Below are 72,089 nucleotides of genomic sequence, written 5' to 3'. Positions count from 1 at the left end.
CCCTGAGCGACACACCTCCCCCCAAAAAAGCCACACCTCTTAATCCTTCTCAAATAACACTGCTCCATGATGACAGAGGATTCAAACATATGAGCCTGTGGGGGCTAGTCTTATTCAAACCACCACAGGAAGGAAAGTCCTGACAGGATGTCAGGACAGGAGCTAAAGGCAGGAACCTGACAGCAAGAACTGAGGCAAAGGCTCTGAAAAAATACTGTCCTTTACCTTTCTTACATAACCCAGGGCCACTTTCCCAGGGGAGGCATGGCCCGCAGTGTGCTGGGCCCTCCTACAGCAATCATTAATCAAGCAAGCGTTCCACTGTGTTCCCCAGGCCAGGCTTGGCTTACAAACCTCTTGAGTATGTCACAGGCCAATCCCATTGAGACAGTTCCTCAGTTAGCACTCCCTCTTCCCAGATGACTCAATCTTCTGTCAAGCTGACAAAAACAAAAAACAACATCAACAACAACTGATGCACTCCTTTTAAGAGTGTTCCTTTTGCTCCACCTCCTCAACAATACTATTTCCAAAACTTTGAATTTAGACTTCCCAGTGGCCACAGTGGAATCTATTTTGGTTTTAATATGCATTTCTGTAACAAGAAATCCCACTGAGCACCTTTTCTAGCCTCTTTGTGAAGTACCTATTCACGACCTTTACTTACTTTTAAACTTTTTACTTCTCTCTGTATATGTGTCAAGGGTGTGTGTGCATGTGTGTACATTTATGAATGTATATGCATGAGTTTACCATGTGCATAGAGACTACAGGTTGACTCTAAGTGTCTTCTTCGGTCTCTCTCCACCTTATTTTTTTGTGCCAGAATCTCTCACTGATCCTGGAGCTCATTGACTTAGCTAAATTGGCTGGCCAGCAGAGCCCAGAGTGCTAAAATCACAAGCATGCAACCCCAGGCCTAGCTTCCTATATGAGTGCTCAGAATTAAACTCAAGTCATCAGGCTTGGCCACAAGAGCATTTACTGAGCCCCATCACGCCATCCTGTACCTTATTTACTTCTTTAAAGAGGTAAACTGGGTTATCTAGTTTTTATTTTGATTTGTAGATAGGCATTCTTTAAATATTCTCTGGAAGAGTTCTTAGACACTTTCTTCACAAATTCTACCTGCCGTGCTGGAGAGATGGCCCAGTGAGTAATGGTTCTTGCCATCAAACATGATGACTTGAGTTTGATCCCAAGATCTCACATGTAGGAAGGAGATAATTTGCTCTCACAAGCAAGTTGTCCTCTGATCTCCACATGTGTGTCATCTCTCTCTCTCTCTCTCTCTCCCCCCCCTCACACACATCAACACATACAATAAATAAAGATAAATAGTACCATCAGCCAATCTCTGTGCCATAAAGTTTTTCTAGAAGTTTATTAAGGGTTTAATGGCTTATGTTGAAGAATTTAGGTTCTTAATATAATAATATTATTATGACTAATTCATTTTTTTAAATTTCGTTTGCTTATTCCAAGATTATGAAAATATCCTATTGCCTTTCTCAAGAAGACTGTATTGATCTTTATGTCTCATTTATATTTATGCATCTGACCCTTCTCAAATTACTTTTGTATATTTTGTGAGGTGGAGGATCAAGTTATTTATTTGTAAGTGTTTATTACATGTGACCATCCCCTTGACGTAGTATCATTTATTGCAAAGCTCATCACTTCTCCCCACAGAATCTCCGTGGTATTTTGACTTCCATCAGGCAATATATAGATATAGTTATTGATAGATATAGATATATGTCTTCCTTCTAATTCTCAGTTCTCTCCCATTGGTCTATTTTTTTTTTCTGCTCTCATAAACACCATGGAACAAATCTCGTGCGTAGTACAGTAAATCCTCTGGGTTTTTTCTTTTTCCTCTAAGTGGTAGTTAAGCTGGTTTAGATTTTCTTTAATTTCCATGTGACTTATAGAATGCTTGTCCAGTCCCCATAATCAGCTTCCTACAATTCTTTCCCTTATTCTTCGTGCATAATCCGTCCTTCCAAAGGGCTCTTCCCGGGCACTGGCTGGACGCTTGCTGTGTGTACCAAGGTCTCACAGCTCTGAAATCCAGCCTTTGTTGTCCCAGCACCTACAAGAGCTGAAATCTCCGCATAGCTCTTGATCCTCCCAGTTATTATTTCCGCTTGTGTTCCACACTGTGTAGAAGTCTCCAGTGACTTGAGAAGAATTAGTCTGCAGGCCCTGGGAGCTCCCTCTTTGTAGTTTTCTTTTCACTGATGTTTTACTCTTAAACCTCCAGCGCTTTGGGCTGCCTAACCTCTTCCCCTTGCCTTAGTCAGGCAATGGGCTCTGTGCAGGCTCTATTCTTTAGAAAGGTGTGGAATGGCTGGATTTTCAGCCATAGAGGTTGAAGCAGAGATTGAGAGTTCAAAACCAGCTTAGGGGACACAGTGGGATCTGACTCATGAAGAAACAGAAAACAAAACAGAAGCACAAAACTAAAGCATGATAAACAAAGAAAATTGCTGAATTGTGGAGCTAAGCTGACCTCAAGGATCATGGTAACTCAGATCTCCGATTCCTATCCTGCCCAGGATCATCAATCAGTTATATTCTGTCCAGCATTTCTAGTTGTGTGGATCAATAGACATTAGTCTGATATAAACATCATACTGCGTTATGATGAGAAGCAAGAATCACGCTATTTTTATTCATACAATGGCTTTTGTAAGATATGGCACCATGCCCTCATCGGCTCAGCGATGACTCTCTCTCTCAGCAAGCGACCATTCATCTGCCAGCCTTCCCTCCAGCTCTGGCTCCAGCACACAGATTCTGGATGCTCGGTGGAAAAGTGAGAAGAAGGTCCTATTTTGGCTGACTCACCCGTGGCCAAATGACCAAGATGTGGGAGGCATAGTCAGAGCATGAGTTGGAAGAGGCCATAACGCTGGACAGGGAGCCACCTCCAACACGCACATCACCCCCTGCCTGGCCCCCACTGTGGTCTCTCAGTGACTCCGCCTGTCCCACACCCCTTCTGTCTCACTGGCTGTCTGGGGCTAGAGTGTCTTTGCTTCTTCGTTGCATTTTTCCATATAATTGTCGTGGCAAAGACCTGGAAGTCCCCGCTTTTCACCTTTGCTGAGTGCCCAGCCCGAAATCTCAGTGAAGAAATCCAATGCCCTGCCACATGGCAAGTGCTGGTTCTTCAGAAAGCAGTCAAGCTCTAGGGGTGCCTGGCTGCACTGCTCCCTGTCCACCACATCCCCCAAATGGACCACCATGGCCTGCTCCCTTAGCACGCCCTTGCCGTTCATCTTCAATGTACCCTCCTCGATCCCCAACTCCCACATCTCCTAGTCTCCCCCCTTGGCCTCTTATTTTCAGAGACCCTTCCCTCAGCTCATTTAAATGTGTAGAGAACTGTAATGCTGTTCTTAGAGGAACACCAGATTCTACCCTACGTTGTGTGGGGCAGGCCAGGTGGCTCCGCTGGTGAAAGCAACCGCCTCAAAACCCGATGACCTGAGTCTGAGCCTCAGAGCCCACGGAAGTGTGGAAGAGGACCCTTCTCAAGGTTGTCATCTGACTCTCATCATTTACTGTGGAGTGTGTACCTGCTCTTCCTTACATGGTAATAAAGTAACACATTTTAAAAATGAGTGTTGTATTATGGGCTGGGGACACCTCACCCTGAGACACATTATGCATACAGTCCCATACACGGTGTGTTTTCAGGGATCAGTTGATTGAAGTAGTGGAGAAGCACAGGTGTGTGTGTGTGTGTGTGTGTTTGTGTGTGTGTGTGTGCGAGAGCCTCCCACATCACTGCATCATTAGAGTTCATAAAGTTGGGACATCTTACTAGACGTGTAATAGCTTCAGAATTTTGCTTGGGAAAGAATTTATTCCTCAGAGTTAGTATAAATGGGAATAGACTAAAACTGCCCAACCCACTGCCCACCAGCTCGACACCTCATTCTCGGCCGTTCCTTAGTGGCTCCTCAGCAGCCTTGGTTGATACTCTCTGCAGGTCACTGGCCCCTTGTTTTACAGGCAGGGCCTCCATGGGAGGCTGTGAATACTGCACCTGCCTCTACTCAGGAGCTGCGCCAACCGCCAGCCCAGCCCTCTCCTGCGAACAGTTGCTCGTGCCTCCTGTTGTCCCGCCGCATGTGAATACATCTGTCTCGCTGTCACCCCCGGGCTCTCATTTCCAGACTCTGCTCTAATTATTTTAAGCACCACAAAGTCCTCTTCAACAAAACAGCACAGCAATTAATTTTCCCTTATCTGAGAGGAGGTCGTGATGGATCCCCGAGCAAAAAGAAGCTCTGGGTTAGGGGAAAGAAAAGGGATTTTAGGGCTCTGTTGTCATGGCTAATCCTTCTCAAGGGAAACTGGTTTTCTTGTCCACAAACAGGTATTTTCCTTGGAATCTAAAGACATTTGATTCCGGCATCCTTGGGCAGAGTTACAATGGTAGTAATTATTCGGCCACACTTTTCAGTGTAATTTTCTTCTTCTCACAGCATCTGTATGCAGGCAGGCCCAGAATGCAAATGATATGATTACTTTCATTAAATCATCCTTTTATGACTGTATAATTTCCGTAATTAAAACCTTTACTAATACATTCTACCAAGCACACAGAATGTTACACTAATGTATGGCCCTTATTAATTTTTGAAAAACAGGGGTGAAGTTTGAATAACCTGACTCTGTACATTTAAGAGCTCTGAAAAGAAATGCAGAAAGAAAAAAAAAGCAAAAGATGGCTAATACAATTCTGATTGATTCAAGCTAATTAGCATTCATTGTTTCTTATTCCCTCTTTCCCACCTGAAAAGTCACAGAAGAGCATTAGCGTTGCCTAGTACATTAGTATTAGTGCTAACATTCCTGGCACATATTTCAAGTCCTATCATTTGCTGGATTCATATCAGGTTTGTTACACACACACACACACACACACACACAGAGAGAGAGAGAGAGAGAGAGAGAGAGAGAGAGAGAGAGAGAGGGAGAGAGAGTCTGTAGCTCTTTAATCATTATAATTGCAGTGATGTCTAAGCATTAGCTGGCCTTTCCATAGGTCAAAGGGATAGCCTGTTCAGGGTCTAGGTCATCTCCCCTACTCAATTTAGCAGTTGTGTCTCTCTGCCCCAGGGAGTTCTAGAACTCTTGTTTCTCACTCCCCAGCAAAACCTAGCAAGTGCTTATGATTCTTTAACCTGGTTGTTGAGCACAGGTGTACCCACCCAAAGGCTCCTTCAGGCTGAAGCACTGGGAACTCAGATTTAGAATACAAATGGTTTCGATTAGATCTGAAAGTGATCCCGGTGCACCGCGCTCATCTTCCACACAGCCAGCAGGGTCAGAGGTTCCCACTTTATAGTGACAGCTTCAAGCAGCACGCTGGGATATACAGTGACTGAACGCCATTTAAGTCTTAGCTGAAAAAAATAGTTCCTGTATGTGCAATGCAAGCACCAGCACTACATTTGGAAGGGGAAACCTCCCAGTGTGGAACTAAAAACCCATCTGAAGACCTCCGAATGGGGGCAGTCCTGTGCTTCCACCGAACTAGTAATTAGTGACAACTTGTTTATGTAATTTTGACCTGTAGATTTTCTTTTACTGATGTGTGCTGGAACTCAATACCCTTCAAATTTAATATCAGCTTTAATTAAATACAAATTCATTATTATTAAATACAAATTTCATATCAGCTTTCTCTAACAACTATTTCTGAACTTCTATGCTCCTTGTTGGACAAAAGAATGTCTGTCCATTCATTTACATTCTGTGAGACCTGGCTCCAAAATTCTGTCCCAATACCACTTTTCTGTTCAATTTATTTTTATGAAACTGTGTTTGTTTTTCAGTTTCTCTCTTAACCTGGCTGATACATAGATAATTGAGACTCTATTATACTGTTATAACAAGCTTCACAGCACAAGAACTGAACAGTTATTAAACTATTCTTAACCCTCTAAGATAATTTGGCTTCCTCCCAGTGTACATCTCAGAGATACTTGCACTTTGTAGCTTTCTTGCTCTAGCTCCTCTCCTGATTTTTCCTGGACCTCTCCAGTGGCTGAATCCCCTATTTCTTCCTGTAACTCCTACTCCACCGGCTGGCAGGAAGTCCAGCCCTATTCTCTTCCCTGCTTAGAGACTGTCTGTAAGCTGCCTTATTGGCATATCAAGGGACAGCTAGGGATAACTGTTTAGAGAAAAGTTTTAATATAGTTTAAACTGTGTCAAGTCAAAGTTAAGTTAATCAGATTCATTTTTTACTATGATTATAAAGACCAATTCCAAAACTGCCCCCCCCCCTTGACTAGTAAATGTTCTCTTTTCAATTGGGGTTTTCTTAGACCCAATTATCCTGGTGTAAAAAGGACCTTATGGGTCACTAGTCTGGGGATTCTTTTTTTCCTCCTTAAATGAATGTAGCTTTTTATCTGAACACTTTACCTTCCAAATTATGGCCTGGCTATTTATTAACTAGGACTGTCTCCTCACTATACTGAGAAAAACCTATGTTTCAGTTATTGGAGGTTGAAGGGGCCTTGGGATCAGTCTGCCGACAAAAAGGACAATCAGATCCTTTAAGTCCTGTGGCCTTGGATGACTTTGTTAACTTGGTCCAAGAATCACCGGTAAAGAGAGTCTCAAGGAAGGATTTTCTGTACTGGGTTGGCCTATGGGCATGTCTGTGGAGGACTGTTAATAAAGTTCATTCAAGCTGGGAGACTCAGTCTACTATGGGAGGCGTCATCCCCTAGCAGAGAGTTCTGAACCCTGGGAAGTCAAGCTGAGCACATGTGAGCATGTATGCATTCATTTCTCTCTACTTTTGACTGTGGATTTGATATAATTATTTGGTGTGCTTGTCTGTGACTTCCCCATGATGGCTTCTGGAATTGTAAAATGAAGCAAACCCTTTTCTCCCCTAGGTCGAGTCTTTCTTAGGGTGGTTTATAATAGCAACAGAAACGAAATTAGGATGGCTCCTTACCCTTTCTGTGCACATCAGTGAAATGCAAAAAATAAAAGTGGAACCAAGAAAAATTCTGCCATCTGAAGTACTTAAGAGGAAGCATATTTTATCCATTCCTGAAGGTCTCTGTCATATAGAGATATAAGATTCCTGTACCTGACCCCTCTCCCCTCGGCTTGTTTAATCCTGTGCAGGAAATGTGACTCCTGATAATGAGTTGGATAAATGGGCATGCTTCCTTTTCCCTCTTGACAGCCAGGATGTTTTGTTTGTTTGTTAGTTTGTTTGTTTTAGGTACCAGCTCTTCTTTTGTCAGGAGTAGGCCTGGGCAGCCAGCACTTTCTCTGTATGGGTGCTTAATAAGCCCACTTGCTATTACTCCAAGCCTCTAAGCTGTGCTTTTGACCAATCCTGGGATAGTATATCAGTTGACTTGTCTTAATTTTCAGTTAGTTCAGAACTTGAATTCAATTTTATTTTCCTTATTTTGGTTTTTTTGAAGTTTGCTCAAGACATGAATACACAGGTGTGACTTCTAGACCTCACTCCCCTTTACTTCTTAAAACACCATGTTTCTTCTAAGAAAGACTGATGCATAGTCAGTCAGGCTGTCTTTATTTCAGTTCAGATGAGTCTACTAAAGGGTTAACAGAGTATCTGTCAAATGCATTCCTGTGTTCAGCACAGGGTATCCCAAAGGAAAGAATATCAACATTGGAAATACTGTAACTGGTCCCTAATTGCCATTTTAGCTCAGAGACCTAAAAATTAGAATCCTCATCAGCTGTCCCAAGGATTTCGGCTTGGAGCACACACAGGCTTCATTTCTGACCTTTCTTGACTGGAAGCTTGTAATGTGAAAAGAGACCAGCAGAACAGCCAGCGCCACTCCTGCTTTGAAAGCTACTGGCATTTGTGTCTCAGAAGCTTTCTTCTCATTGCTCGGTCTTTCTTTTCCTCTAAATTTTAACTCTGCTGTTCTCAGACTTTGGGCAGTTCCTCACACACAAGAAGCCCTACCCAGCTTGATGATCCTCATTACACACTTTCCTTGCGCCAGGTTCCTGATGTGCCAGAGCCAAGGCTGGACAGAGCCCAAAACCTCTACTGGGGCTGTGGTATCTTTCTGGGCACAGACTGCAGTTCTCGTGTTTGCCTTGCTCTGACTCCTGGACAACTGACTCTCGCTACACTGACGCTACACTGACTTCTAACATTGCCTTAACAAGTGGCTCAGCTGGCATCTGAGCACCACGCCTGCTCTTGTGACCCACCGCTGGCATTTGTCATTCAACCCCCAACTTGCTGATGTCTCTTCTTGCTCTACTCTGGCTTTTTTTCTGGCTGAGGTTTAATGCACTCTTGTTTTGACTAGTGGTCCTTATTACCCAGGAACCCATACCCACCAGGAGCATCCCTATCCAGTGAGCTTTCTCTTTAGGTCAGATGGTCCCATGCCCAGAGGGTGTGGTCCTCCCTTTCCCCATGGGTCATTGGTCACTGGCCCATGAGGACAATGGGAGCAGAAGTGACAAATAGGGTTTAGATGGCTGTGAATATGATGGACAAGACTTCCAGGATCAGCTTCAGAGAGGCAGTTCATTTTATTGCTTTAGGGGTGAGGTACATAAAAGTTCTTAGGATTACGGGTGGAAAGTACTGATTGGTCATAACACAGGACCTAATTATCATATGGGCAGACAAAGGAGTGGGACTCATGTGTTGAGTCTATTCAGTTCTGTTCAGGGTCATCCTCCAAGTAAGGCCAGGCATCTATGCTCTTTAGGTAAGGTAAGGCAGAGAAGAGGAAGCCTTGCTTTGAAGGGGAGTGCCTAGCTCGGAGAGCTATCTAGATATGGTGGACTGCGACATTAATAGCATGGGCTTCCAACAGTGTAGACTTTCAGTAGGACTCTTGTGTCTTGTTCATCACTCCCAGCCTACTCCCACCTTTGTCTTTAGGCATCCATTTTAACAATCCATTTTAGCATCTCTCCTCCCTACACTAACTCAGTTCTCCAGATTACCCATGTCTGGTACAGATGGTGAGCAGGATAAGGGCTCCCTTAGCAACATTGTTCTTGTCTGCAGTGGAATCCAGCATTAAATCTACTTCCTCAGATTCCAGAGTCCTGGCCTCTCCCTCTCTACTTTTAGTCTAAGAATGAGATGTAGTCATCTCTTGTCGCCCTTTTTCATTCAAGCTCTTAGCCACTGAAAGTATCTAAATTGCAGTGCTGTGTGGTGATTGATATGGAGCCACCATGTATTCAGATGTAAATTGCTTGCCCCCCCCCAAATTCTACAAACAAATCCTCATGTAACCAAAATGATGTTTGTGAATTTTGCCAAAATTATCCCTGATTGGCTAAATAAAGTTGCTTACATACCTGGGTTGGGCAAAAGTGAGTTCACTGGCTGGGAGGACAGAAAGATCACGGGAAGGGAGAAACACAGGAGAGGAAGAAGAGGAAAGCAGAGTCACAATGGGTTAGCATAAAGAAGAACCACGTGGCCAGAAGGAGCTTGCTCTGAGGATCAGGAGATGGAGAGAAGCAGCCCAGATGGAAAACATGTGCAGTACTTATGGGATTTTAGATGGGAAGTAGCACAGATAGCAATAATTAAAGCAAGTGGCATAGGATGTAGAGCTGGGAGATAACAAGGTTGCTTAAGAGGTTTATTCCTACCCATTTCCAAAGTTCAAGCATATTAAAAATCTAACAGGTATCTGTGTCATTTATTGATATAGTACCAGTTTAAATAATAACTGCTGTAATAGTTATATATAATTAATAGTAAATATTAATAGCCATTTTCTCCAACAGTGTTGGGGCTGCTTCTGGGATAAGCAGGGAAAACAAGATCACTTAGTGATCTCTGCTGTGACAGTAGCAGTGGGAAGCAGCATCTGTATCCTAATGGCTGTCCATTTCACAGAGCTACTTCACTGTGGTGATTTGAATGAGAATGGCCTCCATATGCTCATATATTTGAATATTTGGTCCTAGTTGGTGGAACTGTTTGGGAAGGATAAGGAGGTGTGGCCTTGTTGGAGGAGGTGTGTCCCTGCGGTGGACTTGAGGTTTCAAAGGACTCAGGCTATTGTGCTCTCTGTCTCTTACTTGCAGTTAGAACTGTGAGCTCTCAGCCGTTCCTGCCGCCATGTCTTTGCTCTGTCGTCATGGACTCTTACCCTCTGAAACTGTAAGCCCAATTAAACACTTTCTTTTATACATTGCCTTGCTCATGGTATTTTATCACAGCAATAGAAAAATAACTAGATAGCAGTTGGTACCAGGGAATGAGCTGTGATCGTGACAGACCTGACCATGCGGTATTTTGGAGGAATGTGGAAGACTTTGGGACTTCGGAGTGGAAACACAGTTGAATGCTGTATGCAGGGCTTAATGGGCCATCTTAGGACCTTGGATGAAGTACTGCTAAGAACTGTTCAACTGTGGACGCCCAGCTCAAGGACTTCAGAGGTGAACAATATTAGCAACTAAGCTGGAGACCATTTCTGTGATATTTTGGAAAACAGTGTGGCTGCCCTCTGCCCTTATTTTAAGAATTCACCTGAGGCTAAATTGAAAAGTAATAAGATAATTTCTTTGGCTGAGCAGATTTCAAGAGAGCCTAGTATTGTTTCTGTGGTATTAGTAATCACTATTATGCAAGTCTACAATGAAAAAGAGCAAGTGGGACAAAAAAAAATCCATCTGAAGGTCAAAAAGCTATGGTAATTTCAAACCCTTTTTATTTTGTGTCCAAGCAAGAAATTTTGTCTCCAAGGGCTATTAGGAATACAAAATGGGACAAAGGGAAAACTTTCAGAGGGAGCTTTGAACACAAGTTTCTCAGGCCTTTATTATTATTTTTTTTATTTACCATGAGGCCATCTGTAGGAAGCATGGGTACTGACTCTCTGGTATTTAATTTATAAAAGGTACTGACCCAGATATAAGTGGGAATCTTCAGACTTTAAAATCTCAACAAAGGATTCATCTAGACCAGGCTGGATGTGGCATCTGCTTTGAGGCAACCGGTAGGCCAGTGGGTCATCCTGTACAAACATTACTGTTGGGAATCCATCACTGCTGCCAGCTGGATAGGAAACTATCCTGAAGGAGGAATACGATGGTGACTTGGAACCTGGTTTCTTGCTAGTGGTCACCTTACTGTGTGTAGATTCCTCTCAGACATTGCTCAGCCTCTGGCATCCTTTCCTCCTTCCTCTCGCGTCTGGGACTCTCATGACATCTGTATTCGATTCACACTCCAGGTCCTGGAGAGCATCTGGCCCTGACACAGCAGGGCCCTGCCTTCTGGCTGAGCTGGGCTAGCTCTCTAGCCCTACTTCTAATAATTAGTGCATGTAAAATATACACACTGTCTCCATATCCAGCTCCAGCTCCAGTGTCTTCTTCCAAGCCTTCTAGGAGACTGTCCCTCCCCTTCTAACAGTTTCCCTGGACTCACCAGCTCCACCCTCAAGTCATGCACAGCCTCTTTGACATGGAAATGACCCTCGGGGGCTCTGAAGTTTAGGACACTCCTTCCTTCATGTGACTGTCCCCATGTGACAGTGCCTAATCCTTGTTACATGTCTCCATATGTATGGTATCCTGTAGTGTTTCCCATTTGCTCTGATTCCTCCTAGGAACCATTTTTTTAAAGAGGCCATATTCGTTGCTGGTTTGCAAATTTGAGAAAATTGTCCTCTAAACCCAAATTCAACAGTATCGTGGGAGATACCTGGAAGGACATGGTCAGCATGATTCTTCAACCAGATGTCAAGATGGTATTTTGAGCATTGGGGACACTGATGCTCTGGCAAATGTTCCCATTGTCTCTTAGGACAGCTATGAATGTGGCCCAACACATTTGCAGATGACAGCATCATGTCACTCTGTCAAAAGGTGGAATACACCCCCCCCCCAGCAGCCAGAAAGTCTTAAGGTGGAAAGACTGGACATCTTGCAGCTGGGGTTTTGCGCCTCTTTGTCTTGGGGGAGGGATCAGCTACTTTACATTCTGTGTCAAGGAGCTAGCAAGGTTGAGGGGAAGAGCCTAGTGGAGGCACAAAGGCAATCACTTTAGAATGAAGTCATGGTGATAGATAGCCCTGGGCTGCTCAGCCCACCAATGGCATGACTAGATAACAGCGCAGCTGTCACCAGTGGTCCGTGGGTGGACCACATTCACAAATGACCTGACTGCCCAGGGGAGGAATGATAAGTATATATGATGTTATCTCATCAAGCAGAGCATCCCTGAAACTGGGGCTCAAAGTCCTGGCTGGGAATCCACTCATGAACTTCACACTTGACAATGTCTTTTTATTAGCCACCCCATGCTGCCCCCACCTCTTCTTTTCTCCCGCATCTCTTTTTCCCTGTGTATTGGCATCTCCCCTACCCCTGCCTGGGTACACACTTTTCCTCTGTCAGTCTCCATCATGACTGTCCCCACAGGTACCTCACAAGGGTCTATCTGGCCAACAGAATTTTCCCTTCTCAGGAATGATCACCCAGGCTTCCCATATTGCAGGGACAACACTGACCAGCACTTCCTATATGGTACATTCACATAAGGGCAGGATAAACAAACTCTGTTTTTTTTTGTGAGGGGCCCTAAAATGTCAGGTGTGCTCATGGTTGTGGCACCTGTGCTTAGGAAGCGATTGCTAAAATAAGAAGGGAGGGGTGAAGAAATAAAGAAGGCAGAAAGTGAGAGAAGGAGAACAGAGATATGGAAAGCTGGCATCTTCCATAGCTCCCTAGTCTTGTCTGGCCTCCTCTGGTTCATCCTACCCTTCCCCAGGTTTGGGTAAACTGACCTTCCCCCCAGCCAGGCTAAAGGAGCTAGGAAATGAGCTCCCCTGCTCCCCAAGCTCCATCTTCATCAGGCCATGGATGAGTGCTGGGAGATTTATGGGGCTCCTGCCTCTGTCATTTAGACCATTGTGATGAATTAGGGTGCTAATGTACTGAAGGTGATGTCCTAATGCAGCGCAATGTTCCGGCCTGGAGATATTATGGAGGTAAAATTGAGACTGCTGGAGGAAAGAAAGTGGTAAAAATTAGTCTGAACATAAGCATCCCTGGGAAAGGAGACTGGTGCTAAGGAGAGGCCTGCTGCTCGTGTAGACAGAGTTACACCACCCAGATTCCAAACAACCGCTGTCCCAGCAGACTAGGGTCAGCTCTCCTATACAGCACACGGAGGATGCAACCTGCCATTGCCCTGGAGAGGATCCCAGTCACCGACTCGATGGACCCTCTAGTAAACCATAAATTTCTTGGAGGTAAAGACCAGTTCCTCCCAGCTTTGTGTCCTTGTGCTCATTGGCACCATGATGAGGCACAATTTATGCTTCCTTAGTACTTGCTAAATAAGCTAATTAAATTCATTAAGCAACAAAATAATACATTCAAGTCAATTGCATAATGCCTTGAACCCAAAACAGAATGAGACTTACCCATAGAAAGGTAAAGAAAGAGGCTTTCTTTAGCCAGCCTGATGATGGCAAACATGGCTTTGGCAGGTCTTGCCCTTCTGCCCATCCCCTTTGCCTTACTAAAATAACCCATTAGATTATACTCCTAAAGCTAACCACCAAGGTCTATTTCTTTATTTGGCCACTTCCTCTTCCTGAGGCTGACTGACAAGGTCTAGCTATCAAAGTATTAAAGTCCAGAAATCAAAAGCCCTCTTTGGCTCACCTAATTAATATGCCCAATAAAATTAAACACCTCATCCTAATTCGGAGTTTCCCCTACTAGCTTTATAAATCACCATTTGCCTATGGCCCTTTCTATCCAGAGGCAATCCTTTGTCTCTGTGGGGCAAATACCCCTTCCCTTTCTCCCTGTTCACTTCCCCTTCTACCTTGTCCTCTATCTCCTGTCTTTGTTGCTTTTTCCCTGCCCTTTGTCCCTCTGTGACAAATAAGTCTCCTTTGTGCTGAGAACTTGGTTCTGGGGTGTCTTATACCAGTACTGGTTCTTTCAGGTACATCGAGTTGCACACATTCAGAAGAGGAGGAAGGGATTAGATCACACAAGAGGTTTATGGGTCCTTCATGAAGGGAGTATCATCTAAGCAGGATCCTTGAATATGGATGGGATACCATTTGGTGATTGTGTGGCCGTGAAACATTCTAATAAGAATTGGTATAGAGACAGAAGACAGGTAGCCTGGGGCCAGAGAATGTGTTATGTCCAGTTCGTGAGATCCCCAAAGACCACCAGGAACTGACTCCACTGTAAACACATGAGGGTTTATTTGATACGAGTTTGGGCCATAAGTTCCCTGTGAAAACAGAGAGGTATGCAGCCCTGAGGTCTGGGGGAACATGATTTTTAACAGGCAAAACCACAAGTGGGGAATTTCTAAGCCTTCTCCAAGCCTTGGTCTATTTTAGATACCAAGGCCTTAATGATCCTGGCCCATCCATCTGGAGGGTATCTGCTTCTGTTAGGAAGGGTGAAGGATTAGCACATCTTGTGTTTTTTCTTAGTAGCAGGGCTATGTGACCTTGGTCATCAGCTAGGGGCTATCTGGGTGGGTTGCCAGGCAACAGCATCTCTCAAGAGCAAACCTGGTTACTTTTCTGCAGTAGGGCAGGTCTGTCTCAACTTGCCTGTTTCTTTGTCTAAATGTGTCCCCAGGACCTCAGTCATGTTGCCCAGGAATTAAATTTTAAATTTTGGACCTCTCAAATACACTGGGACACCTATACATGAAAACAATGGGGCAGAAAGTTGGCAGTTGACAGCCAGTCATTGCCTTCAGTCGTATGCCACACGGTGAGCCTGCCAGGCTCCAGTGCTTGGTTCTGAACCCGCGGTCACATAGATGACTCCGGTTAAAAAAGCAGTGGGCCACAACGCAAAGCAAAATGGTATGACTATGAGAAAAGCACTCATGAAGAGAATAAGAGGGAAGTAAGAGGCAGATGAAGAAGGGTGGTGGTAAGAGTAAACAGAATGTACTACACACACATGCACAGACATACATAAACACACTCATGCATGCACACACACCCATGTGAAATCATTACACACACACACACACACACACACACACACACACACACACGAACAAAGAACACCAAAACAATTGAGAGCAGGAACAAAGTGGAAGGTGAGCTTCATCACCCACATATAAGGCAGCCCTACCACACTCCTTGGCCCAACAGGGCTTTCCTCTTCACTTCCTTCAGGCCCCTAACGCTTAAAAAAACTGGCAATCAAAGTCTTATTCTTATCAGAGCACATGAGGCTGGCCCCCTACTGTGGGAACCACTTAAGCTTAACCTGAGATTTCTGGGCACAGGCAATGTATGTTACAAATAGGTGTTTGTACACCACACTACCATTCCAAATTAAGAGTGTTTTTGAAGTTTGCTGTTACCTGGGATACAGTTTCCCATAAGGGCAAAGCTATAATTACTAGCCAGGCTTTCAGGGACCCATTTAATCCATAATACTGAAATATAGTTTAATATTGACTTAGTATTATTAGTATTGACTCCTGGGATGAATGAGATAACAAAAGAGAAGAAAAACGAAGGCAAAAGGGGGCAGGGTAGGGAGGCCATTCCTAGAACTGTACCCCTAACACTGTGCCTCTCGTCTCGCAGGCTCTCACAGTGAACTTCAGCCTGGTTTGTGCTCACTGTCTGTGCTTTCTCAATTCCCACCTCTATTCAACCTAGTTCAGTGAATCTCCACTCCTGGGGCTCTGGACCTCACTGCTGCTGTATCATGTAACAGTTTTCTAGAGATTAAAACCTTCCATCCTACAGGAAGCTCCTTAATCAATCAGGAAGGAAAAAAAAACTACAAATAGCTTCAGGAAGTCCCTGAAATTGACTAGATTCAATAGGCCCCTCCCTGCCAGAGGGGCCTATTAATTGTTAATTAAACAATTAAGACTGAGAGTTCCCGTTAGATGGAAGTAAACTGGGCTGGGAAGAAAGAGAGAGCCAAGCGTCCAAGAAGACTTGAGACCAGACTAACTGCCAGGAAGAATCAGAAACCAGCTGAGCTGCGTGGAAGAGGTTTAGGCCAACTGAGGCACTTAGAAAGGACACTCTCCAACCTGTTGAGCTTCCTGCAGACTGTGCAGTGTGCTCCAGGTTCCCAGCTTTGTGGCCGTCACCCATGCTGCAGTGGGCTTTGCTGATGTTTCTTTGGGTTGTTTCTGTTCCTGTAAATAACCCCAGTGAAACTCATTGGTTCACCAAGTTGGACTTGGGTGCACTCCATACATTTTTTCTGTGGTGGGCTTCCTATCTGGGGTGATGGTGTTACATTATCACCCAACGTGCTATTAATGTCTCTAGTGGCCACCAGCCCAGTCCAACAGTCAAGTTCCTGTATTCTTCTTCTCTGACCTCTGAGAACTTCTCATGGTCGGCTACTCCTTCCTTTCTGGAAGCAGTGTCTACTTTGGCCTTTGTGGTAGGCTTTGCTAGCAGCTGTGAATTGCTGTGCCTTTTGTATGTTCCCCCTTTGCCACGTGACTTTACAGTGCCAATCACCAAAAAGATGAGTCTGATTTGGGGCCCTTGATTTTAGTTTCCGCATTGTGACTTACTTTGGTCTACTTTGGTTACTGCCTACCATGACCAAAAGCCTGAGACATGCCATGCGATTGTGCCTTGTATCTTGTGTACCTACCAGCACCGAGAGAAGATCCAGCTGGTTCGATAGATGTGCCAGTGGGCCAGGACTGCACTAGTTGAGTCAACCAGTACAGACGTGCAGCTCTCTAGATGACCTACAATGCTGAGCAAATAAATGCTTATTGTTATGTGTTTCTGAGGTTTGTGGACTGTTTCTTAGAAACCTATAGCTGACAATTATATCTTCCAGGAGCCATGACACCCTAGTTTGGTTTCTGTTGCTATAATAGACATTACCAAATGCAGCTTGGTGAGGAAAGGGTTATTTGACTGAAGAAGCAGCCCTGAAGCAGTTCTGCTTACTTGCTCACTCTTTCAGGGCTTGTTCAGCCAGCTACCTTTCTTAGGCAGCCTACTCCCACCTGCCTAGAGATGAAACCGCCCACAGTGGGCAGGGCCCTCCCAAATCAACCATAAGTCAAGAAAATGCCCCACAGACACGCCCACAGGTCAATCTGTTGCAGACAATTCCTCAGTTATGATCCCATTTTCTGAGATCTGTTTAGGTTTGTGTCATGTTGACAGAGACTAGCCAGCACTTGTGTTTAGATCCTCTTTCACTCATTGCCTCTCTAAGCATCCTTTCTTATCATCCCTGTCATGTCCCACCAGGCCCCCACATCTTAAGCAATCTCAGGGCCCTAGGCTTTTGGTCTTACTTCCAGTGACTTCATTCAAAGGCATGACTTTAAACTCTCTGCCAGTGACTCCCAAATTGCACCCCAATGTCACACCTGGACCCCATATCAGCATAACCAAGTATCTTCCCGGTGTCTGTCTGCCCCTGTTAGTGCTAAGAGGGCACAGGCAAAGAGGCACGGCTGTGTCCCAGAGAGAAATATGGGTCAGCAGCCACATTCTACATGTTTCCCCAGTACCTCTGGAGTGTTGGCCCAGAAGAAATCAAGGCAAGCAGGCCAGCCCTTCCGCTGGGAGGTGGTGAGTCCCAGGTCTGCTTGGCTCTAGCAAAGAGAGCTCCAGTCCCAGGAGGCAGCTATTTGGGGATTGCCCTGCTGCTGACTGATCCTCAGCTGGCCCGTTGTCCTCAGCTCCCCGCCTCCTCTACTTCTGACATTACATGGCGGCGGCTCTTTGTTTTCCTAGCAACTCGCTGGACAGGAGCAGCCATCCCGGGCATCTTGCAGAATGTATGTTGTGTGCCGTGATGTCTGTGGATGTGTAGCCTGCTTGCCACATGCATGAAACATTGTGCAGTTGTGATCCGGGTGTCTGCTTCTGAAACAGTGCGCTGTCGTGATAGATGTCAGTAAGTGTTCAGATGCAGGACGTGACTGGGAACTGATGTGTGTGTCTGTGTATACAGGTCTGTGTCAGGGAAGAGGGGAGGTGTGAGGTGGCTTCACGGGGGCTCACACCAGCTCTGTGACATTTTGTATGGATGAGTTATTCGTAACCAGTTGGGTCTTTTGAGTAGGCAATTGTTAGGAGAGAAAGGAGGGGAAACAAAAGAAAATTAATGATACAAATAAGTTGCCTTATGTGGTCATTTGTTTTGCTCACTTGTACATTGCTTGGTTCTGAAGAGTGCTGAGAAATACAACTGAAGGGCAGAACCAGGCTCAGAAAGTGTTTTGATGATGACAAATGGCAGTGACTCTTGAGAGGGCCCCATGCAGCTCCCCAGAGCACCCTTGACTCCCTTGGCAGCAAGCCCTGTCCTCCACACAAGACACAACCCTGCAGACAAGGCCCCTGGGTCTTTTCTTCTTTGGACACTGCCCTCCACACCTATTGAGGTGCTGGCTCAGGTACTCTCTGAGTATTTGTTTTGGCTTGAAGGGGGCAGGATACTCCACGAGGACACAGGCATAGTCAAGTTCACCCTTACACTTGTGCTACCACGCTCACCTCCACCAGGCTTCCAGAAGACCTCCTTCTCCTCAGTGGACCCGAGACTTACTCAGCACCTAAGACCTGACAGGGCCGTGTGGTGGTGCATACCTGTGGTCCCAGGACTTGGGACAAAGGCAGGAGCTTTGCCACAGGTTAGAGGCCAACTTGCTCTATGTAGTGAGTTCCGGGCTAGCGAAACTACATAATGGGACCCTGTCTCAAACAAACTAACAAACGGACAAACAAAACTCTCTTTTTTAAGGAGAATGCAGGGAGGGCTTGGAACACTCTGCCCCCATGCCCAGGAGCACCTGACATACCTTGAGTAGAATGCTGTCCCCAGCTGACTGTCTCTAGACCCCTGTATATCTTCACCCCCCAGCAGGTGCATCTTGAGGCTCAGTACCACAGGGTTAGGCTCCTGGTGACAGGTGCTTTCATTCTCACTTGCCTTTAAATGGGCTCAAATAGCCCTCCGCACGCTGTGAAGGTTCAAAAGCAACATGCTGTGAACAAATGGAAGAGTACATACATCTTCACCAACACGTAAAGTCTCTCTCCTGGGTGCAGGACTCTGCTTTTCTGAGAGGTCCTGTTGGAGCTGAAGGGTGGAGGTGCACCTCAGGAGCCTGGGAGCCCCTCCCCCTACCAGGTGCTGATCAATCCCAACAGCCAATTTGCCTGAGAGAACTGGGACTTTTCCGTTTGCATTTCAAATACTGTGAGGATTATTAATTACACGGCTGCTGTTCTCCATCACTGTCTTTGGGAGAGGGTTTCGGCCTCCCTCCCTCCCTCCTCCCCCAGGATGCTAGATGCTCAAGGAAAGTGTAGTTATTCATTATGACCCATGGCCCTAACCCCTCTCCTTGTCACACCTGTCTTGATTCTTTGTTCTGCTTGTGCAGGCAGCTGCACAGCAGGGCCTCCCACCCTGCCAGGTGTCCCCCTGGTGCGACCCACATCAAAGGCAAATCCCCAAAGCTTCTCAGGGGAGGGTCTTGCCAGATCAGCATGAGGCCAAGCCCACAGCTGCCTGGGTGGGGGCTTGGAAGTCTCAGTCTCACCAACCCTCCCACAGATCTGTGTGGCTGCCAGGCCCAGCCTCTCTCCACCATCCTCCCATCCCCACCCATCTCCACACCTGTCAGCAGCACCTCTGCTGCCTCTGGCTTCTCTCTGCCCCTCCAGCTCTTCCCGTTATCACCTGGCTGTGGGTGCCTGCTTCTCTTCTCCTACCCTACACGTCCCTCTAACCCAAGTTGCAAGGTGACATTTGGCAGTGTGCTGTGATGCCCACAACAGGCCAGGAGCCTGTGTTAGCTACTTCTCTTGTTGCTGTGACACAAGATTTGTTCTGACTTTGAATCCGTCGTGGTGGGTACAGCAGCTGTCATGGTAAGAGGTAGCTATCAACATTGCATCTACAGTTGGGACTCAGAGAGAAACTAATGATGATACTCAGCTCTCCCTCCCTTTATTCAGCCCACGACCCGGCCCACGGAATGGCACCGCTCATGTTTAGGGAGGGTCTTCCCATCTCAGTTAACCCAGTCTAGATACTTCTTCACAGACATGCCCAGAGTTTTGTCTCCTAGGCAGTTCTTCCTGTCAGGTTGCCAGGAGAAACCATCATGGGGCCTGAGCTGCAGGCATTCACTGTCGCTGTTCTGGAGGCCGAAGTCTTCCCCTGTGTGAAGGTCTGCCTCCAGATTTCTTCTGCATAGTCACCAGCAGTGTTAGACTTTTCCCACGGTTACAAAACTGTCTGGGACAAACTATTTTAAGGGAGGGAAGATTAACTTTGGCTTATAGCTTCTGTGGTTTTAGTCCATGGCCAGATGGCTTCATCACACTGGACCTCTGAGATGAGGCAGAACATTGTGGTAACAGGAGTACATGAAGGAGGAGGCTTCTCATCTCATAGAGGATGTAAGACAGAAAGAGGGGGAATGACCCAGGCAGAGTACTCCTGAAAGACACACTCCTGGGGACCTCCTTCCACCAGCTACGCTACCTTCCCTTGATCCTCCACTTCCTGATAGTTTCTTCAGATTATGAAATTATCAATCAGTTTATGGAGGCAGAATCCTCATAGTCCAATCTCTTCCCCAAAGACCCACCTCTGAACATTTCCTGCATCAGAGACCAAGGTTTTGATGCGTGAATGTTTGGAGGGCACTTCATATACAGACCATAATACCAGCCATATTGGATTAGGCCCACCCTATCCATACCTAACAGCATCTACAACCACCTAGTCCAAATATAGTCACATCCAGAAACTTTGGATAACAGCCCAAACTCCAAATTCCTTATGTGACATGCAAGGCTCTCTCTAATTTGGCCCAGATTCATGCTTCCAGAGTGTTCCTTTCCTGTCAGGAGGTAGAGGGACATTTGCTGAGTGTTCACCAAATGCCACACCCATGGCAGATCTTCTGTGCATTGCTTCTTGTCATCCTCATAGTAACCTCCTCAGGTAAGCATCACATCCATTTCCAGATGGAAAAACTGAGCCCTGAGACTCACTCACCCATTATCACCCCCGTGGCCAAGGGGAAGCCCAAAGCTACAGGGAAGACTCTATGACTCTGGAGTCATGGCTCAGGTAGCCTGTGGGGAAGGGATCCTTTCTGGGATAGTTTGGGTCAGAAAGGGTACTTGGGAAAGTACCCTTCTAGAAACTAGAAACCAGAATGAGCACAAAGAACAGAGGTCCCTGTTAGGCATATTTGTTAGGGATTGCTCACCTGGAAAGGACATTTTGCTGGAAGGGTGTGGGGATTGTGAGTGTAGAGGCTTTCAAAGGGCTAGGCACGGAGAGGGTCCTGGGCAGGTAGCAGAGGCTGGGAGTACAATCAATGGTGGGGGAAACCCTCCTGGACCTATGTAGTCTCCTGGGAGCTGGGGGTACCCAAAGCAACTGCCTGGTGGGGAGGACTGGGGGTGACTTTCTGGAGACTCATCTTGACTGACTCCTCAGTGCAGACGGAAATGTTGTAGAGCATAGGACTGACACTATCAGCAGAGCATACGCTTCCCAGAGAGCAAACCCAGTGTAGAGGGACAGCAGACTCACAGAGGCAGGTGTGATGGGGTCAGAACTGGGATGGCTCAAGTGCTAAAAGTCTGTTTACCTTTGGCCTGTGGGCCACATGTGTCCCAAGAGAGCTGTGGATAAATTCTACCTGTGATGGTGAGGGTTGTCTGTCATCAGAATCTAGAATCACCTGGAAGATGAGCTTTTAGGCATGTTCATGGGGAATTACCTTGATTATGGTCATTGAGGTAAGGAGACCTCATGGTGCCCGGGGTGGGATCTTGGACTGTATAGATGAAGAAAAGCATCAGAGACAAAATGATCCCTGGAGCTCACAGACCAGCCACTCTAGCTGAACTGGTGACCTCCAGGTTCAGTGAGAGTCCCTGTCTCAAAATTTTAAGGCAGAGGGCCACTGAGGCAGATACCCCAAATCAGTCTCTGGCCTCTCCATGCTGACATATACATACACATGAAAATAGGTGCACAGTGTTTCCAGGCAACCCCAAGGTCAGCCAAGATGCAGAAGACTGTCTTTATCTTCCTTGGGAAGAACCTTGTTCTCCTGTGAGCCATGATGACAGACACACTGTCCATGGTTGTGAGCCAGCTGGCTGACAGCATGGAGCTGGAGAGCTTGGCCTGGGGCCAGCCTGTCTGTATGTCCTGCCTGCACCTCTGGCTTGTGTACCTTCAGGCACATTACTTCACTTCTTTGAGCTGTCACAGGGCAACCAGGGTACCTGTCCCATGAGGTGGCGTGGTGAGAATGACTCAGGAAAAGCCTGTGCAAAAGGCCTTTCATGAGGAAAAACCCTCACTAAATATTAGTTAATGTTCCAGGCTTTCAAATCAACCAGGGGTGAATAATCCCCTGCTCTACTCCCTCAGCTGTGGCAAGGGAAACAAAGATGTGTCAGCCGGCTCCTGCCTTCAGCACTTCACAGATGTATGATTTTACAACCGTGAGTGGCACGAGAGAAATAAGAACCAAGCGGTGTGGAACTGAGACAGAGATCAAATCCCCACGGGGCTGAGAATTAGAAAAAGCCTCAAGGTTGAAGGTGTTCAAGTTGGCTCCAGGGAATATGAAACCTACAGCTGACCTCAGAAGATTCTGGTGATGTCCTTGAGATGCCCCAGAGGGGTTAGACCCGCCACCAGGGTCATGCATAAAGCTTTGAAAACGTCAGTTCTCTTCATATTCATAATGAAAAGCAAGGTGGCTCTTAGGTTCCCGGCTGGGCAGTCCGCAAACTTTATCACAACCATATAGTGCAGGTTATTTGTTATTAGCCTGGGGTTTTGCTGATCTGACAAATGAAAAAGTAAACTCGATGAATACATGAATAAAGGACAATGCCACTTTTCTCTTCCTTTCCGTCATGCAAAAATGGCTTCCTTACCGGAATCATCAAACCTCTTTCAGAAAGTCACGGGGCAATATATAGCTATAGTAAAAGCATATTAAAGCAGTATGATTCCTGAACTATTCAGTAAGAGACGGAAATAGCTTTGTTATCTAGAGCTTGTCTCGATAGTCATTGTTAACGTGAGTTAGAACCCATATTTACTCAGAAATTAAAATAGTGCCCCGTGCACAGCAATTGCTAGAGACACAGTCAATGATTTTCATAGTGCCTGTTACTCTCTCCTGAACCTCAGTTGGCTCTGAGTGATTTACAGTGAGAAGATCTGGACTAAATGTCCTACCTCACAGAGGAAAAAGTCATAAAGTGGAATGATGGAGAAACTTCTTTTAAAGTGGCTTCGCACTGTTAGCATTTGTAGGCACATCTACCACTCTCCCTTGAAGGATTTGTAGTTACCAGTTTGAGACCCCTGAGCAGACAGTCTCTATGAGACAGAGCTGGTCATGGACTTCTTTTCAGTTCATTTAGGCAGCAGCATCTGGGCCAACAACAAAATCAAATCTAAAAGCAACGATAAAGTCACGCAAATAAAACAACCATTACAATATTGTGAAAGACTGGAAATTGGTCCAAAGTTACTCAGGTGTTGAATGAACTTTTCTGGGGAGACATAAACAAAGTGTTCTCTCCCAGATAGGGCATCAGTGACAGGCCAAAGTAATGATTTCACCAAGAGCCTAGCTTAGTGAGCCAATGAGTTCGTGGGGCTTATATGGGTGACGTGTGACTTCCGGGAGCATGAATAACCCCAAAGCAGCGGCATCACCAAAAAGCTTCACTCCAGCATGGACAAGTTCCCATAGTTACAGAGACCAAGTAGCCCCTTCAGTTATACTCTCTATAGACGCCACCAGGTCCCAAGGTCATGAGGCTGTGTGCAGCTTGTGCAGAATTATGTAGATCCAGGAGAGGGACAGCAGAGGAGTAGCTAGAGTCTCAAGTGAGGATCTAATGATGCTCTCCACTTCTTCTGAGGGAATAGCCACAGGATTGATCTTGAAGGTCTTCTGCAAGTGGTTGCAGCTGCTCTGGTGACAATGGTAATGTCTGCTAGCTCAGAGGACTGTCGGTGGCACCACCAGAGGACTCGATACTGTGTTCCCAAGCAAGGAGGATTCCTAATTCTGCCCTGTACACTACACCATGCTTGGGGCTTGGGCTTTTCACCTTCTGTCCCAGGGCATCTGTCTGTGGTAAGTAGGTCATCCCAGGAATGAACTGTGTTGTGCTCAGCTTTGTGCTTAATGCAAAGATGCTGAGATAGCTGAGCCCCCGATTAACTTCTCTGAGTGGTTAATACTACAGAAACAATAGTTCCAGTAAGTGAGAGAAGACAGTGAACAAACAAGATCCATCTATGTGGCTGAAGATCCCAGATCTGGTATCGTAACCTTCAGAGCATCAGGCATAGCAGGTGCCCTGGTAGCTGAGAGCAGCAGGCAAGGAGCAGGGCGACAGCAGGGAGAGCAGGAGAGCGGGCAAAGGAAAGAAATCCCAAGAATAAAGAGTCTAAGTTGTGAGAATTCTTTTCCTCCCTTTCTCCCTTCCATCTTCCTTCCTTCCTTCTTTCTTCTTTTCTTTCTTTCTTTCTTGATGCATGTGGGTCTGTCTGTGTCTGTCTAAATGCCAAGGCACACATTCCAAGTCCTGTCTGTGGCAGTGAAGTGAGAGAACCACTTTCAGGAGTTGGTTTTCTCCCCTTGTGGATTCTGAGAGCAGAACTGAGGTGGCCAGGCTTGCACGGCAACTCAGCTACTTCCACTTATCACTCCAGACTCAAGGGAGGAAAAAAAAAAAAAGAGACTCAAGGGAGAAGGGAACCCACTCGAGCTAAAATATCACACACCCACCAAGAGATCAGGTTTTGGGTCTTCACCTAACAGTCATGTGTTTCAGTTGACTCACAGGGATTTCAGACACGTCACCTCCCAACCCGCTTTCTCCAAATGCACACCAAACAGAGGAGTTTAGTCACTTCGTGACCCTTAGCAGGGGGGGCAGTGCTCTCTGGCTGGGTGTGTGTCCACTGGGTCTGCAGTTGCCCCAACCACAGGTCTCCCCTCCTCCTTGCCGAACCCCAAACTAACTCAGAAACACTTCTGAGTGTCTCTCTCTGCTGAAATTCTGAGCAGGAGACAGAATCAGAGGTGGTGATGATGGGCCACCAGCAGGCAGAGGTCTGGTGGGCAGCCATGTTCTGACAGTGTCTGTCTTCACCCTGGGCCTTGTGCCATAAAGCTTTCACCCTGGAGACACTTGACTTGGAGCATGCAATTTGCTTCCTAAAAGCAAGCTTCTGGAACATCTTTGGGGCGACTGGGTGATTAAAGCATGAGGGAAACAGGTCCTTCTCTTCCTGTTGACCACACTTCCTGTTGACTTCTCTTCCTGTTGGCATCCCTGTTATTTAGGTTTCTGTTGCATAACTGGGCCTCAGAGGCGATTGGAGGAGGACCGCTCTGACAGATTTGTTGGAGCTCTGGAATGTCAAGCAGCCAGGTGTGCCTGCAAGATCAGCTGAAACGAGCAGTTGGCAAACTACAGCCTGCAGGCCAGTCCAGCCTCCACCTGTCTCTCTGTGAGCAGCAAACTGCCAGTAGCTTTTGGACTTTTAAGAGATTGTGAGACGAACAAAGACTGTGCTAGGGAGACATCCACGAATGCACAGCCTAAAATATTTAGTCTCCAGCCCTTTCCACAGTACGTCTTCCGGTCTCAGGTAGGTAGTCTGTGTGGATCAGAGCTCATATCAAGATCGGATACAAGAAAAGACTAAAATCCAGAGTTTCACAGGGCCACGGTCTGACCCTGTTGAGGGTGAAGCCAGCATATGGGCTCAGGGCTTGGCCCCCAGCCCAAAGCTGACGGCCTACCACATAGGGTATGTGAAGGTCTTGAGGTATGTGAGTTCATCCCTGACGGAGGTGAACTGTAGGTTATGGAGTGAAGGTGTGACAGTCACGTCATGTCAGTTGGGCTGGATCTTTTGCCCAGGTCCTCAGTCAAATACACTTGGATGTTGTCACATTATCCTCCTGCGATGGTCTAAGTATCCCCCAAAGCCACTGTATAGTTATTAAGAGGATGGGACATTACTCTGGGTACAGTCAGTGTTCAGACAGACGTAAGGCCTAGGCAAGGAAGTGGGGTTACAGGAGGTTCTGGTGGTACAGTTTGAATTGGATCACGGTGGGAGAACAATGGGCAGGCAGGATGAGGGAGACAGATACACACACACACACACACACACACACGACAGATACACACATACACACACACACACACACACACACACACACACACACACCTGTGCTGTTTACCAGATGGAGCCCCTTAACTTTGTACCTTTAGAACTGTGAATTGGATATTTTTTATAAGGTTAGTCTCCCTTGGGTATTTTATTTTTTAGAGTCATGTAAGATGGGTTAATGCGCTATTGTAAGATGGGTTAATGCGCTACCTTAACTTGAGTGGGTGAAAGACCTTACTAGAGTAAAGCCTTACCCGCTGGTAGCCTTCAGACTCTACACTCTGAAGTCCCAGTTTCTTTCTGGGGCCTATTCTGTCAGCCTGCTCTACAGATTTTAGACTTATAGCAGCTCCTATGATCACACAAACCAATTCCTTAGTATAGATTCCCTGTCTTCCCAATATCCCATTGACTGTTTTTCTGGAGAGATTTGACTGTTCCCAAAGGGTGGGACTGCATGCAGATCTTTTGTTTTGTTTTGTATAGTCTTTTGCATATCAGTTATGCCTCTCTGTGGGACTTTCAGAGTTCAGCCACCATTCTGTGAGAAGCCAGTGTCACAGGAGAGATATGATGGTTGATGGTGCCTGACTTCCAGATACCAAGAAGCCATGTGGGTAAACCCTTGGGAATCCCATCTAGGAAAACCTGTAGATGTTAAACATGCAGGTTGTGTATGAGGTCTTCTCAGAGAACGGCTGAGTCAGTCAGCGTCAGAGCCAGGAGAACTAAGCAGACACTGTTGGGAGCTGGTGATGCTGCAGGCAGAACTTAGCATGGAACAAGTGCTTCCCAGGGGGGGTGACATCACTGCTCGGCCAGTTGTTACCACCAATAGATAACCAGAACTGTGACTGAGTTACACAGGACACATCTATGCATTTCATTATGCACGCATTTCTCCTTAATAAAATCAAGGTTCTAAGGCAATATTTTGTATTGGGTTTAAAGACATATAACAGAAACTAAAATGGCACAAACTAATGGAGAGAGCCCTTTTATAAAGCCAAGGGACTGGCTGAATGGCCTACCAGACAGATTGCTGGAACAGGCCTTTCTTTGAGTCTTGGCACTTGCTGGGTCAGTGACGTCATGGATTCAAACACAGGAGAAGAGGCATGTCTTTCCAGCAGGCAACTCTTGACATCAGACAAGACTTTCATTGAGTGGTAAATTCTCAGGAGGCTACCCGGGACGGTCCAGTCTCCTCCTCTTTGGTGTCTCATGCCCACCTCACCTTTTTCCTGAAGGGATCAGCCTGGGCCACCATTTCAGACAACATAGCTATCTGTCTGTCCTGCCTTGCTGAGAATCCAGAACTTGGATGTTTTCACATGAGCAGAAAGCAGCCTGGACATCAGGGCTCTTCAGGAGTCTTCTGCGGGCCTGCTCTGGGAGCTGTGGCCTGCTGTGGAATGCTGTGAGGACAGCCAACCCTGCCATTGCTTCCCCTACTGCTTGGGATAAACAGTTTTCCAAACTAGTTATGCTTCAGAATGGCTGGCATTCCTGAGTGTTTTCTCTTGTTGTTTTAAGACCTTTATTCCTTAAATATTTGCTTACTTTTTTTTTAAGCTCAGAAGAGGAAGCTCCATAGCTCTATGCAAATAGATACCTCCCAAAACAAGGGAAGGATGCAACATAAAAGAATGTAAAGACAGAGGGTCTGTATCCCCACGGCCCTGGATGAGCCCAGGCCTTTTCTCCACACAGCCAGAAACCACTAACGCATGAATTGACAAGACACACTGGCCCAAAAAAACCTGTGGAACATTAGAGGGAAGACGGTGCCCCCTCCGCTCTGTACTGACCCAGTGAGATGGCCCTGAAGCACACATCAACCCGTGCATGGCTCAGTGGAGAGCATGGAGGACAGATCTGGTGGCTTAGCAGTCGCTCTGGTGGCTGGTTAGCTGGGTGGCCCTACACGTGCCCCTTCTCCTTGAATCGCTTCCCTCTGTGCTTTTCAAAAACACTCACCCGGGTTTCCTTTGCTCTCCGCATTGCTCTGGCAGAGGCAGATGGCATCTCTCGGGTGAGCAAATGGAAGGGCCGAAAACTTGGTGGCTCACCTAAGAACAGTTACTTGACTAAAGGGAGCGCCTCAAAGTGGAAGCCAAACCTGTCAGTGCACACAGGTAGTGTCCCAAAGCACTGCACACACCCAGGATCTAGGACCACACTTCTCTCTATGAAAGGCTCCATTCTCCGCTTCCAACATCCCAGAGCCCCGTAGGACACCGACATCCCTAGTTATCCTGTCACTGATACCACTAATCAAATCTCACATAAGCAAAGGGGAGGTACCTATTGTGTCGATTCTTGTAGATTTGGAGATTTAAATACACAATGGAGAGAGCTGGAGCCAGGCAAACAGAAGGCTCACACATGGTCACGAGGAAGAACTGGCCTTCAGCTATCTCAGCCAGAGCTTTGTGGAGGGGAGCACTCCTTGACAAGAGGTGAACGGAGCAAAAAGTCTCACCTCTAAGCCAGACAGCTCTGATGTCAGTCACTTGCTTCCAGGGTGGGAACGGTTAAAGTGAAGCTCCATCTACCACATCTTAACTCTGCCTCTTCCCTGCCATCTCCCACTTCTCTCTGCGATGCCACGGCATCTGTGGTGAGTTCCCTCAGAGAGCCCTGTGCAAAAGAATCACAGGCTCAGGTCTGCTTCCGGCAAACTCGAGACACTGCTGAGACAGTGGCTGTCGTATGTCAGGAGTGCAGATTGAGCGAGCCAGTGTGATCACCACTCCTTGGTGATCAGGGCCAGTACTTCGCTGGGCCTGCTGCAGGTATGCTGAATGTTTATGGGTTCGCTCACCTCGCCCGGCTCTGAGTGGTTCATACAAGCAGGGAAGTCCATTGGTAAAAGAGGTTCTTGAGACCTCATCGCTGTGGAAACACTGCTCTCGTGGTTCTAAGGAGCGGGGCACCCATGTTTGTGGTAAATGCTCAGCAAGAAGAAAAATAAAGGCCTGAAACCATGAGCCTGCGAGCAACACTGATCGCAGGAGTAAACAATCAAATATGACTGGAGGGACCCGGAAACTGTCCACTCTCCCAAGCCCAGTCCCTGTCTCTTCCCTCTCAAAGCTCTAGAGACGGCCCTACTCGAGTTTAATTCCTCAGCTTTTAGAACACAGGGCGAATCCAGAACCTTGCAGTCGGCTTTGGTTCTGCCTGCCAGAGCAGGAGAAGCATCCACAACATGTCTGTCGCACCTGAGCAGATAAGGTCTGTCGTGGGAGCCTGGGGTTGTCCTCCTCTGCTTTCTGTTGCTGTGATAAAACACTAGAGCAACTTGGAGAGGAAATGGTTTTTGTTTACTGGTTACTGTCCATTATCAAGGGAAGCCGGGACAGGAAGCTAGAGGCAGGACCTGAAGCGGAGGCTGCACAGGCTTACTGGGTTACTCACCGTGGCTCATTCAGCATGGTCCTTATCAAGCCCAGCATCCCCTGCTCACAGTTGGCACCGCCCACAGTGGGCTAGACCCTCTCACATCCTTCGTTAATCAAGAAAATATCTCCACAGACTTACCCACAGGCCAATCTGATGAAGGCATTTTCTCAAGCCAGGTTCTATTTTTTTTTTTCCAACTGACCCCAGTTTCTGTTAGGTTGACAAGAAAATTGCCAGCAAGGGGGTTGTACGGGGGATCTATGTGTATCCTGAGCTTGGCTCACACTGTGCCTAAGGACTTTGGGGCTATTTTGAAATAATTGCTGTGCACTTATAAAGACAGAAAGCAGGATGGTCGTGGTTGGGGAGGTCTGGGGAAAGGTGACAGTGTTTCTGACAGGTGTAGTGATCATGGTTTGAGCAGTGATGAGAGCATATTGCTGTCACTGAACTGTAAACTTTCAAATGGTTACTAGCCAATAAGAAGAGAGAAAAAAGGCAGGGTTGCTTTGATGTCATAGCCTGGTCACTGGGCCAGGCCTCTTCTCCATGTTCCATCCCAGTGCCTTAATGGCAGCTTCAGACTCAGGCACCAGTATAGGCTGCAATCCTCTTCCACAGCAGGGAAGGGAGGAGTGGTGAGTGAGAAGGACCAGCCTTGGGCATCTGGGGATTCTGCCACCCGCTTCCCTCACCCCACAATCCAGGGGAAACAAAATGCCCCAGAGGAAGCTGTGTGGGGGATGAACAGGAAAAGATATAGGGCTCAATTTCCTGCTTTTCTCCTGTGGGTTTGGCCTGGATCTGCCTGGGTTCTGCAGGCAGAGAGCAAGCGGGTGTTCATACATCCCCAGCAGGTTTTGATAGGACAAAGAGCAGTGAATTCTCACCCTGTTCTGAATCCTGGCGGGGAGGATGCTGGGAGCGAGGAGAGATGTAGGAACGGGGTGAGGACTGCTGGAGGAACATAGTAGGGAGGTATTACAGGCAGGGTGGCAGAATTTCCAGGGAAAGCTGCTTGGAAGAGGCAGCTCCCACCGAGTGTGCATGCGGGAGTCTCATATTCTGTTGATAACTTTCCTTTCTCTTGATTTTCGGGAGTCCTCCTGACAGCTGGACAAATTACAAGACCTCTTCCCCAAGACCTACCCACTTAAGAATTTAACCAACCCTGAGGCTATGAAACCAACCGACTGAGAGAAAATGAACTGTCTCCCCCGAGGGAAAGCCAAGCCACTTGTGCAGTGAAAACTGTGTTCCTGGTTTCCTCTGTTAGCAGAGCTGCTGGAGCAGGAACACACAGCGGCCACGAACAGTGGTGGGCACCTTTGTTCCTCAGACAAGTAGTTTCCGGAGAGACCAGAGCATGCTGCCTTCAGTAAACATGCCGCCCACAAGCTCAAAGCAGCGTCCTGCCACACACACCTCAGCTCCATGCAGTCACCACTGTCGCTCCCCCAAGGGACACAGGTAACGCTGTTGCCAAGGCATGCAGGGTGTGGCCACAGGGAGCTGCCTTCTCAGTGGATGAGCTTAGGCAAGGAGGCCCATGCTGTCCAGTCCCATTCATTGGTTTTGGTTTGGTTTCTCCAGGAGCAGGCTTTAGAGCCAGAAACTCAGCACCTCAAAAGCAACCTCAGAGGACACAGCCCAAAAAGTCAAACAAGAGAGGCCAGAAGCAGATCAAGGAATGCAGGAAGGACAGACAGACATTCAAGAGCAGGGAGTGGGGAATTGAGCAAAAGACAGGTAGTACCAGACAGACCTCTCCTCAGCAGCAATAAACAGGGAAATTCATAGGTTTCCTCTCTTACAAAGAAAGTCTACTATGGTTTCTTTTTTTTTTTTTTTTTTTCTTAAGCAAGTTCCCCTTCTCTTAGGGACCTCAGAGCTCTTGCAAGATATCAAACCTGACAAGTAGCTGCTGGGTAAATAAGTGAGCAAGACTTAGACTCCTCTCCTCTCCCTTTCTCAGAAGAGGTAACCATCATGTCTGGCCTCACAGGATCAAGGGCTGGGAAAGGCAGGTGCCTGATGTTTTTACAGTGAGCCAAATGATAAATGGTCATAGTTACCCTTGACTCAGGACTAAATCAGGTGGCTCTGCCCCAGGGCTGTGGCTTCCTTGTTGACAGTGTGACCATCCTGATGCTTTCTGGTAAAAGTCAGATTGACAAGGGATAAGGAAATGATCTGTAAGTTGAAGGGCACACCCCACACTGGAAGGATTTTCGTCTTGGTCTTGCCTGGCACAGGGCCCTGATCGTGTGTAGAATTGAAGAGAATTTTCCAGATGCAACATCATCTGTCGTTTGCTTGGCAGGTAGACACGGTCAGTGCTGGGTATCCCCACCTCCAGTCTGCCCAACCAAGCAGTGCAAAGGCCTTGTCTTACTTACATTTGTGTCCCTAGGATTCTACACACAGCATTTAATCAACCATTCTCACTGCTAGACAAACGTGTCACCTTAAGTGCCACGTTTAGGTTGTCCTAGAGCACCTGTGTACTTCTCCACGGCTGACAGCCGAGGAAGAGCAGGTTCGATATTAATGGCACTGACATTAGCTGGGCCTAGTCTCACACAGATTTGGGGCCAGGCACTAGCTGAATGGTATAAACACATCTTCCCACTCGACCAGGATAACCCTCATTTTAAGCTCCCATTTTAAAGATGAGCAGACTGAGAAAGAGTTAAGTCATGCACCAAGTCCTCCCGGTAAGTAAATGAGTGGAGAAGAAAAGGAGTGGGCACAAAGAAAGCTCATGGGAGTCACTGGACATGGAGAGTGGCAGGAGAGCCAGCTGCCTGGGCAGATGCCTACAGCAGAAGACAATGGACAGGATGGGCTCCGTCCCCTTCTCCTGATTCCTCCAGGAGGAATCTTGATTGTGTCCTGTGCCATGTCCCCTGCTGTGGGCACAGCCACCCTCCCACAGAGAACTTCAACTCTCTAGATGATGAAGGGCTCCGGGAAGGGGAGGAGAATTAATTAGTTCCCAGCAAATAGAGCAGGGGCCTGATTACTCCCACGGCAGGGAGCTGGTGGCTTGGGGTAGAGACTAAGCTGGCCCAGGGAACTTCTACCCTCCACAGATACAGGGATCGCGGGGGTGGGGGGGGTCCCTTAAAGGTGCTCCTGCCCAAGCCTGTTCTCCTGCTCACTGGATTAGAAGGTGACCCACACCCATTCATGAACGTCCTGGCCTCATTGACACTAGAGTGTAGAGGGCAGAGGCACTGAGCTGCTCAGACCTGGTCTACCGACTCCACACCCAGAAAGGTTCATCTGGCACTTCTTAGGTCTCAGAGCCTGCCAACCTTAGAGGTCCCGGAACATGCATGTCTAGAGGACCTCGGTTCAAGTTTAAACCTCCCTCTTTTCATTGGCCAGCCGTGTGTGACCTTGGGTGCACTCTGCAACCTCTCCAAGCACCTGTTTTCTTTTTCCTTTAAATTATGCTGTATTTATTTTCATACGTGTGTATATGTACACATGTGTGAAAAGGCGCATGTGTGCCATGGCACGTGTGTGGAGGTCATAGGACACTTGTGGGAGTTGGTCCTCTTTCTGTCATGTGGGTTCAGAATTGAACCTAAGGCAGGCTCCAGATACAGTCATGGCAGCATGATTTGGGATCACATATTCCTTTGACAGACCTCTGGCTATGAAGACAGAGCTGCACTTGGGGCTAGTGACAAAATAGGGGCCGGGAAGAAAGGCAGGCTCCACGCGCAAAGGGGAACTCGGGCAGAGAGCTGCCAATGCAGCTCGCACAGTCTCTCTCTCACACAGCCTGCACTTTGACCTTGGGCAAAGGCATCCATCCATCCATCCATCCATCCATCCATCCATCCATCCATCCTTGTGTTGTCTCCTCATTAGAAAGCCTGAGAAAAATAGTAATTATCTGCTTCAGTCTCAGAAAATCTTTAAATAATTAACATTTATAGGACAGCCTTGAATTCTTCAGATAGGAGCTGCGGTGAAAATATTATTATTGTTTTAAAAAATAATATGTCTCCGATCCCAGGCTAATGTGGAAGGGTCTGTTATCTTCTCCCTAGGGGTAGCTGTTTGCAAGTTGATTAATTAAGACTCCGTTTTTCTGACTTTTTAATTTAGATGTTAATAAATTCAATAATTTGATCCATTTGTTGTTCTAGATAAGGTTCTTTGGGAATAACTTCTCATTTGTGATAGTGACCCGGTGAGGAATCTCTTAAACTGTATTATAAATGCTTTGGATACAAAATAGCAAAAATGGCAGTATGACTATGGCAGTCTCACAGGTCCCCAAGGATCCAGACCCTCCCAGCCCAAACGTCACCGGCAAGACAAAGTGAGACTCCCGTAAGGAATGTGATACGTGTTTCGTCTGAATTTTCTGTTTAATTTCTCAACCCAACCATTCACATTACATTTAATTGGCTTTGCCTCAATCTTTATTCAAAGATGCAGAAGGAAGCAGCTTCAATTCTGTCCCTTCCCCTTTTCTCTGGTCTAACTCTTCTTTCAGGAGCAAAAGGCAGGCCATGTGAAAAAGAGAGCCACCCCTGAACCAGTAAAAGCCTGGGTACCAACGCAGACTGCAGGAAGGAACTGTTGGGTGGAGAATGATGTCTGGGTGCCAGGACTGGATAGAGCTTTGTGAAAGGATGGGCTTCTGCCATGTGCAGAATACCAAACTGTACCCTCCAGTCCAGCATCCAACTGAGGACTGGCGTAGTCTTGGGACCCCCCCACTGGACATCTTATTATAGGACATAAGGTTTTTTCAAAGACCTCAGTTTTTAAGACCTTCAGATAAGACTCCATCCCTCCTCTATATGTGCCTTGCTATTTATCTTTTATCTTAAATTTCTCACAAAGCCCATGTGTTAAAGCTTGGTGACCCCAGTTGGTGTTGATGGAAGGCTGTTGAACCTTTAAGAGAGCCCAGTGGTCGTTCAGTCACTGGGGATGCACTTGAATAGGGGGTGCAGGAGTCTGGTCTCAGCAGGGATGTGACTAACCGACTTGGTTCTCATCAGAGCATATCATGTTGCTACTCTATGGGTCCAAAGTGTTGATGCTCCACCAATACCCCCAAAACTGAGGGCCCAAGCCCCCACTCTCTCCCCAAAGCTGCTTATCTAAGGTATGGGTCAGAGCAGAGAAGGCCAGTCTACACAACCGTTCTGCCTCAGAACCTGTCAGAAGTTAGTAGCTCTAACTTCTCCCTCAGAGGACCCGTGTCAGAGCCCCCAGCATCCAAACGCTGCCCACGGCCATCTGTAACTCCAGTTTCCAGGGATCCAATGACCTCTTTTAGCCTCCGAGAGCACCAGGCATGAATGTGGTGCATAGACAAGCAAGCAGGAAGAACACCCGTCCACATAAAAATTAATAATAATAATAATAAATAAACTTCTGAATGGAGCCTCAGTCTAGACCTTCATTCCTGTGCCTCCCTTCCTCCACACCAGCCTGCTCCTTCCATCTTGTTGCCTGGACTTAGGTTCCTCCCCCCGCCCCCCTTAGCCCTCACTAACCTGCAGGCTCTCCTCAGAATTTCTAGGAAACCAGGATTGCCTAACCAGTTGTATGGATTTGGCTGTAGCTCTCTGCCACCTGCACAGAGATGACAATGACTCAGGTGCTAGCATTGGAGTGTACTGGGCGGCTTTATAGTCTTCACCTGTTAAAGGATGCTTCTGCGGGCACACGCCCCAAGTGGATGTCATTCTGTGACCACAGGCCGCTGGCATGAGGGGTTTAAGGACACCCCACCCCAGGCCCTCTGTTACACGGTCCAGCGTGAGTGGTCCTAGACTCTGCTCTCTCCAGCTGGACTTTTCCTCAGCCCTGCGTTTACTGGGCAGATACAAACGGCCTACCAAGAGAATCAGAATCTGGGTGATTGGAGAGATTTGCCTTTGAAAGTGAGCAGTATTACCAGATCAGCCCCTGAGAACAGAGGGGAGGAAAGTCCTTATGGACTTGGGCTCAGAAAGGGCAGAATTAAGTTTTGCACAGCTGCTCCCCTCTGGCTGTATGTGCAGATCTGCCTGCTGATGTCATGGAATAACCCTGACCTCTGCATCCCTGGGTCACCTTGACCTCAGGCCCCTCATGGCATATTCAGGGCCCCTACTGCCACACGCTCACCTGCCTCCTGGCTCTGCGGCCCCAGCTGTATATGGGTAAGGTTTGAGTTTCACTGGATACGATGTAAACTCTGTAAGCAGGCCGGTATGAAAATAGCTTCCCTGCTCCCCTCTTATCTCTTGTCAGGGACCCCCAGGAACTGACTTGAGATCAGCCAAACACTTTGTAGGCCCTCCTTCCCTGCTTGCTCTCCCTGGCTAATTCTCATGGGTCTTTCTGGCCTTTCCCTTCCCCTGCCATGGCCTCTTCAGAACTCCCCAAAGCCCTGCACAGGCCACTCTGTAGCTCTAAGGCTCTTCTCTTCCTCCTTGGCAATTCAGATGAAAGGTCGAAAGAGTATGTTTGACATGTAGGCTCTAGAAACAGATTGCCTGGGCTCGTGGGGGCACTGTCACCTTACAGCCACACGACTGTGGGCCAGTTACCCACTGTAACCCTCAGTGCTCCCCTCTCTTAAATGGGGCTAGTAACAGTTCCCACTACATGAACTAAAGGAACACACACACACACACACACACACACACACACACACACACATATATCTTAGGACAGCATCTGGCACACTGCAGGTGTCATGCATGTATTTCCCTTCAGGGAATTCCCAAATCGCCACATCAGTTCCTAGAACATCACAGCAAAACCATCTCCTAGAAAGATTTAGGATTCAAATCCTGTCTGTGTTCGTGGATGAGTTAATAAGTTAACCTGTTATCTGAAACTCTGATGTGAAATTTGGAATATCTTATTATATAAGGATAAGGATTTGCTTATAAAGTCCTCATCTGTGTAGTGCCCAGCCTCTGATAGACACTGGATAAATGATGGCTGTAATCTTCATTATTATTGCTGAACGAACGAAGGTGCTGTGAGCAATGGACCCTCTGGAGCTGGAATGACATTGGTTAATGTTTAGGAACTCCGCCAGCCACATAAACTGCAGGGCCCAGGGCAAGATGAAAGCGTGAATCCACTGTCCAGAAATCATTTTCAGTTTCAGGGCAACGGCAGCAGAACCTTCATGCAAGCATGGACCTTTGAGTTACACAGGTTCTGCCTGTGCTAAGTGGCCAGAGCTGCTTTCATCCTGGATGTTCTGGTGCTTCATGTCACTTTTCTTCTGGATTATTCTGAAGACCAAGAGCAAGAGCTCAGAACTCCTGCTTCCAAGTCCCTGGTGGCAGCCCCATGCTCTCTCATTCCCTCTGCTGAGAACCCATGCAATGTGGAACAAGTTGAGCCATATGTATTTTCGAGTTTTGACAAAAGAATATTTTGTGGTAGCTGTGGTTGACTGAACTCTTGCTCTTAGTTCTTCATTCTCACTTACGCTGTTTGATTCCCACCTCTGGACTTTGGAGGTGTTCATGCCACTTGCCTTGGCAGAAGGGAATGGTCAGGCTTGCCCTCCTGAGTTGGCTGCCCCTTGACATAAGAAGAGTGTATCTTTGGTGTACAGCGTCCAAAGGAAGATGAGAGATGCATGGGGCAGAGACCCAGAAATCTGCAACCCACAGGCTGCGGTTACAAATAGCCTAAGTCAGCCAAGTTCTGCAGAACTCGGACTCCAGAGCAGGATGGAAATGCCACTACTTTTCAAGTAATTTGTCAAGCAGAATACCATGACAGAAGCTGACTAGTGAGATATCTTGAAACACTGCCTTCACCAAATCCATTACTTACTGAATGGCTACCATAAGCCAGACACAGCTTCTGGGTGCTTGAAATTCAGATGTGCGTGCACACACAGTGGGTTAAACATCTAGAAGAAAACATAGATCTGTGTATCTGTTACACTGAACGAACATCTTTGTCTTTGTCTCCAGCTTTATTTATATAATTTTTATTCTTTAAGTTTATTTACTTCACATCCCAAGGGTAGCAGCCCTCTCCCTCATCTCCTTCCAGCCCTCCCCTCCTTCCTCTTCCTCCTTTTCCCTTTCCCTTTCCCCCTCCCCTCATATCAACCCTCCCCAACACATCAAGTCACCTCAGGACTGAGCATATCCTCATCCACTAAGGCCAGACAAGGCAGTGCTATCAGGGGGAAGTGATCCAAAAGCAAGCAATAGAGTCCATGTTAGAAACAGCACCCCCCCCTCCACTTGCCAGGTGACCCACCTGAAGACAAAGGTGCCACATACGCACAGGAGGCCTAGGTCCATACCATGCATGCTCCTTAGTTGATGTTTCAGTCTCTGTAAGTCTTCATGGGTCAGGGTTATTTGTCACTGTTGGTCTCCTTGTGGGGTTCCTGTCCCCTTCAGGTCCTTCTTTTTCCCCACACTTCCACAAGACCCTCAGAGCGTTGCCCTATGCTTGGCTGCAAGTCTCAGCATCCGCTGCTGCATGGAGCCTCCTAGAAGACAGGCATGTTAGGCCTCTGTCTGCAAGCATAGCAGAGCATCATTAATAGTGTCATAGGCTGGCTCTTTACTGTGGGATGGGTCTCAGGTTGGGCCAATCATTGGTTGGTCAAACTTTCTTTATCCCCACACTTCTTGGAGGCAGGACAATTTTTGGATCAAAGGTTTTGTGGGTGGGTTGTTGTTCTCTCCTTCCACTAGGAGTCCTGCATGGCTAGTAGGTGGTCACTCATTGTATGTGCTCACTTATAAGTGGATATTAGGCCTATAGTACAGGATAACCATACTACAATCCACAGGCCCAAAGAAGCTAAGCAGCAAGGAGGGCCCAAGAGACTGCTGGAATGTCACTCAGAAGGGGAAATAGAATAGCTATCCAAAGTGAATGGACAGAGGGAACTGAGCAGGAGGTGGAATGGGGAAGAAAACAAAGATAGGGATCAGATGTGAGGAGAACAGGGATGGGAGGTGAGAGGGCTGGGAATAAGAAGGGAAACTGAGGGAGGCAATCCCTTTGACAAGCTGGCCTGCGACAGGGTAGGCTCCTGGGAGGATACGGGTGTGGCTCTAACTGAGACTCCTAGCAGGAGGCACATGGAGACTGAAGTCACCACCATCTCCAGCTTTTGTTTTTTTTTTTTTAATCCCATCTTCTCCCAACTCTGGTGAAAATGAAGCCCCTGGATCTTCTGGTCACTTCCAGTAACGCGCTCAATACTGCAGGACTAAGGAACACAGTCGTGGTGTAACAATGGAAATGAAAGTCTAAAGTCTCAGGGCCGAGGCAGGATCCTGATCTTGGCCTGAGCCGGAGGCTTCTCCTTGCTGCCACAGACCCAGCCTGTGGAGGAAAGAAGGATGCTTAGGAGTCCTGCAAGGAGGAGACGTGCTCCTTCCATGCTCACTCCTGGGATGATTTCCTCTGGACTCAAGGGTATTTCTGTCTTGTAAACATTCCCAGGGATGCTCCTGGAACACCCTGAACCACATGTATCAGCTTCCTTGATTTGTGCGCAAACATCTCCATTTGGGTTGCGTTTTCTCTCCCCAGCCTCTAAGCCAATCATCTCTTCTACTCCCTACGCTAAGGTCAGTCTCCACCTGAGTGGATCTTTTGACAGGACCCACAGGGATCTTCCACCATTCGAAGTCAAAGGGAGTTCATAGAAAGCAATCGCCCTTAAGCCTCTTGCCCTGGAAGACTCCAGGATCACAGACTCTGACGACTATTCTTGGTTGTCAACTTGACTACATCTGGAATGAACTAAAAACTCAAAACTGGCTGGGCACACTTGGGAGGAATTTCTTCTTAATTAAATCATTCCAAGAGGGAAGATCCAGTTCTAATCTGTGTCTTCGAACTGGGAAGACATGAAGTTATGAAAAATCATTTGAGGTAGGAAGACCCGTCTCTAATCTGACATGCCTCCTGCTGGCAGACTATATAAAAGAAAAAAGCTGCTCTCCTTGCTGGATGGCTCTTGCCTTGCTAGTCCATTCCATCCCTGGCATTAGGGCCTACTCCTTTGAGATTCCAGTGTACACTGAAAACCAGCAAAGACATCCAGCCTCATTGACTGAACTACTGGATTCTTGGAGGCAGCCGCTGTTAGATGAGCTGGACAACAGAGGGTAAATGACTCTAACAAATCCCCCTTTTTATACACGGAGAGATGTGTTCTGTACGTTCCTTTGCTCTGGAGAGCCCTGACTAACACAGTGGTCAGTCACAGTTTGTCAGAAACCTGTGCTTCAGGAGATTCAGACCGTTGTCTGATGTGTCCCACAATCTGTACAGGATGCCATACTGACCTTTCCTCCTTGTCTATTTCACGCCGTCTGCCAGGAAATGGGGTGGCAGAGGATGAACCTCCCTGCCCTGTATTGGGTGGGGTTCAAAGAAGAAACCAGAAGCTGTTGTTATTTTACTCAGAAGAGATAAAGGGGTGAGTGCTCCTGGCTACCCCAGTGCACGTTGTTACATAGATACGGAAAGACAGATGCACCTGGAGCTTGGGTGTGAACACTAAAACTCCATGCTACAATTCCTAGACTCTTCCCTTGGCTGATTTCAATATTTTCCCACAGTAAACCACAGCCTTTACTGTAATAGCTATCGGTGAGTTCTGGGAGGCCTCCTGGAGACCCCTAGAACCTAACAATGTGGGAGTTGAGGAGCCTTCTGAACCCTCAGCTGTACTAGGAGAGAGGATGACCTGGGCCTCTGTCCCTTGAGGTTTGCAGCCACTCACTCACTGAAGCATTAGACGCTGGACAGACTCGTAGACAGGCTAGAGAATAAGAGTCCAGTTTGCCAGCCCTTGCCTATCCCAGATACTCATGCTTATTTTTCATAGTAATGATTCCAAAGATCACGCACAGAGCCCCTGCCACTGCCTGAAGTCCAAAAGTCATGGTCACCACCAAAGGCTCACAGCTGCCTGGTTGCCCAGAGATGATGTTGCCCAGGGAACAGAACTCTCTGGAAAAACCATGTTGGCCAGAGCTTCCCTGATGTTACCATGATGGGGGTAAAAGAGGGATTTCATTTGCACCGTGGCTTCCAAATCTAGTTCCAGAATATCTTATTAACAGGAGTGAACTGTAGTCAGAGCTCTGTAAACAGGAGGGTCAGACACAGATTCTGGACTTCCTGAGTAAGAGAGAGCAGATGTTGCAGGCTGATTCCACTGATTCCACTCGCTCATTTTCAACCCTGCCTGCTATGGAGGGAGACTTGGGTCATGTGGCTAGAATGGAAGCACTTTGTGATAAATTCTGCAAGTGGTCTCCTTCCTTTGAGTGATGAAAGCATGTTGTATGTTTCCGCCCTGGTGTGGTCTGACTGTGCCTCCAGAGGCTCTGGTACTTGAACACTTGACTCCAAGCTCACATCCTTGCTGGCGGAAGTACATCACTGAGAGTGATCTTTGAGTCACAGATTCCTGCTGTGACTGTCCTGTCTACTGCCTGTTGTCATGCCTTTCCACCTTGATGGACCTTTATCCCTCTGGAACCATAAGCCAAAACAACCTCTTCCTTCTGTGAGTTCCCTTGGTCCTGGCACTTTATCACAACAACAACAACAAAAAAAAAAAAACTAATGGAGACCCAAATACCTGTTTTTATTACATTTGATTTATGATAACCAAGGCAACAGCAAACACCTGGAATAATGAAGAGATGATAGACTCTGTGTTTTACCCCCCAATTTTGTCTTTGAGAATAACAGAAGTGATTGCAGACCCTGATAGTGAGGCAGGACCACAGGTGAGGCCCGTTTTTAATACTCCTACTTACAAAGTCTGAAATTACTAGAGCAATCAATGGAAAGATAAATATTCATGTGGTTAAAAGATACCCAGCTTATGTAGTAAGTTAATGGTAGAAGTTCCTATACATTTACCACTTGTCAAAACAGAAGACAGAAATTCCGGAGTGTTAGGAGCAATTGTTAGTTGAATGCCAATTATGAATGCCAGGAGACTACCCCTGGCATTTGTGGAAATCTCTGGAGAATTGTAATTCACTTCACATACTGTTTCTATGAATGCCTTTTTCTAAGCTATAAGACTAGGCTGTTAATTACAGGTATGGCTTGGTGAATTCTCTCCAGGGCCTGACAGGAGCATTTCCTATCTTCTTCAGATGCTGATCTCCCTGGAAGATTCTGTTTCCTGCATGTATTGCTTTTCTCTTAGTATGGAATATCCCAACTGAATAGCCTTGAGCAATATAGATATTGATCATCCATCCCATCAAGAAGTACAGACAGGAAATGCTCAGCTTGCTTAATTCTGTGTGGTGAAGTCACCAAGAGCCAGTTGCTTTCTGCTCTTCTCTGCTGTCCACAGTGTCAGCCTGGATCCTGCAAAGTGGAAGATGGGTGTGAACCCCCAGGCCCATCATGACCTAATCAGAAGGGAAGACAACCTCTTTGCACAACTCTCTTTTTTGTCAGAAGATCTTTCCCTGGAGGTCCATAGAAGGCTCTCCTTGCTAGTTCTTTAATCATGACTGGATCACACATGTGTTCCTCTGTAAAGAAGTCTGCTGATGTGTCAGACTGCCTGCCTCATACACACTCAGAGCAGAAGACTGAGACAGAATCTAGGCTCAGCTGTATGTCTCCCACCCCAGGCAACCGCTCCTTCCACAGCTTTCGTGGTCCACGCTCTGCACAAGATGGGGATTCAGCAAATGGAAAGCTAACAAATAAGGCATCTGAGAACCAGCAGGGACCGGTGCTGACTCAGCCCCACCTCAGTTTGCCGTGGAGTGTTTCTGACTTTGGCGTAGAGGTCTCCTCAGACCAAGAACCAGGCCTAGTTTCCCGGTAGCTGGTGATGCTGAGCTGGGAGTCTTCCCAGGTGGGCCATGTTCTGGTTGGAAAACCATTCGAGACACTGGCTTGCCCAGGCAGGGTAAGCACAGAGATCGCTGCAGAAGAGCTATAGACATGCCAAAACTGACCCCGCAGAGATGGGAGATTTTACCCCAGATCTGGAAATAGAAGGGCTTTGTTGGCCTTGCTGGGACGTGAAGGCGAATGTGCTCTGAAGTTAAAACAGGTGCTTCCCACAGGCCCTTTGGAAGAGCTAAATTCAAATGGCTTCCGAGAGGAGAGAACAGTAGTTCAGAGGCAAAGAAGTCAGGGAGCCTCCTCCCTCAGAGAGACACAAAGACAAGGTACACCCCCTTTGCCCCTCAAGACGTTGGTCGGGGCTCAGCCTCTCCAACTTGCAGTGGTTAAAAAAAAAAATCTCTTTTAACTGAGGGGCCCTGTGGCCGTTGACAAGCATTCTTCCTGTATACTTCCAATGTCTTCCGAGAAGCCAGAGAGAAGTTGGAACTTTATCAGGGACCTTCATCATACAAGGAGATCAAACAGGAATTTTTGTCCTCTGTACTCTCGGGTAAATGCTCAGGGAGGAGAGCCCTAGAGAGCAGCAGACCATTTGAGCTGAAGGAATTAAAATGATAGTTGTTTTAAATCCGAGGAAACCAAAGCCTCAGAGAGACACACCCACAGGTTCTTCGGCTCATTGGGGATGCGAATGAGCCTGCTTTCCATTCCTAATTAGCTACATCATCTTAGGCGTGTTGATAAGCACTTGGAATGCCAGTCTCTTCATCTGTAAAATGGAATTAATAGTGTTGATTGCACAGAGCTGCAGAGAGCATCAGAGGTGTGTGGGCATGGTGCTTCCTAGAACAGGAAGTCTCTTCAGCTGCTCTACACACACACACACACACACACACACACACACACACACACACTCCTCCCTTGAGGGACCCTGGGGCAGCAGGAAGGTGGGCACATTCATTCCATAAGCTCTTTTTTTATTCTCTAGCGCAGCTCAGGGCGAAGAGCTAGGGAGGGGTTCCCAGCCATGAATCCTGACTTTCAGAGAGTGACATCAGCCAGGGTCTGGGTAACAGGCGGGGTGTGGTGTAGGGTCCTCTGAGAGCCCACAGCTGCCCCACTCCACCCCGTTCCTCCAGCCTGCTCTCTTGGAGCTATCCATTCTTTGTCCCCATAAAGAGGCTACCCCTTGAGAAAATGGTAGCAACTGCTGCCAAGTGTGGGATTCATTTTTCTAACTCTCCTTTCCAGTCGCACACTGCCACAAAGAGGCTGTCTGACTGCTTCCAGATTCAGTCAGTATCTGACCAATTCTGGGTCTCCAGGACAATGGCCACCACCTCTACCTCCCTACCACCTAGGAAACAAGCCAGACCATGGTTCCAAAGGTGATGCTCAATTTCTCTTTGGTCCGAAGTAGAACATAGGTCTCAGTGGTAGAGCTCATTCCCAGAATACATGAGGCCCATGTTTAATCCGTAGCACTTGCAAAAATAAAAAGTAAATGAATAAATAATTAAAGCAGTGGCCCGCATGGACCCTTCTAGGAGACTGCATTTGGGAAAGTTATTGTCCAGAGAGAGGAATCCTTCTGTCCTGGGCCCTGGGCCCCTGCCACTTACTGCTGCCCCTATGGTCATTCTGCAGATTTTCTGAAAATCTCTTTGAATCAGAAGTGTATCCTGCAGAGATAGGAAGCTTCCAGCACAAGTAGAGATATCCAGAGCCTGTGGGCAGTCCTGGGATGGCAGCTTGGATTCCCACTTATCCTTGGGATCTTGGCAAGCGGTGGTTTGCCTCCGTATCTTCAGAGTTTGATGTGATCGCCTCACAAGGGGCTTGTAAGGGACAAGAGAACAGCAATTGTTTTCCTAAGGCTTTCACCAAGTGCCACACAAATAACTCCACACATAAGTGATTACCGTGTATTTAAAATGCTGTGGATGGCAGGGGGAAAAGTCCTGCTCCAAGCGGGGACACATCTCCATGCCAGGAAGCAAAAGCCCTAACAGTGAGATGCCTGCAGTAAGCTGAGAATTAAATGTCAGCCAAGACTTTCTCCTGCTCTCATTTCCCACCATCACCACATGCAGACAGCCAGACACGAATAGATGCATTCTGACAGCCACCAGCAGTCAAAGCCACTTAAAATATTCAAACAGCCCTAACGTGGGGCATTTACGATGGCTTTAATTCCATTGACTGCTACCTTTAAGTATTCTGAAAAGTGAAGAGTATAAGGCATGGACATTAATTTTCAACCTTATCTTTGGTTGTTAACTTCTCACTCATCGATTACCTAGAGAGACTTCTAAAGGAGGAATCTGCCTTCACCTTGCATTGCAGTGTTTAGGTTAGCTAGATGTCACTTGCAGCCAGGCACGTGCTGCACGCTTAGACTCCCAGCACTTGAGAGGCCAAGGCAGGAGGATCTCTGGTTGAAGGCCACCCTGGATCATAAAGTCAGAACAGTCAAAATCTTCAAACAAACACACAAATAAATAATCACACAAAGCAAAACAAAAAAAGAGCTTTTATAAAGATAGTTCAAAGCCACCGAACTCTTAATACACACACAGAGAGATACACACACACTTCCACTTTGATAGAATGGTGTTAAAACAGCCTTATTCTAGGTGGGGAAAAGGTCAGTAGACTGTGATTGTGTAAAGCCACACAGTCTTTTAGCGTGACAACTTAAATGTTCTATCTCTGAGGTGAAAGTGGACTCAACACAAAGTGCCCAATCTGGTAACCAGCCAGGCCTGTTCCAACATGGGACAGATGGAGAATACAGACAGGCCAAACCTTTGAAACTGCAGCGCAATTTGGCAAAGAAAAAGTACAAATAAAATACAAGGGGAATGAAACCCAATAGAACTTTAAATAAGTGTCACATGAAAATAAATGAACAATCCTGGACCAATAAAGTTAAAAACTTAGATGAACTAAATAATTTCCTAAATAATTTAGTTCACTCTCCAAAACAAAAGTGGGCTTCTGGGCTAAGGCAGCATGTGGATAAGGTATATCTACTATTTTTTCCTCCATAAGCATGATTAAAACTACTATCAAACATCTTTTAAATAAAGAAGAAGAAGATGAAGAAGAAGAATATGACAGAGGAGAAGAAGGAGAAGAAGAGTTAAAAGTCCTGGGAGAATAGAATCTGCTGGTCCCTGTGACTGGCTCTCATGAGCCCAGGCACAGTTCTGCCATGTCCTATTTTCCAGACACCCTCCCTTTGGGGACCACTGCTGAAAGACATGTGAGGTTAGCATTTCACTGTGCTCCTGGCCAGCTGGGCCCATCATCCCCATGAGAAAGCTGGACGTCCACCCTCACCCTTTCTGCACATGATCTCCGTACCCAGAGCATGGAAGGACCAAGAGTGACACCCTGCTGTGTCTACTCTTATCAGGCCTCTGACCAGGAAGCCTTCTAATTCTTCTCTCATTCCCTGTGGCATTGGCACAGGTCAAAGAGGGCGTCACAAGTGATTCTAGTACCATCTTACCTTAATAATAGTGATGTCAAGCCCAGTGCCCTGAGTTCCTTTTTTCCTTGGCTAGCCTTGGAGGAAATCTCAGATAAATTTATGCTTGAAGCATCTACACATCTCTGGCATCTCCCAACACACACTCACAACATCAGCCTGAACCTCCCACTCAGGTTCTACTCTGGGCCCCTGCTGCTGAGGCAAGTCCTGACTTTTAAATCTACAAAAAAAAAAAAAAAAAAAAAAAAAAAATAGACAACATCTAATTTGTTTGCATTACAGCGATCACACTTGATAGCTTCAACATAAATGTCTCCTTCCTTACACAATATTTAAAAGTGTAATTGAACATACTCCAAAACATTTCAAATTCTCCTTTCAAATTCTCAGCCACAGAACCTTTCAGCAGCCTAGTACCCTTCCCTTCCAGTGGCCTGAGTTCTGAGAACCTGAGCAAAAGGCCTAGCAGAAGACATCATCCACACTTACCACAACAAATAAAATTGTCATAGTTGTCTAGGATAGGTGCCTTCTGGTGTCAGGCAGACAGAGAAAGTGGGTTTTATAGGACGAACCCACTCCAGGCTTTCTGTGTGTGAGTTTTACTTGTAATACCGAGAAGGGGGAATGCAATACAGTATGTTCTCTTTCTATCCTGAATCCTAGGCTGGATATCCTGTACTCCTCCACCCAGTTCACAGCAAACCATGCCAGCAGACTCCACTGGTACCCATTTTACAGATGATGAAAATTCTCTTTCTGCTACAACTACTATTTCAGTTTCATCAAACTTGAGAGAGCTAGACGCCTGCTGAGTCTGGGAAAGAGTTTTCTGTACCTTCCCACACACCTCTGTTCTTCATGCCTTGGGTCAGGGTGAAGGTTTCCAGAAGGTAGGTCCTCTGCCAAGGTAATCCAGAATCCCGGGGACACAAAGCTCGCTGGTCAAGGGTATCAGGACCAAAGACCAAGTGACGCTCCGGCTATGTCAGTCACACCTTCCTTTTGGGTTTATGCTAACATTTGATGCTTGGTTAATGCTACTGAGAAGAGTCTGATGGACATGATTATTCTGGTTCCTGAACTCTCAAGAGAGAGACCACCACTGATCTAAAAGGTATGGATTGCCCTTCTAGATGCCAACCATGCCAAGACAGCCCTTTCTGGTCCTTTTTGGGCACACAGCAACCTCGTAGACAAAGCAGTCACAGATGACACATTGACCTTTTTAAGGTATCCACCTGCTTTGTAAAAAGACATCTCCATCATTAGTTCTACAGCTCAAGACCTGCTGGAGGCTGTATCACTTACCCACAGCCACCCACTTCAGCCCCAAACTCACCAGCTCTAACCATTATGCCAGTGTTCGGCTCTTTCTATCTGACTCCAGGGTGCCCTACTTCTTGGACAGTTTATCTAGTTCAACCCTTGCCTCTGTTTCCTTTTCGATCATTGGATAGCATTCTCTTACCTCTAAAGATTCTCAGCTTTCCATGTGCACCTCCCAAACTGAGCATGGGAAGAAGACATGGGTTTCTATGAAGGAGAAAGGGAAGGAACATTAAAGGGTGGAGTTTTAGCAACTGTCAACCTTTACATGTGATTTATTAATCCCAAATTTAATCCCAGAAATAGATTAAAGAACCCCATGAGACTGAATAAAGGACCAGATTATTGTGAGTGAAAAAGAAGTAGCAAGACATAGACACTAAAAGTCAAGTACAAAGTGTGCTATATAAATCCATTAGGTGGCCAGAAGTTGACCAGGTCATCCAAAACACTGCTAAGAGGGGGCAGGAGAGATCTGAAATTCAGTGTCATATTTAGACTCTGAACTCACTCCAGTGTCTATTAGGGTCACAGCCTTTTTCCGAATTTCTGGTTTATAGGCATCCATCGGTTGTCATGGTCACCATGGTCAAATGGAAAGGGTAGAGATCTTTATTAAAAGATAGAGTTGGAGTTTAGTCAGTGGGTCCTTGTGGGTAAGTGGATATAGCTTCAACAGCTCTTGGGCTGAAGAGCTGGTGATAGTGCTGGCTTTATGGGGTGTGGGGGTGTTTTTAAGGGGTGTGATCTCACCCAAATGAAGCACGAAGAAAACAGCTGGCTGATGTGGTTATGTCTCTCAGACAGAGGGAAGCAAGCTCTGGCTGTCATTCTATCCTAGAGGCAGAAACCAATCCATCTCCCACTCAAGGCAGAACTAACGGGCTGAGGAAGAGAAAGCCCTCCAAGACCACCCCACTGTGTGACTGCCCTGTTCTCTGCTTCACCTATACAACTAATAGGCTCACATCTGGGAAGAAACATTAGCCTTACCATCACATCTTACTAAATAAGTCATTTTAAACTAATTACCACACATTCTAGAAAGAATTAGCTCTGGGTGACTCTTCCATGCCTGCTGATTATCAAGTTGGCGGAATTCATTAGTCCTGTAGATAAACCCGTGGATTTCTAAGCACTGAGTAGAGACGAGCTCACTCTCCCTCTCACAGTGGATTGCTCCTGGAAGCCCAAGCACACTGGAACAAGCCTGTCTGGGGAAAACTCCAGCCTGCAATGAGCAACATGGCTGGGGGAACATGACTGACCTCACAAGATTCTCCACAGCCTGAGTGGAGATAACCCCCTCACTGCTTGACTTTGTCCTTTGCTTGTTTAGGGCTCCCAGGGGAAAACTGGGAATCTCAAAGGACAAGGGAATGCTCTGAGCAGAGGGGCATAACTCAGAGTGAGCCCTATATGGGACCACAGCTGAGGAGTGCTGTGCTGGGGCAGTGGGCGGGGTGATGGCGGCTGTGTGGACAGCCACAGGCTTGAGCGCTACCCTTTCCAAGCTTTCCCTGGCACCGCTAAGCGTCAATAACTAAATTCCACGGACTGTCTGCTGCATTCTGGGCACTGATCCGAATGCAGGAGATGCAGCCATCATCCTGATCACCCAACTCAGTGAACACACTGCAGTTTCTCTCATTTCCAGATAAGAAAACATAGGGACTGTGTGGTGGTTTGAATGAAATGGCCCCCATAGGCTCATAGGGAGTGGCATTATTTGAAAGGATGAGGAGCTGCGACCTTGTTGGAGGAAGTGTGTCACTGGCAGCAAGCTTTGAGGTTTCAGATCCTTAATCCACCTCAGTGGCTCACCCTCTCTTCCTGCACCTACCTATCCAGATGTAGAACTCTCAGCTCCTTCTCTAGCACCGTGTCTGCTTGCATGCTGCCATGCTGCCTACCGTGATGATAATGGTCTAAGCCTCTGACCCGTAAGTCAGCCCCAACTAAATGTTTTTCTATGTAAGAGTCGCTGCTCTCCATCCACAGAGCGCTGCAGCTATAAGCTGTGGAAGGACACCATGGTGCGCCCTACCAGAAATTAAAAAACAACAACAACAAAAAGAAACAGTTGATTACTCACAGTTTGAGGAGTCTGGTAGCGATTCTGATGATGATTTTATTTCTTCAACCATGCCTATAAACAAAAAATCCAAAACAGTGCCAAAGGAGTTAAAGCAAAACAAACCAAAACCTAACTTGAAGAATGTCCAAAAAGAAGACATCTTATCAACAAAACCCCCTTAAAAAAAAGGGTAGCTTTAGATGACAAGGTCTTCCATGAGGCCTAGAAGTTGCTCTGGCTTTATCCGTGAAGGAACTTCCAGCACTCAGCAACCAAGTGAAGAAGTCTCAAGAGAAAAGCACTGACAAACAAGGCGATAGGAAAACAGAAATAACACATAAATCTCGTGTTTCTAACTGCAGTGTAGCCAGTGATGATAAAGATTTGGATAAGATCATGGAGGGGGATGCCGTCGGTGTTGAAGGGGAGAGAACAGCAATGTCTGAAGCTGGGGCTCGAAGGAGGAGGGTGCTTTTGGAAGGCAGAGATAGCAGCGGTGCTACTGACACTGAGCCAGACACTGCAAATGGTGGAGATTCAGAAAGTGATTCTGATTTTGATGATAGTGAAGAAAGTGATGAGGACTGTGCTGTGAGAAAACATGAGAAACAAAGAAGAAAGCAATATAGAAAAAAACCACAGTGGGAAAGAAAGGAAGGAAGGAAGGAAAAAAGGAAGGAAGGAAGGAAGGAAGGAAGGAAGGAAGGAAGGAAGGAAGGAAGGAAGGAAGGAAGGAAGGAAGGAAGGACACAAAATCCCAAAACCCAAATATGAGGCATCAGACCCAGCTCCAGCTTCCATCAGGTCAGGATCTCCATCTTTACCCCAGGCTGTTGGTCTTTTTTCAGAGACCACTAGGAAACCAGCAAACATGTGCGGTCCTTCATCTGAAGGCAAGAGGCCCATGGGGGTCCCACCAGCCGCCTCCCTCGGGGAGCAGAAGCTCCAACACAATGCCCTGGCAGGAGCACCCCCAAGTCCCCAAGTCAGAGCCATGCCTGGGCCTCTCCCTATTAGCACCAATTAAGCATTTGCACCCAAGTGCTGCAAGCAGCCACGTGAAGTAGCAGGAAAGGACCGCTGGGACCCTCAGTCCTGCAAGCAGGTTGTCGTATTCAGCTTTCGCATGGAGAACCTTTAACAGGTCACATGAAGGACCTCTGCCTGTTTTGTGATTCTGGCCTCATCAAAGCTCCTCTGTCCTTCAGCAAAGGGTCCTCGGGAGCCCTTGTGCCACGCCTGAAGAACGTGTTGTGTTTTCTTACATTTTAGAAGTCATCACTTGAGACTCTGCATCGTGTCTGTAGTTATATATGACTCCCGGCTCTGTCTGGCAAGGGTGGGCAGCCTGAGTTATATCAGGAGGCATTTCTGAAATTTACCCCACCACTATGTTTCTTTAGGTTTATTACAAGCTTGCTGTCTCTATCTAGGTCTTTCTTAGTAAGAATTCTGCTTTTGTACGTATTAAAATGATTACTGCAGCATGGGAAGAGATGGTTCTTGTACAGCAGATAGAATTTAATAACACTTTATGGACTATTCATTGTTAAAACTTTTAATAACAGTGAAAAGATTTTAAAATGTGTTCTTTGATACCATGTATCCACCTGTCTGTCTATAGATTAGTGAAAGAAGTCTTCTGTGGTCAGCATAAGCAAGGTAAAGCAGTGTCTTCATCACTTCAGTTGAAGCCAGAGCGTGAAAGACTGCCTGTCAGCTTCTCACTCCTATCATATTAGCCAATTCAGCTTTTTCAAGAAGCTTAGATATTGTCAATAAAAGTAATTCTTTTTATGGTGAGAATATAAACCTGTTTTTGATCACTATTTAATAAAAAATTAGTTTATCATAAAATATAATGCCTCGCCTAGTTCTCAGCTATGAAACATCCATGTTACCATGAGAAGCAGTTTTGAATTATGATTGAAGTGAGCATTTGCCTATTAAAAAAAAAAGAGTTGTTATGGTCCTGGTGTCTCTTCACCATGAGGGTGATTTGAACTATGGGGACCTGTCCCAAGAGGTTTCAGAGGAGAAGAATATTATTATGTAGCCTGGAGACTCTTCTTGTGATATTTTGGTCAAGAATGTGCCTAATTTCTTCCCTTGTCAAAAAAAAAAAAATCTGCCTGAGAGTTATGAAGTAACAGCTTTGGAAGAGGAAATTTTATGTTTTGTTTTGTTGATTTTTTTCTTTTTGTTTTTTTGAGGCAGGGTTTCTCTGTGTAGCCTTGGCTGTCCTGGAACTCAATCTGTAGACCAGGGTGGCCTCAAACTCATAGAGATCCACCTGCCTCTGCCTCCCAAGTGCTGGGATTAAAGCAGGCAGCACCATTGCCTGATGGCAGAAGAGAGTTTAAAACAGACTAGTACTGACTGTGTCCTCCGGTTATAAGTGGTTGGTCACTCTTATGCAGATACATAATAAAAAGGAGCAAGCTGATCAAGGAAAAAATACAAAATGTGCAGTTTGAGGAGAAAGGAGGTACCAGAAATTTTAGCAGAGCTAAGTTCTGTGTTCAAGGAGATAAACAGATTAAAGAAAATCCTGATGTGGTGGTATCAGAGCAAGACCCCACCAGCATCTTAGGACTGGGCTTGGTATCACAGGCCTTTAATCCCAGCACTAGGAAGGCAGACTGAATTCAAGGCCAGCCTGGTCTACAGAGCCAGTGAAGGAAACCACTGAAAACAGAAGGCTGGTGAAGATGTGATTGAACAAGGGGGCCATGTTCCAGTCCCTGCAAGTAGGATAACTGGGTCATGTGGTTCTGGCCTTAGAGTCAAGGATACAAGAAAGGAGTTAGGGAATACCCCTCCATGACAAAGGAAAGCCGTTTGAGACCAGCTGTGTGGCTGGGGTGTCCCAGAGTGGAGGCCCACTGAGGCCATTGTGTGAAGCCTGGATTTCATTGGAGATCCCAAGATTTTGAAGATGCCAGAGCCATGGGACACCAGCCAGGAAGAGCTGCTAACAGGGAGGGGAACCAGCCCAAGAGAAAGGAGCTGAGCCCAAGGCCTCGTGTGCGCTGAACACGTCTCCAGCACAGTGCTCTCAGTGCATGCTGCATTCCATACATTTGCAAGTTGGCCTCTATGAATTTGCAGATGCTGAATTCAAACTGAATAACCAGCACCCCTGGAGTGTATAAGAGAGCCACAGGCTGCATGAAGAGCCTAGGAAAGGAGGGCAAGAGTAGAGAATGAGGTGGTCTTTCCTGAAGGCAACCCAGAGACCACAGACTCGTATGCCGCTGGTCCCAAGGGTAGACAGCGTTGGAGCTATGTAAACACATCTTGGGTAGTCCATGGGGTACATCCCTGAGGCAGGCAATCTCTAATTCTCTAAATCTCTAATTGGAGGACAAGCAGGGGAATCAGAAAATGGATGAACATCCTAACCCTGCCAGGAGCCAGAAAGACACCACTCTCTCCCCCAAAGCTCAGACAGCATTAGGGACAAGAGAAAACATGAGCTTAGGGCAGCTGGGCCTGGTCCCACTGGTGAAAAAAACTAACAAAGGGAGTCCTGAGAGATGTAGTTAAAGAGAGAGTGGCCTCAGGATGCCAGGGCCCACAGAACTCAATGGGAAGCAAACGCTGATGTAAGACAGCAGAGGAAATACTGTTTCAGCCTGCAGAAACCTAGCTATGTACAGGAGACTTCTGGCTGCTTCCACAAAAGGTCTTGCCCCATTCCAGACTTCAGGGAAGCCTGCCTTCTCCAGGCCAGGAGAAACAGGGTGATGGCCTGAGTTGGTGCTATGGGAAAGGAAAAGGAAGTTAGAAGAGACAAGAAAGAAAGTTGGCTCTAAGTTGACTCGTGGTAGGGGAGCCCTGAGATAATCAAAGAGGTTTGGCTGGATGGCAGGGTGGTAGGGACAAAAAGAGGAATAGCTATAGCTGGGGACATGGAGAAGTCCAGCCCACTCCCACAGCGCCTTTCTCTCGGGTCAAGCCTTCTCTTCCTTTCAGGCTGAAGAACCACCTCAGGGGCTCTCAAAGGTAGATCAAAACTAAAAAGACCATGTAACAGAAACTGGGGAGGTGGATGACATGGTGATGGAGTGCATCAGGGAGCCTGACAACAGAAGCCTGAGGAGGTCCATTAGTTGCTTCTCTTTTTGCTGCAACTTGGGAGAGGAAGGATTTATTTTGGTTCATGGCTTGAGAGGGTGTAGTCTCTCCATCCTTGCCCTACACCAGCAATGAGCTGCTCCATGGCAGCGGGTGGCTCCTGGCAGCGGGTGGCTCTGTGGCTGCTTATTCTCATCTCAGTAATGAGAAGACAGAGAAGGGAGAATGCTGATGCTCAGCTGGCATTATCCTTCCCCAGCTTTGATTTGGTCCCCAGCAGACAGCCAGGGTGGCTCTTCTTCTGAGAGTTCCTCTTTTCTAGAAATGCCTTCAAGAGCTCACTGAAAGCGTTGAGGTGGATATTAACGATCACTGAAAAGCAGAGAGAAGCTGAAGCCTAGGAAAATCATGAGGGAGGAAAATGAGGCCAGTTATGACCCTCACAGCTCACAATGGGGAGGTCACACACAGGTAAATGGGGTTTGAATAATTCTGGATGAGCAAGGAATGGAGGCGAGCATAGTAAGAAAATGGCAACTCAGGGTATGCACAGATCCTTCAACTCCAAGGGCCCATATGAGAAATAAGAATTTCTGTCTCTACAGGAGTACTAAAAAAATGCAAATATTTTGAGTTATTAAAACACAATTTATATACCTCAGATTATTATTAATGCCTGCATTCTTCAGGTTAGTTCTCTTCTAATGAACTAAAATAAAGTATTGTCATTGTATCACCACAGATTACTGAAATATTAAAAACAGACAAACAAATTCTCCCTTAATAACAGGAAAACCCTGCTAAAAGCATTACTATCCTGTTTTTCCTTTATTTTCAGTGTGCTGGAGGCTTTGGTCAATCTTCCTTTATAAGCATGTCCAGAGTTTGACCCTATCTCCATAAGTGTAGACTGTCCCATACCGTTGTTCCCTCTCACCTGGGTTGTGACCACAGCCTCCTGGCCATATCTCTGCTGCCCCTCAACTCATTTCTGGTCACCAGCCAGCCTATACTGACAAGGTGGAGCTTTGTCACTCTAGCCTGAAACCTCCAGAGACTTCTGTTCCTGCCTGTTTATGCTTTGACAAAGCACGTGAAACGGAATAATTTGTCACAGAAACTTCTTATGGGGGAGAAAGCCATGACCATAGCATGAGGCAAGTTTAGTGTCTGGCGAGGGCTCTCTTCCAGTGTCCTCCCCTGGTGGAAAGGCACAGATCCATTCACAAGGGACGCCCTCATGGCTTCATCACTCTCCCAAAGGTTCTCATCTCAAGTAACACCACAGTGGAAATCAGGGGATTCCACGTGAATTCTGATACGGCACTGACACTCAAACCAGAGCAAAGACCTGATCTGATCTTGCTCCCCCTTCCCACCTCCCTCCTTGCTCTTCTTCAGACCTGCTGTGTCCGTGTTTCTTGTGCTGTCTCAACCTGCAACACTCATCTAAACGGCACGGAGCAGGTTCCTTGTGTTTCCCATGTCTTTATCCAAGTGCCATCATGTCAGAGTTGCCTTTCCAGAACTGTCTACTTAAAAGTGAACACACACACACACACACACACACACACACACACACACACACACCTTTTCTTCTTTCCCACCAATGTTTTATTTCTTTTCTTATAATATGTGATGTGTGTACACGGGTGTATATGTGAGAGAGAGAATCTCCTCTTCTGTTGTCTGTTCCCTCACCTTGAATGTGACTCTCCAGAGACAGAGACTCCAAGCCTAGAAAGTATCTAACACCCTGTGGGCACTTGAACACAAAACAAACAAACAAACAAAACAACGGCAGCAGATTGAATTTCAAGCTCTTGAGGGGCACTGGCTCCTGAAGCTGCCTCAGACGGACTCCGAGGGAGACCTGGCTGCAGGAGACTGTCAGTAGGGGACACCAGCAGGAGTCAAACCCACTGCAACACCCTCAGTAACGTGCGCCTTCAGCCTCCTTACACACATGGCTGCTCCCTCCTCAAGACCCCGGCTCCATAGTGGTCAGAGGTTCAACTTCCTGGGATCTTTCCAATGAGTTCCTAAGTGTTAATAACCCTGGCGACGGCTGGGTGGCGGTGTGTGTCTGTGCCCCCAGGTACTCAGGAGCAATGATGCTCCAGTCTAGACCGTTTGGCAAGGTCCAGTCAATGATATTATTTCCAACCCTGTGCCTTTGTTCACTAAACTCTCGGCAGCAGGTACCTCCGTGGAACCTTGAAGTTCTCATTTCATCCATTCAGCTCCTACTCTCTAGACTATTTAAATGTGTCCCATTCCAGTTCTTCTGTTCAGATGACTGGTCTGGCTTCTGCCCCTTCAAAGAACAGGGTGGGGACAGCCCACACTCAGGGTAACACCCATAACTCCATGCCTAATCGTCTGCCAGGACCGGAATCTAAAAGATCAGCTCTGGCTCCTCCAGCCTCGCAGCTTAGGGAGGTGACTCTGGCTCCAGTCTCCACTGTCCCACCAACCCCCCAGAAATCCTGAGACAAGGCTTGGGTTCCCTATGTTGCATGATCCTTGCCCATACCTCCTCCTGCATTCCTTTCAATGTTTGAGGCTCCTCCCATGTTATTCTATTCAAGGCCCTGCAGCCTGAAATGCTTCCTAGCACATAGTAGGCCCTCAGTAATGCTCATTACTGTTTATTAGCCTCAGAAGGGCACCGAGCCTAATAGCATTTGATAGCCCGGGTATTACCACATGATACAAAACTGCTCATTTTTATATGCTGTCCAAAGTGCTGTAAATTAAAAAAAAAAAAAAAAAAAAATCCAAGTGGCAGTGAAAAGAAAGGGAGAGAGCAGCCCAGAGCCTGTGCTTTAATCACCACCATGTAAATTGGGACTTTGAGATGTGAAGACACGCAGGTTCCCAGCGAGTCGCTCTCCTCCTAATGCTGGGCTATAATTATGTTTGCATTGAGTCTGCATGTTATTATTTACATTTCTGTGCTGGTGTTTGCACAGTTGGCCCAGTTCCCAAGGAGGCCCTTTCTGCCTGAGCTCAGAGGTTGATGTGCAGCTCCTGGAAGGGCTCTGCTGTGGGCCTGAGAGCTGCCTTGCTCCCGAGCAAAAAGGGGTGTGTTGGCCAGGGCTCTTCTTCCCAAGCCCCACATTTGCCTCCTCTCCTCTCTTGCCCCCGCCTTTCTTCTACCCTCCCCCTCTCTCATCCTGGAAGCATCTATTAGACTTGCTTGTACAATACATAAGGACCCCGTTAGAGCTGCTGTGCTTCCCCCTGTGCAGTTAGCGAGTGCATTGTTGTGTAATTCAGAAATTAATTAGCAGTGAATGCTTCAGGAATGCAGGTAGAAGTGGGAACCCACTGCGACCCACCAGCCGTGCAGCTGGATTGCCTCCTAGCTCCTGACGACTCTCTCTAGAATGTCTCTATAAAGGAGCAGTACCCAGGCCACTGAGTTCCTGGGGGCTCTGTCTTCCTCACCCTCAATGTAAACAGCACAAGCTGGCCACACACAGGCTTTGGCCATTGCCTGACAGCAATGTAAAAGGTTTCTCGGCTACACAGAAAGCCAAGATAATGGGGGGACAGAGCTTACCAAGCAAACTGAGCTTAGAGTGTCCTAAAGTAGGGCTGCAGTAACTTTGCACTGGTGGAGAGGGGGGCACAGCACAGGCCTTAGCATAGGTTAGTTCATGCACCAAGACGGGACTAAAGAGAAGCAGCTGCTTTCTGGTCCAGGCTCTGTAGCTGGACTACAGCAGCAAGCTTGGAGTCTCCTAGCCACTGTGAAACCTCCGGAACCATAGAAATCCCCAAGCAGACATGTCTTCCTGGACCCTTACCTCCCCTGTGCTGTCCCTCCTTACGGAATACCTTCCCTCCCACCGGTGTCTCAAACATACCTATAAACGCTTGAGGTTACTGACCAAATGAAGCCCCCATCTACAGAGTCCATACTCATCCCGCAGAAAGCCGCTGTTTCCTGAGGCGGCATTAGAAAGCCTGTCTACTTGGTTGGCCTTTTCTGTACCTTCTTACCATGCTTAGGTCCTCGCTGGCTTTAATGACTGCTACTCCCGTCCCGGTGTCTCTCCCACCGGATGGCAGCCATATTGCCCTGTGCATTCCACCTGCACTCCCTGGGCAAAGGCTGAGCCTGACACACAGCTGCTGCTTAAGAAACATGATTGGATGGTTGAGGCAGTGACCGGCTTCTACTCGAGGGGACCAGGAGGAGATGGGAACTGAGAACAGACATTGGGAGTGGGCACGTCCAAGGCACGGTCACACACTGGCATCCATGATGTCCTGGAAGAGACTCCCCAGCAATCCTTTTCAGAGCTCAGGAGGATGGTACAGGACGATCAGGGCTGGAATTTCAAGAGCGGATGACGGCCCTCATCTCACTCCACTCAACGAGCCTGAGGTGAAGTGACCCAGCAGCATAGTGGGAAGATCCTGGAGCATCCCTTCCGCTTCCTCTCTTGACAGCATTCCCTACAGAACACGCAGACACTGCTGAGTCTTTGCGGTAGACCCCTCGGGATTTTCAGAGCCTCAGAACGCATAGGGGATGGAGGGTAGACGGGAAGATGCAGAGACAGTTGTGCGCATGTTGCGCATAGGAGCGTTTGATGAGACAAGTATGAGAAGCCCGCTGAACCTCAGGCTCCTCAGGCTTGAAATTAATTCACGGGAGGCAGGCAAGCCTCCAGAGCAGCAGCAGGCTGATACTCAACCCCCAACCAGCAGCAACTGAGCTCATGGCTGGCGACTTAGGGTCTGAGGCTCCAGCTTTATCCACAGACCCATGACCTATAAAGCGTGTGTCTGCTGTCAGCCCATTTTACAGACAAAAAGGCACAAAACTGATGGCAAAATGTGGGACATCTGCTTGGATGTGTTAGGGTAAATGGAAGGACTTAGTCACAGGAAATTTCAGCCCAGGAGGACCCTTTTGGACTCCTTTCCTTTGTTGTAGCACACAGAACAAGTCACAGGACCTCAAGTCTAGCATGTGGTTTTCATGATGGCCCTTCCCATGTGCCTGTGATAGCCAGGCTTGTGCTATCTGGCCTCGGGGGACTGTGACATACAAGCAGTGGGAGGAGCACGGCGTCTGGGCTTTCCTGTTGGTGCTGCTGGAGAAGCAACCCAGACACCCATGCTAGGTCACCACTCCACCCTGAACCCTACCCAGCTCGGCTTTTCCTGTATGAAAGCTTGTAGTATGTGCATGTAGGGGGAAGGGGTAAAAAAGAGATGGAAAGAAAAGAGGAGTTTTTAGAAGCCAGGAAGGACATGCTCTTAGCAGAACCTGTTTCTCATCCCTGGGAGGAGCTCAGAGAAAGAAAAAGACTGGGAAAGAAAGACCAGACTGGGTGTGGGCAGCAGGCAGAGGCTTTTAGCCCAGATAGTCCCCAGTCGTGAGGCCCAGGAGACAGAGGCCCCCTCTAAGGATGGACAGGCTTGGACAGCATCCCCGTCACAGTGAAAATGAGACACCCTTTCCCCCTGTGCTGTGCCCTGTAAAGCACACTGTGGCCCTCGGGGGGCAGATATTATGGGAACCCCACGTGAAATTTAATTAGCCTGATGTGCAGAACACATTCACATCACCAGTGTCCTCTTTAAAACCCCAATTATTCCTTACTCCCTCGCTAGCACGAAAAAGGGAAGATGGCCGTAGACTACAAAGTACATGACAAGGGAGTGTTTGAATCCCCATCCAAATAAACCAGCTGTAAAAAAGAAATAGACGTTGATGCCAGTCAGTGAGATCTGAATGGAGATTGGTTACTAAACGTGATTAAAGAGTTATTGTTAATTTTGTCGCCTTGGACCAGGAGCTGTGGCTGTATAATAAAGTGTCTTTTCACAGGGATGCCTACAATAAAGTAAAATGTCAGATACCATGACATGATAGTTGACATTTTACAGTAGCAAAAATGTCTTCAAAACAAGAAAGAAAAAAAAAACAGAAATGGCAAAACATAAAAACTTATTTACTGTATGTGGTAATATATGGGGCTTTGACACACTATTGTGTCAATTTTATTTATATTAGACTTACATAAAGATATAAATTTTTATATACTTAATTTTTATATACTTAATTAAAAGATAGTAAGTTAATGTCTATAGAAAGTAATAGAGAGAGAGCTGGATGTATCACCCTGGCACTTCGGATTTGGAGGGAGGATGATGAGTGAGTTTGAAGCCACTTTGGCTATAGAGGGAGACCTTGTCTCAGAAGGAATGACTAGAGATGGAAGCAGCTAGAGCACTTTCCTAGCATGAGGAGCCATCCCAAGTATCACAAAGAAAGAGGGAAAGAGAGGGGGAGGGAAGGAGGAAAGAGAGGATGATGGAGGCAGAGGGACGGGAAGGAAGAGAGATAGGGTGGGGCCATAGCAGAGAAGTAGAGCCTGTGTTTCCCAAGAGTGAGGCTTTGAAGCACTGAGTTTGATTCCTGACATCATAAACGTATTGAATTTGCAAGGAATAAGTTTACAAATGAAAGAATGTGTGTGTGTGTGTGTGTGTGTGTGTGTGTGTGTGTGTGTGTGCGCGTATGTGTGTGTTTACACAGTATTCAGTAACTCAAGAGCCTCTTACATCCTAGTACACTTTAATTCCAACACTTCCTTTACTTTTTATTTTAATTGTTCCAGCAGGCCTTGAACTTGTGGTTCTTCTGCCTCATCCTCCTGAGTAGCTAGAACTAGAGGCCTGCACCAGCAGCCCTGGCAGAATATAATTCTTTAAGGCATCCATAGATGGCAGTTAATTACAGGCTCTTTCCATGCATTTGTGGTCCCCAGATCTGACACAGGAAGAGAAGACACATCATCAGCTTTAAATAGTTCGGTGGAGGGGACAGTGCATCTGCCTTGTTTCCACTCCCCTGACCCATGAGGCCCTCCTTAGACAACTAGTGGACCAAGACAGGCCTCCCCAAGTTGTGAGGAGCCAACATCTGTCTCGAGTTGCAAACTTCTCATTATCACCTTGTTCCCCACTGGTGGGCTCTCTTCTCTGTGCAGTTTCCATCGCTGTTAATGTGTTCCCTCCCAAAGACCCAAGGCACTGGCGGGAAGCTCACGCAGCCCCACCAGACAGACATTCTTTCTGCTCTTGCTCTGTTAGTCTGTGCACACAGAAAGGCTGCAGAACTCATAGCTCTGAAACAACGACATTTAGCCCTCACAGTTTTGGAGTCTGGGAAGTCCACAGTGATATTGCTGACAGATTTGGTGTCTGGTGAGAATGTAGTTCCTGATTCCGTGAGGTCTGACTTTCTACTCCCCTCACATGGTGGGTGGAACCAGGGAGCTCTCTGGGGTCCCTCTATGAGAACACCAAACCCAGGTGTGTATGTTCCACAGTCATGCTAAAATTAGTCCTGATAACACCACATCTAACAACTGACCTTGGGGGAGGGGACACAAACCCTAATTTATAGCACCTGCTATGAATGGCCTTACAGTCCCATGGGACAAAAGAACAGAGTAACAATGACAGCTAAGGCCTCTGAAATAAGACCTACAGATGTGCTCTTTTCTGAAGTCAAAGAGGTCGTGGATAAGCAGAAGACTCAGTCACCCCCCCACCATCTGTTTCACGGGCCGTAAGGTCGCCCGCATCTCTGACTCAGAGTACATGATTAAGGTACAGAATGGAGACAGACGCTCATCCACGATTCAGGGCTCTTGTCAGAGAAGAGTAGACAGGCAGTGGACTAGGAGGACAGCTGTGTCCTGGGGCAGGGCTGCAAGTGCATGGGACTCACAGTAAACCTGAAAAGATGACGGACATCTTGGAACCCAGGCAGGTTGAACTGAACAGAAGAGAGTCAAGCAATTAAGCCTGGCCAAGCAGAAAATGTACAGCTGACTGAACAGAGAGAAGGCTTTGTCCCAGAGACACACTGAAGAGCCGCTGATTGGAGGGAAGCCAGAAGCCAGGGAGGGACCACCCAAGTGAGGTGGAGACCCTCTTGGCCAGTTGAATTGGACGTAAGTGCAAGTCTTCAGAACCAGCCTGGAAACCTCCCATGGCCTGTAGGTAGATGGATATGGGTCTGATTCTCCCCAGTCTCACTCCAAGCTGCTTCTGTGATTATACGTAATTACGATAAGCTCTGCCTAGGCTGGAGGATTTGAGGAGAAAGCTAAATCACAAGACTGTCTCTGTGTGATGTTCTTGCTGTTAAGGAGTTACACAGAGTAGAAGGTACACTTGAAATGCCTCCCACCTAAATGCCAGCTTCGCAGTTCCTGGAGGGCTCCAAGGAGTCTGGGGTTTGTGTGTGGCCTTTGTTTCTTCCTATTGATTAATGAGCAATAAACTGTGCCTTTAAGAAGTGCAGTGAATGGCTGAGTGACACAGGAGGATTAGGTACAATAAGTGATGAGTAACCCTGCCCCTCCACCCTGGATGTCCTTCCAAGCTGAGTTAAGCACCCCCACTAAATTGCTTTATTCTCCTCATGGGACGTGGGAGAACCCAGGAGCTCTCAGAAAATAAATGCACAAATCAAAGGCCTGATGGTTTGTGGGTCAGCCCCGTAGGGCCACAAATTCCCCTGCTTCTGGCTTTGGGGGTGGGGGTGGCAAAAGAAGCACTCAGCATGGATCTTGCAGGTATCACGTGTTCCCAAGAGAAGCATTCCCTTCCCACGGAGCAGAGTCCTGGCTTCGGTGAGTGTCAACTGTATCCAGGCTGGGCTCAAGACACCATAAACTCCTGCATCATCTGTACTGACCAGTGAAAACCCATCCCATCTACTCGGAAACCAGATGAAGCGTCTGATGGTCAGATTGTCCTCACTGGCAAGAATGCCATCTCCTTCATTGCCCTCTTTGTGCCAGGCACTGTGCTAGGCTCTGGGGGAGGGGGGGAGAAGGTATAGGTAGGAAAACACCATTCCTGTATTCACAGACCATCCAGTAGGAGCACGCAAGGCAGCAGGTCAACGTGCTAATTCAGTAGTGTGACATACTCCAATGGGGACATGGGCATGCTGTGGAGGCAATAAGTCTCCTGAGTTGCAGCCTCGTCTAAGCGAGGCTTTTGTGGGGATATGGGTGCAACCCTCAGAGGCCTACATTTTTAAGGCTTGAATCCAATAGTGCTATTGAGAGACGATAGAATCTGTAGGAGGAAAGGTTTTGGGAGAGACCCTTAAGGCTGTATCTTCAAAGGAGATTGAGACTCCCTGATGATCTCCTTCTCTGCTTCCTGGAACATGACATAACTTGTTCACTCCCCTGCTTGCTCCTGCCACAGCACGTCGCTGTTCCTGAGCTTGCCTGATCTTGGATAAGAACCTCCAAACTACAAAGAAAACAAACTTTTCACTTTATAAATATATTGTCTCAGTATTTCATTCCAGTGACAGAAAGCCAACGAAATCAAGGAGCAAGGGAGAAGCCATGCCTAAAAGCAACATTTCTATTGCCTCCATCTGGGAGAAGAGCAGAGAAAGGAAGCCTGAAGCAAACTCTCAAGAGTTATAGCACTGGGATCCTCAGCCCGCTTCGTGGTGGAGTGTAAGACATCAAAGCAAATGCCACTTTCATAATGAGACGGTTTTATTACCAATCCATTCCCTAAAGTAAGGGAGGCCTGAAGGCTTAAAACGAAATACTTGCAAGTTGATTATAATGCAGCCACGTAAAACTATTATAATGCAGCCAAGTAAAACCACAACACATTTTCTAAACTGTCTACACACTCAGTAGTTTCCATATCTTGAACTTGGAATTTTGATGTACTTCCAGGCTAGAGATAAGGGGGCAGTGAGAGTAAGCCATAGCTCTGGATCAGGAACTTGTTCACAAACAGGACATGAGACGATGTCACAGTCCCTGCTGCCAGGGCTTCTGTGTACAGGCATTGAGAAAATACCAACAGGAGTCAGTACCGTTGCCTTAGTGTGCTTTCTATGACGGCTAACCACCACCACCAAGAGTAATCTGGGGAGGACAGGTTTATTTCACTCTGCAGCTCACAGTCCACCATGAAAGGAAGTCACGACAGGAACCCAAAGCAGGAACTAGAGCATAGGGGGCACACTGCTTACTGCCTTGCTCTCCAAGAATCACTCAGCTTGATTTCTTATATAACCTGGGACCAACAGTCCAGGATCGTACTGCACACAATGACTGGACCCCCCCCCCCGTGTCAAACAGCAATGAAGGAAAATGTCCACAGGCTAGCCTGATGGAGTCAACTGTCACCCCTCTTCCCAAATGACTCTAGTTTGTGTGTGGTTGGCTCTAATCGGTACAACCGAACTCTAATCAACTTGATATACAAACACATCACTACTAAACCATAACTTTTCTTACTTGTTTATCCCCAATATTTCCATTTACTATCATAACATAAAACACAATCCAACTTTAAAAGCCCCACAATCTTTAAAAAGTTAAAATACTTTAAAAATTTAGTCTTTTTAAAACAGCCAAAATCTCTTAATCGTGGGGGGCCTTGCAATCCAAAAATAAGTTACATGCTTTCTTATTCCAAGAAGGAAGAACCAGGGCCTAGCTATAATCAAATCAAAGCAAGACCAAATCTCAATGATAGCAGTCTGTTATTAACCACTGCTGATTTTTTTCAGCTTCAGCTAACTAGCTTTGATTGTGCCACTATAGCAAAGATTTCACTTCAGTGTCTCTTATTAATTATAGCTGATTCTTCAGTCCCAGCTTTCAAGCAACCACAAATTCTTAATTAAAAATATTTTATGAACAACCCTGATAGAATCTTTGCTTCCCACAGAAGTTTCACAAACCAGGCCTCTATTGTCTGCATTTCTGTCAGTATTCTCTTCCATGCCAGAACATCCCACCCAGAACATCCCACTAAGCTCTGACTGCTCACGGTTCTTCAACACAAATTACAAACACTTCCACAATCCACCCTCCCTCAGGTCTCACACCACAGCCCACTCTCCAGCGCTAATTTGCATCCTACTTTGCTTTCTATTGCTATGATAAACGCTGTGCCCCAAAGCAACTTCAGATGGAATGGACTTATTTCAGCTTGCAGTTTATAGCCAATCCTGAAGGAAAGTCAGAGTTGGAGCTCAAGGCAGGAACCTGGAGGCAGGAACTGAAGCAGAAGCCGTGGAGAAGCACTGCTTGCTGGCTTGCCTTCCACGGCTCACTCAGCCAGTTTTCTTACACCACCCATGACCGCTTGCCCAGGGGTGGCACCTTCACTTATGCCGATGATGGACTGCAAGCTGAGATAAACCCTCTCTCCCTCAAGTTGCTTTTCGTCATGGTGTTTACCATAGCCACAAACAGCAAAACGGAAAAACCCTCCACAGGTTCGTGTTTGAACATTCGGTCACCCATCTCCTGCTGCTCCCCTTTCAGTGCTGGGGATTGAATCCAGGGCTGCCTTACAGGGTAGGCAACATGAGTTATCCTCTCAGGAGTATTACTTTCTGAGACAGTCTCACTAAATCATCCAGGCCAGCCTTGAACTCATCCTGCATCCCACACAGGCCTTGAGTATGTAGTTTTTCTGCTTCGTCATCTGAGTGGTTGGGATTTCAGGCCTGTACCAGCAGGTTCATGGCACTGTTTTGAGAGCTGCGGAACCTTTAGGATGTGGGCCTTGGCTAGGAGGAAGAGTCACATTGGGGAGACCTTTGAAGGTTATATGCTTCTGGTTCCAGCTGGTTTGTCCTGCTTCCTGTCTGAAGTTAATGAGAAGAGCCCAGCTCACACATGCCCATCACTGCAAACTCTGCCATGTGATGTGCCAAGGATGGATTGGCACTTCAGCATCATGAGCCAAAATGAACCTTTTCTCTTTAGGTTGATGTCAGGGATCTTGTAGTTATGGGGGAAAAGAGCAGCTATGGGCCCCTGCTGCAATGAGCCCGACCGTGTGGTTCTCGGGCCGTTGGGACTGGTTTGCAGGAGAAATTTGGAAGGGTTTAGAAATGCAGGCTACAGAGTGGCTAGGCTAGAACTGTGTAAGTTCTGCTAAATGGTAGGTTCTGGTGGGATTGTGGACTGTCAGAATGCCAATGGGAATATGGGCAGTAAGGGTTTCACTCATAAGGTTTTACATAGATATGAAGACCTTATTGGGAATGGGACTCAGGTCCATTCATGTTACACCCTGACCAAGAATCTGGATTGATTTTACCCATGTCATGGACTAGTTTATCTGGTAAAGGAAATTTCAAGCCAGCCTAGCACCCAGGCTGTGGCACAGTTATCACCGGCTGTTTTTAACCAGATTTACAGCGAGAGCCACTGAAAGCAGAGTGGTCAGAGTATTTGTAAATCATTCAGCAACAGATTCTGAACAGAGTTAAAGAAGTGGACCAAGCAAATGCTGCAGGCGAAGCCTCAGTGTAACAGACAAATGAGGGCTTTATCCTGGTTCAATAGCAGAAAGGCCTGAGGCAAAGATCCCACCCATTGGATACTACAGGGTATAAATGGTCATTTGAAAGACTCATTTAAAAATGAGAATGCCTACAAAAGAGTGCCTATAGGGCCACTCAGGTTAACCCCAGGTTAAGCCTTTTGGGTATGCAGAATCCACTGCCGTCACAGTCTTTGGGATCCTGGCTATATCCTGAGCTGTAAACAAACAAAAAAAATTAGTGCTGCTTGTATGGTGCTGAGTTTTCAAGCACAAGGAATATGAGCATTGTACAGCTTTGCTACGAGATTCCAGAGAAAAGTCTAAGGCCAGGAAACATGGAGAAGGGTTGAGCTCCGTACAAGGACTCCTAGATTAGGCTGTAGAGGTGGAGCCCAAGTTTCAGTGGGGACTCCGGGATAGTGGAAACCCCAGGAGCGGGTGACATATGCTGATAAAAGCCATAGGCAGTAATTGGAGGTGACCCTAAAAAAAAGAGAGCCCAGGTGTACGTCAGGGATGGAAGGGGAGGGGCTACCCCAGTCCCTTGAAGCCCAAATGATGTCATCGTTTGCCCCATAGGGCACACACTGAGCTACGTGATTTAGTGTTTTCCCTGCTCTGCCTTGGGTCTTGCTTTGTTCTTATCTTGCTGGCCTCCCAGTGTTCCCTCTGTGCCACCAAATACTGAACACATATGACCTGTTTATTCTTGTAGAGGTTCACAGCTAAGACTTTGCCTCAAGTCTCAGGAGAAATGTTAAATTTAGGACTGTTGTGACTATGGAAACTTTTGAAATCAGACTGAATGTATTTTTGTATTATGAGATGGCATGAGCTTCAGGGACCAAGGGCAGAGTATTTTGATTTGAATGGGAAATGTCCCCAAACGGCTCATGTTTGAATGTCTGATCTGTGACTTGTGGCAGTATTTAAAGGAAGGCCATGGAACCTTTATGAGGTGGACAAGCTAGTGGAGGTGAGTCAGTCAGGAGGTCCCACCTGCTTCCGGTGCTGGCTGGTTTGCTGGGTTTCTTGTCTACAGCCGTGCTGAATGGCACTCGGACCTCTGCTCCCATTGTCATGAACCTCTATGCCTTACCTGCTGTGACAGCCTAGAACCTTCTGAAAATGTGAACCGAAAGAAACCCTTTCTCCCTTGAGTTGCCTCTGTCAGGCATTCTGTCACCTCAAAGAGCAACTAGTGCACCGAGTATCGAAGATTCAAAGTCAGTGTGAAAGCTTACCTCACCATACCTGCCGGCCGTAATCCTGCAAGGAACACTCATCAAACTGAATTTCTACAAACAGAAAACTAGTCCTTAATGAGACTAATATAGGAGTCAGGGCTCACATGTATGTTGTCTCCCTTATGATTTGTTTTGAAGGCTGTGTGGAAGGCACAGCACTGTCTTGCTGTAGTGGCTTGAATTATATATTCCCCATTGTCTTGGGTATTTGAATGTTTAGTCCCTGGTGGGTGGCACTGTTGGTAGGTTTCAGGGGTATGGCCTTTCTGGAGAAAGAATGTCACTGGGGGTAGGCTTTGAGAACTTAAACTGTTCTTGTGGTTCAAGATGTGAACCCTCAGCTTCCTGCTCCACCCACGCTAACTTCATGCCATCATGATAGATTCTTACACTCTGGAGCCATAAACCCAAATGAACTCTTTGTTCTCTAAGCTGCCCAGTCACAGTATTTTGCCATAGCAATAGAAAAGTAACAATTGTGTCTGTCTATGCACTAACATGCTTTGGCTATGCTCTCAATCTCCTCACCATCTGTAGACAGCCCTGTGTTCACTTGCAAGCAAAAACTCACCTGAACAGCACTAGCCCTCCAGCTGCTTATCAGCCAACAACATTCTCTGTCTCTAAGGAGGGAAGTTATGATCTTCCCTACATCTGACCTGTGCCCTTTGTTGGCAGAGTTGAAACTCTGCCTCTTTCCCCAAGAGCTGTCAGAAGCAGCCCAGCTTCCAGCAAGTCTCCCCTCCAAGAAAGCATCCATCTTTTCAGCCTTCTGGTAGCTCATCTTTTCCCACAGCATGAAAAGCCCAGGTCGTCCCTCACCATTGCACGTCTCTAGAGGGAGGAAGAAACTACAACTTTAATTGATTGCTTTCCTTCCGCTGGGCCCCGGGATCAGCTCAAACAGCTCATAGCTCTATTCTGCTGAGAGGTCTGGGGGCTCCCCAGCCTGCTCTGTTGGGAAAGGCCAGTGGCTCAGGAACGGTGATTAGCCAGAACAATTCAACAATCGGTCAGTGAGTGCCACTTGAGGATACATGTTCATAAGGCTGAAAAGAGACAAGCAGGAGGCAGGGAAGCAGTTGATGTCCAAAACACCAGGTCAGACCAGCACACAGCACAGCCACTGCAAAAGAAGAGGTGAAATTAGAGCATAGCTCCTAGGGAGTATGTGGGCCTTGTCTACAGATGTCCTCCTGCCTCATACATCACCACTTGTTACAGTTCCTTCCTGTACTGAGTGCCTCTCTCTCTCTCTCTCTCTCTCTCTCTCTCTCTCTTTCTCTCACTCACTCTCATTCAGTCACAGGAATCCCTTAAGGCAGTCACTAGCTCCCAACACAGAGCACTACAGAAAATTCAACTTAGAAAAAGCTCTACACCCAAAGAGACCTCCAAAAATAGATGTGTGGATGACTCCAGTGGGCCTTGCCAATCTGCAAGTTCCACATCCATGATCCAGCCAAGGGCAGATAAAAAAATCTTCAGGAAAAGAATTGCATCTGTGTTGAATGTGAACAAATTTATTTCCCTGTCGTTTACTCCCTGAACAATGCAGTGAAACAGCTCTTTACCCAGAATCAGCATTATTATATTTGGCATATTATATTAGACATTATATTTATATTACTGATATTTATTATATTAGGCATCATCAGTAGTCTGGAGAGGATTTAGAGTGTGCAAGAGGATGTGTATAGGTCCTATGCAAACAGCATGCCATTTATACAAAGGTCTGATGTATCCAAGTATCTTAGGAGGGCTCTGGAATTAAAGCCCTATATGGACAATTATGTTCATATTCTATATATATTCTTATAGACATACATATATCCCTATATATGCATTCCTGTATTATTATGTCTCTATATTTTTACATAATGTGTATATATTTATATTTATATTTCACATACATGTATATGCATTCCATATGCACATATATTCCTGAATTTATATCTGTATTTCATATATGCATGTACATATATGCTCTTATATTATGTATGTATGTATGTATGTATGTATGTATGTATGTATGTACATATGCTCCTGCATGTTCACTTCATTTTGGGTCCTACACAAGTCCCCAGGTGTCTATAGAAATCCATGGAAATGTTTCCAAGAAAGCTTTTTCCTGACCATAGGAAGTAATCAATACCATCTCCATTCAGCAGAAAAATGAAAAGCAGTTAGACCCAGAATGTGGCAGGATGGTAATAATCCAGTTCTCTAACATGGCAGGAGGGTAATAATCTAGTCCTCTAACATGCAGGAGGGTGATAACTCAGTCTTCTAACAGGTGAGCATGGTGATACCCCAGTCCTCTAACTCTACTGCTTCAGAAGCAAGTCGCAGGCCAATGCTGCCTCGGATCTTGGACCCTTGAGCCATATCCACACTCTCTATTTCCCCGCTCCTCCCCAGCAGCCAGGGACAGACTGTTAGACCGAGCATGCTCCTTACAGGCAGTGGCTGGTGCTTTGTGCCTAAAGCACAATGTGACTTATGCACAGTAAGAACGCTCATTTATTCTGCACCGTCATTCTGCCTTGCTGGAGATTCAGTTGTGGCTTCCAGTGCCCTCCTATATGTCAATTCAGAAGTCCCAGAAGTCAGGCATTTTAAACTATGTCTACTCCTCCCATCCCCACCAGATACAGAAGCATACACAAGTTCATCACAATTAACGAGAGTTTGCATCTCTGAAATGATTTTGGATACAGCCAGGTACAGCTTTACCTTTAAGATAAAAAAGGGATGAAAGAGGCAAGAGGGATGCATTTGATTAAATTATTTAATTACTTGATTAAGATGTTTGACTGACTTCTTAAGGTACTATCCAACCCTTCTCCTCCTGCCCACCACAGCACAAGCAGGGCCTTTCCAAGGCAGTAAGCTTGGTGGTAGGAATAAAGACAGCAGAGCATCTGTTCGGCCCAGGGAATTCAAAGTTCTGTCTACGAGAAGCTCCTCGAGCCTCGGGTCATTTACCTCAGCCAAGGAGAGATGGACAATGCCATTCTGGTCCTTGTCCAAAAGCCTGAACAGTTCTGAAACACCAGAGAAGGAAGAAAATTAGTCATGTCTGTTCCCAGCTTTTGGAACACCAGGGAGCTGCCTGTGCTCAGAGCAGGCTAGCCTACTCTGTTCCCTTCACCCTCTGCACTCCAGCTCTTCTCTAACCTGGGGACTAGCAGCCAGGGTAAGATTTCACGGCAGCAGATGTCTCCCAGACTGAATAGAAGAACCAAGCTGTCAGCAGAGATGGCCTCTAGGTCTTCACCTTCAGAAGCTCAGTCAAGAAACCGGCCATTTTGGGTGAGGGGTTGAGGGCAGTACAGTCCCTCCGCTCTCGCTAGCTGCTGATATTTTGCCCCCCAGACTTTCCACTTGCATTTACCCAGTGGAGGGAAGGTCCCCCTTAAGAAGCTATGACAGCACCCCAGTGCCCAAGATGGAAGGAATACAGCCACTGCCCACTAGAGAGAGCTCCCCCTCTTCCTGGAAGGTGGCACAGCCTCTCAAACAGCCCTGGTGGTGGTGTACAGGTGGCTAAACACTAGAATCTGTTAACACTGGAGACTTGTGGGACTCAGCACCTTGGCCTAGTGAGTTCCCTCAGGATAGCAGAGCTCCAGGTCTCCAAGGAAAGGCAGCCTCGGCCCTTAGGTGTGACCAGCTCAGGAATCAGTAGCCCCTAAAGCATCTACCGCCCCCTCCCCTTCCCTCTGAGTATCACAGTTATACAAATCTCATCTATATTTCCTTAGTTCCCAGGCTTCAAAGGCACTGTCAGGCCTCACTTCCTGGCCTGGCCCCTACAGTGCTCAGCGTCTCTGAAGAAAAGAAGCCGGGTTAAAGAAAACTGAGGCTTACTGAACAGGGTCTCCAGGCGGATCATACAAGCCACAAAGCCATCAAAGTCAATGCCAAGCTTGCTGCACGCATACCGAATGGCAATGGTCTGCTGCACCTGATTGTTGAGAGTGAAACCTGACGACGGAGAGAGACCGTGTCACAGGTGGTGCAGACATCTTAGCATTTTCCTGATAGGCTTCAAGGGCTGGTGTCCCAGGGGCCCTCCACAATTCTGTATAAATCTGTAAATCAGAACTACTCTGCCTCTCCTGGGGAGTCCGAGGAGATGCCGTACCAACGAGTCTCCGCATTTTTAGGGATGTCTTACCAGCCCCTTCCCTGGTCCAATACCAGCTCATCCCCGCGGCAGTCATGGCTACACAACCACAGAAAGCGAAAGTTGAAAGGATAAGGGGCTTTGTGTCCGTGTCCCTCTGCAGAGCCCCGCACCCTGTAACTGCCGTCACCGCCCACCTCGGTAACAGGCAGAGTACGGAGCTTCCCCTCCTCCCCGGATAGGGTCATCAGCAAGGCTTTGTTTTACACCCAGTGTAAGTGCTCAGGAATGACCCTTAGCCCTCACCATCATGAGGACTACTGTTTCCAGTGGGCACATCTGGAACCTCAGACCTCCTCTGCAGGATGGGTCCTCACCTGCTTTCTTGAGGGCTGTCCTCATCTCATGGGCATCAATGGTCCCCATGTGGTTGTGGTCCATTGCCTGGTAGATCTCCTAAAGCCAGAGAAAAATTGCACATGAGAACACCATAGCCCCAGCACTGACAATTATTTCCTCCCACTTTACTCCTCTCTCAGGAGGCCAAGGATGCACTCAAGAGAGACTACATTGACGTGCCCAAAGAAATTTCAGAACAAGTAGAAATGGGGCTAAATGTCAGCTCTGTCCTCTGAACAGAGCTTTCATTATAGGGGCTGACATCAGTGCCTCTCTTTGCCTTTGCCTTGTCTCCTTTCTGAACAGTGTATCCACTTTGGATGGTTTTGACAGAGTCTGGTCAGACTAGGATCTAGAACAACCCAAGAATAAGTATTATAGAGGGTCAGAATGAAGAAAAGAGGA

At 46.9% G+C, this 72,089-nt stretch overlaps 1 protein-coding gene and 1 pseudogene across 1 annotated transcript in view; one reads left to right on the top strand and one right to left on the bottom strand.

Annotated features, from left to right (window-relative positions):
* The first annotated feature begins 20,164 nt into the window (after window positions 1–20,164).
* LOC129678784 (RAD51-associated protein 1-like) lies at window positions 20,165–53,760 on the top strand (annotated as a pseudogene).
* A 14,238-nt stretch (window positions 53,761–67,998) lies between these two features.
* The window catches only part of Capn8 (calpain 8), a 96,980-nt gene continuing 92,889 nt past the window's right edge, over window positions 67,999–72,089 (bottom strand). The window contains exons 20-23 of the mRNA XM_055609502.1: window positions 71,663–71,741; window positions 71,027–71,143; window positions 70,142–70,200; window positions 67,999–68,279 (exon numbers count right to left, since the gene is read on the bottom strand). Of these exons, the coding sequence (XP_055465477.1) occupies window positions 68,256–68,279; window positions 70,142–70,200; window positions 71,027–71,143; window positions 71,663–71,741 (279 nt within the window). The 3' untranslated portion in view covers window positions 67,999–68,255. The remainder of the gene's footprint in view (window positions 68,280–70,141; window positions 70,201–71,026; window positions 71,144–71,662; window positions 71,742–72,089) is intronic.

The sequence above is a fragment of the Psammomys obesus genome, unplaced genomic scaffold, assembly GCF_907164565.1.
Source record: "Psammomys obesus unplaced genomic scaffold, mPsaObe1.curated_primary_1811, whole genome shotgun sequence".
In the NCBI taxonomy this organism is placed as follows: Eukaryota; Metazoa; Chordata; class Mammalia; order Rodentia; family Muridae; genus Psammomys; species Psammomys obesus.
The sequence above is the reverse complement of the archived record's forward strand: the minus strand, read 5'-3'. Positions and strand labels throughout refer to the sequence as shown.